This window comes from Schistocerca serialis, chromosome 1, assembly GCF_023864345.2.
Source record: "Schistocerca serialis cubense isolate TAMUIC-IGC-003099 chromosome 1, iqSchSeri2.2, whole genome shotgun sequence".
In the NCBI taxonomy this organism is placed as follows: Eukaryota; Metazoa; Arthropoda; class Insecta; order Orthoptera; family Acrididae; genus Schistocerca; species Schistocerca serialis.
Window position 1 is genome coordinate 1266793912 of NC_064638.1, and position 72089 is coordinate 1266866000.

Sequence of the window (72089 nt, forward strand, 5' to 3'; positions counted from 1 at the left end):
GCAACATATGGTTATTATGGTTGACAACTAGTTTCAGTCTGTGATTTAAATCATCTTCAAGCCATAAAAACCGTGATGGCTGGTGGTCGTGCTGGATGCAGCACGAAACACAAGAACATGGACGATATCAACAGTAGTCATTCGTGTTCTTTGTTCATATGTATCTTATTTTATGCACCACCACCAGCCGCCATCATGGTGGTTATGGCTTGAAGATACTGTAAATTAGATACCGGAACTGGTTGCGAACTATAATAAACGTTTGTTGTCATGAAGATTGTTTTACCGAATTTTAATATTTTACATCAATTGCTGTTAAAGCTCCTTTGAAAGAGTGTTTTATAAAACTTGAAGTGCCCTACTTCCTGTATCTCATATTTCTTTTTAATACTGCACTACGATTCGTTGAAGACAATAATACTGTATTATGTAACATGTTGGAGACAGAGGAAAGGTTTTTTTTGTAATTATTTCCACTAACATAATTGGACTACATCCACCATCTTGAATTTTTTAATACTGTGCTATAATTGGTAGGGGATAAGGCAAACAGCACTGTGTGATTGGTTGGAGATAGGGGAAGGGCGAAGTTTCTTTTAATTTTCCACGAATGCAAATGGACTATCTCCTCTCTTGAATTTTAACATAATCGAGTCCATCAACATGAGGTGGCAAATATGAGGTAGCCAAGGAGGTGGAAACTTGTGTTCTACTATGCCAAGAATGCTTGGTAGCTACAACAGGAAAACACAATTAATTAGCAGGAGTACAAAATAAGAAAATACTTACTACTTAACTTTGCTGTAGTCCATGATCAGTTGGTTGACAATTATAGAAGACGCGACTAGACTAAGCGTCTGTAGAATGACATAATTTACAAGTCACAAATCTTGCAGTGACGTAATCTTGAATGTCAAATCCGGTGAATTTGAGGACTAACTTGGAACGATGCTACAAAGAATTGATGGCGGCAATGACAGCTACAGACGATGACTAACATGGGCGCTTGCTGTCCACTGAGCGCGGCCACAAACTGTAGACTGGGACAACTGCACTATTCTCCGGCTGTACATGAAGTGGCCTAGCGGCGCCTCGCGGCGAGCGTAAGTACTGCGCCTGGCTGTGTACTCTTTGGCTAACACAGCCGTTCTTCTGTTCCATTTATCGAGAGAATCGCATCCAGCGGATCTATCTCTCAGGCGGCGGTGTGGTCGTATGAGTGACGACATCACAATAAGGAGGGGCATGGGCTTCCTACTGATTAGGATTAATACTGCACTATGAATGGCGGGAGACAAGGAGGGGGTTTGGCAGCGCACTGATAAGAACGATGACATCACTGAAAGTAGCAGTGACATCACTGATGATATCACTGATAAGGATGCTGATCCAACTAGATCAACGAAACAAAAGTGGGTATAAACATCAATATACATGCTACTACATTCATTGTATAGGGTGTCCCAGATATCTTGCGACAGATTTCGAGGTGTTGTGGAGGGCGTCTTGAAGTACAAATCAAGGACAGGAATCCATGTCCAGAAATGTCGTTCAGTGACGCTACAGAGCGTTGAAGTTATAGGCGTCAGCGCCCGTCACTAGGCACCCCTTCGGCAGCAAACGTGACTGGACTCTGGCGTGCCATAGGTGGAACTTCTCGCAACGTTGTTTGTTATTCATTGATCACAATCGATTGCCTTAACCGTCAGTGGAGAAGATGGAGCTAGCTGCTGAGGTAGAAAGACCTTGACTCCTGTGATTGCAAAATACTCTGTTGTGTGAGTGTCTGATGGTTTTCGACATCTGTTTCTATTTCAGGTTATTTTTCTCCTGTGTACCAAAAAGTATTGGTGATTTTACAGGGTTCCAGGAGAAAAAAACTGTGGGTGGAAGCCTGTGTCGAAAACCGTAATCTACACTCATAGGAGACAAGGCATTTCCACACAGCAGCTAGTTCCTTTTCTCCAATGGCAATCGTGGCAGTCAGTCGTGATCGAATAGGAAACAACATTGGAAAATGTTCCACCTGTGGTCCATCAGTGTACAAAGTCACATTTGCTGACGGATGGGTGGCGTAGTATCAGGAACCAGTGCTTATAACCTAGACGGTCTGTAGCTTTATTGGAATGACATTTCTTTCTTATCAGCGACCAAGAGCATATGTATCATCCACAATATAAGAGAATAACGGCGGTCCCTTATATATCCATTTGCCTGTCGACCTTCATTTCATTTTCATTGCTGTCGTAGTCATGGCTTCCTCGTGAGGCTGTTCCGTGACCCATTTCCTTGTGTTATTTTCTCTTTTAGGTACTACGAAGAATTACCTCTCTGTTGCTCGCTGAATCACCATAGGTTTTTGAAACGTTTCCTCATTGAAGTCCTTACCTGACTGCTGTAACGTATAACTGGAAGCACACACGTATTCCAAACTAATTGGAATCAGAGTTTTGAAAACAGGACTAAATATATCAAATAGGTTGGGGGCTGTATCTTCACTCTTCAGTCGTTTTCTCTTTATAGAGACTTTTTTTATTGTGAACGATGAATATTAGGTCGGTGCATTAGCTCGGAGCTGTTTTGTTTGCATGTCGGTATTCTGCTTGCTATGGATTTTTTTATTGAGTGTCATGTTTTAATTTTTTAGTTCACTGCTGCTATTTGATTTTACATGTTGTTATTTTGTCATATTCTTCAGAGTACAATAGAGGCAACCAGTGGTGGCAACCACAGACATTTAGGCCGTGTATAGGGATAATGCCACTAGAAAGAGTGTAGCAGGTAAATGGTTCCCTCATTTTAAGGAGGACCTTTTTGTCGTTAGTGACTCTCCACGTTCCGGAAGATCTTCGATTTAAACGCATTATTCCACAATGATCCGTGTCAGTTTACTCGAAAGCTGACAGACGTGATGAACTATGTTCATTCTACCATCGCGCGGCATTTTCAGGTACTGGGGAAGGTTCAAAAATCGGGTGTATTGGCACCGCATGCTCCTATCTAAATTCACAAAAATTAGCGGCAGGCCATATGTGCATCTCTGCGGGGTCTTTAATTGACCTGTGACCTACACCGTCCATCCTTACTCTTTATTGCTACTGGTGACGAGAAATTGCGTCCTTAGCTAACTTAAGGGAATGAATGAAATGATTTAGCCCAAACAAAGAATCAACTCCCTCTACAAAGACCTGCGCGTATCCAAAGAAGACAATGATATGAGTCTGGTTGAACAGCTACAGCGCGGTATCAACGAATTGCTTCCCCCAAGTGGCCCCATCAATGCTGTCATTTATTGTCAACAACTGAGACGTCTTGTAGGAAGACTGCGTGAAGTGACGCTGCTGTACGATAATGCTCGCCCGCATTCTGCTAGACTGACAAAAACTCTATACAGGAGTTAGTTTGTGAAGTTGTTCCGCACCTACCTTATTCATGTGATCTTGCGCCCTCAGTTTTTCACCCTTCCCTCTATATCGAACAGCCTTCAAGGCACTTCCTCTCCGGATGAAAATGCGTCTCAAACATGGCTCTACGAGTTCTTCCCCGTCAAAACCGCGTGATTTCTACTGTTGCGGAATAGGTAAGTTACCCCAGCCACGGCAGACTGTTGTAAATAGTTAAGGAGAATATATTATCGGTAGCTAAAGTCTCTCTAATGTGTATCAGTTATGTTTGTTAAATTTATGGAAAGAGCTACGAACTTATTCACCAACCCAGTAATTATCTTTCACTAATTAGACACACCACATGGGTTGTACGTTATAATATTCCGTATTCTATTTGTATGTAATGTAACTAAACTTTTTTGGAATAGAATATATGTGAATGGTTCGGTGTTATGAACAGAGAGATGGGTGTACAATACAGCCCATCGTGATATTCGCACACAAGACAGCGAAGCAAGACACTACTGGCGTAACACCGTTCTTTCTGCTACACTGTATCGAGGCCGAACCGACAATGGGTACACTCCCATTTCAACCGGAAGATATTCAGAATGACTATGTGAGACATCCCGTCACCAGGAGTGAAGAAGAAGGAAAACTGGACTCCCAGGAGAAAGACCAGAAACTCTATGACATCAGGCACCGGCCAGTGAGACAGGGCCTGGGAGACTTAATGTAGTTTTTTGCACCTGTATGGAATGTGGTTCAGTCGGAAATGCACCAAAGTTCTACTTTTTCACGTGTTGGATGTCACATATGAAGTCGAGCGCCATGATTATTACATGAAGACGGCAAGAGCGGAGAGACGTCGTCCATGACCTTCACATGAAACCCTACTACAATCCAGACGTGCTGATCGACGATGGGAGGTTGAAGGAAACTGAAGACCCAGTCGACAGTAGCGAAGCTTCAACTGGAGGAGCTACCTTCGATGTTCATCATGGTGAAGAGGATGAAACAAAACGACCATAAAGTCAGGATTCGTCATCGCCGCCATATGGAGAATTGACAAAGTCTAAATCTAGATGCTGCAGTTGGCTCCTAGGAGAAATTTTAAAACAGCGAGTGGGTATTTCTTCAAAAAAGAAGCAATGTCGCGAATTTTCGTGTCTGAAGCGTGGCGTATTGAATAGCGTCGCCGGTTGGTGTACTGCGCGTCGGCGGTTCAAACGAGACCACCAGCAATTTATTAATATTTCGTATTTATCACTTAGGGAAGGTTCTTGAAGTATGTTACGTTTACAATGTTCGTATATTCTAGAGTATTCGATGTTTCTATAAATAGCTACACTCTCCATGCTGGAGTTTGTTCTGTTGTGGCAGTAAGTTAGTGTTCATAATGAAAGTGCTTTCAGTTCTAAGTACTGTACTTCATTGACCACTGTGCTTTCGGATTTGCACTTCAGTATGGTTGTAACGTGACAATATGTTTGACACCATAGATTTTAATATCGACACATACAGAGGGATTTGACATTTTTGACTTACTACTAGTCGAAATGTATTGTATTTAAAACGTATGGAATGTCTGTGGCCTGTGGCGTGGAGTATTTGGATAGTTGGCCACATGGCATAATATCACTCATGTTGCAGATCGAGTCGTGAAAACTGTTTAACGATTAAATTTTCCACAGATTTTACAGCAATGAAACATTTCAGATTTGTGAGAAGGGATCTGTGAGAAGGGATTTATTTATTGGATGAACAGCTGAGAACTACAAGGGTACGTATATTATAAGTTGTTTCCATGGGGCGCTTTGTACAGTTTTGTCAACATGCTTGAGATAAGATGGTCCGAGCATAGACTGATTTCAGTTGTTACAATGAAACACAGTACAGTTACGTATTATATAACAAGTTTCATAAATTAACGCAGTTGATACACAGAATTTTAAACACTATCACGCTTAGTTATCTAAGAGGAATTCCATGCTGTAGAATGTCCAACTCGCAGAGTGACCACAATTCGTATGATGGAGTTTCACATGTGATACTAGGGTGTAGCCATCCGTCAAACAACGCAGCAGGACTTACGATGTGCACCGCAGTGTTGCATCGCACCCCTGCATCCGGGCCAAACCGTTCCTGCTTTGTGACGGCGTACCTCCATTGCTCCTGCTTACACTGTTGAATTATTCGCTCCCGCAGCCCGTTATACCGGCCAGTCCCATAATTCGAGCCTAATAGAAACGGCACTTAATGGTCCGCCGCAGAATCCTTTTATGAGCTATATTTCAGGAAAACAATAATAACAGTCCCATTGGTAAGCATTTGTCGTAGGAACTCCGTTACTCTTCTTGCATTGTTTTCCTCTCTCCCTTCGATCCCGGCATCTCCTTGTATCGATCATTTCAGAGCGCGAATGGTGTACAATATATGGAGGTTGATGCTTTTGGTGAACCTATTTCTAATGAGACGACCTTACCGGACAGAATAAAGTACAACTTCCGGCTGTCCTTTCCAGCGAAAAGAAACAAAACTATTGGATACTCTCTGTGCAATGTACACTTAACTTTTCGACAATCGTTAAGTGAATTATTGATAAGGCCCAACTTCAAATTTTATGATCCAGAGTCCTAAACTCTTGCATACTTTTCTTCGTCAATATTATATTTTAATGCATCTGCCACGATTTTATCTGCTATCGCAACCTCTTTATCTCAGATTAGCACACACAACAAACTGCCTCAATTATTGATTGCCATCCAATTAGTCATCCTGCACCGATCTGTTTCTACATTTTACAGCTCCCTCTATTATCATGGAATTCATTCCATTACATCCAAGTAAATGTTTCATCATCTTATTCCTTATTCCAGTTGATGTTTTCCACATATTCCTTCTGTCACAGATTATGTGAAAAACATTATTAATTGTAGCATACATCTGTGACACCACACGCAGACGCTTTAATTCCGTTCTATTCGAGTTTTTTCGGTCTCCATGATAGATATTTACACAGTTCTCTGCTACAGACGTTGCTTCTCTGTTGTTTCTTTTTTTCCCCCCAAAAAGTCGACGTTTGATAATGTAGACCTCCTTCTGCCGATTAATTCTCTCTTAGTTTGTGCTAGACTGCTTCTTAAGTCCTACCTCCTTCGTCGTATTTTGCTTCCATGTTAGGTGAAAGGCTTCACTTTGCCTGCAATGTAACACTCCCGTTTGATAATTTTATCGTTCATCGCTGCTACTTCTCATTGTTTTCATCTTTTTTAGCTATTCTCAGGCCATATTCCTTGCTCATTAAGTGGGCCATTGAACATTTCCAGTGGTTCTTCACTTTTATTAACTAGAGTAATATTAACATAGAATCCTATTAGGGACGGTCCTTCACTCTGAATTTTAATCTTATTCCTCGATCTTTCTTTTATTTCCTTCAGTGTACACGTTGAACAATAGAACACATACAATAGATAAATATACTAACATCCATGTAATGGAAGTCTGCTTATATTGCCACGCAGCATTACGTATCTTAAAATTAACATGCCTTTAGGCGCAGTCAGAAATAACTGCTAAGTAGCAAATATACATTATCAGACATATAAGACTGTTCCTCATACATATCATGGTATAACGTTCGTAATTACTGATGGCGCATAAAACACAACGAGATTTAACGGAAGTCAACCGTCTTTTTAAGTATATATCAGCGCCACTAATGATGCTCCAGGCGACACAAAAATATCCGAAAGTTTATATGTTTTGTCATAGCAAATCCTAAAAAAAATACATGCATCTACTGTAAATTGAAAAAACATAGTATTCATTGATATGTAAAACAGAAAGCGAAAAGAGACGTCTTCGCGAAAGCTTAGGATTTTGAGTCATTGCTATTTTACGTCCAGCATTATATTCCGAACAATTTGTAAAAACAAATATATTTCCATCTATAAATTTGAGTGAGTTATACGAGGTTGATAATTTGTGATGAAAAAGAGGTATTTAATTTGTTTTAAAGTTACACTTTATTACCATTGTTTAACTGGACATACTTAAATAGATTCTGCATACATATTGTTCTTAAAATGTCTTTTTTCAAATGGTACACAGTTTCTTAAGTTAACCTTACATATTATGTATACATAACGTATAGACATATTGACACATTGAAGTGTTCATAAATTTAAAAACCAATTACTCGTAAATTGGCCCCAAACTGAGTGAAATTAGTGAACCCTGTGCTGCTTTGCTCTGGCACAGTAATCTGTTTTATGACCAACTGCAAACTGACAATATCTGTAGGCATTTGTAACTCTAATATAAAAGGGACCACTTGGGGTTGTTGTAATCAAAAAATGATCACCTTCTCTACGAAACTACTCTTATCTTCCTAAAAGCATCTAAAATATAGAAGATGCTATTCTGTGAAGTTCTGCATACACAACTACGAAATCTTGATAAACTGCCTCTTGTGGGGCCAATGTTTTTTCCCCATAACGACAAGAGGTCCGTTTTCAGAAGGTCGTCATCGACTGCTTTTAATGATGTTATTGAATCCTGCTGGATTCAAACAACTGTTAAATTGACACAAGCTTCCACAAAATGAGGTAAATTATTACAATACACAAAAAATCGAAAACGGTATTTTAAAAATTGTACTTCCACCATAAGAGGACACTTTTCGCTTTCTGTTTCACGTATATCGTTCCATAGAGGCAATCCTTGGTGACCAATCGAAACCTTGTTACTAACGCTTGATCCAAAAAAAAAAAAAAAATTTGCTTACTGTATGCATTATAAGTTACACACTAAAAGCATTAGAACAGAATAGGAGGTTAAGTAGACGGCTGCCCTTCCACAAGAATATCGCTAAAACAGAGCCAGAAAAGCCCAATGGAACTTACGTCTTTCCATTTAACAGGTGACTTGTTTATTTCTTAAACCGCAAATTTTTTCAATTTCCTCTCAATTTGACAGCAACTAATATTTTTCCTCTAAATACAGTATATTCAAGTTGTACATGATGACCCCAAAGTAGTGCTACTCTACGTTATTGCCGATGAACCATTCTCTTCATTATTATTTCTTTGAGCGCTATTTTAAAGTTTCTTCCTGTCCTGCCCACGCAATTCATCTCACAACTTTGACATTTTATTTCGTATACTTCCGCTTTTGCCATCTAGTTTTTACCTGTGCTAATCTTATGTTTCAGTATTTCTATGTTTGCTTTCCAGAGGGCAATTTTTACTTCTCCGTTGTTAAATCAGCTTGCCATTTTATATGAAGTAATCCCTCAAAAGGCATGACACTACATCTCTGCAGATTTATCTCGTTGTGTGGGCTTCCGTGTCCTGTCGATGTGTGAATACTTCTCCGTTGTTAAATCAGCTTGCCATTTTATATGAAGTAATCCCTCAAAAGGCATGACACTACATCTCTGCAGATTTATCTCGTTGTGTGGGCTTCCGTGTCCTGTCGATGTGTGAATAGTATCTGTTACACCTGTGTCAGAACCATTTTCTACCACTAATCATCTGCGAGTTTTCATAGAATTTTAAACATTGCTGCGTAGTCAGCGAACGTCTATAAATTAAAGTTAAGGCAATTACTGTCCTCGGTCACAAAATTTAAGCCTTTTGCCCAGGTTTCGACACTTCTATCAGTGCTATCATCAGAAATTAAATATTCAAATTGGCCTGTAACATAAATACAAAATTATGGGAAAAAATTTTATATAAAAGTGTAAGTACTGGCTAACAGTACAGGAAAGGAACAGTACTTATATGTTACGTAGAAGAAAAATATCAAGCGAGAAAGGCTTTAGTCATAAAAATTTAAAAAGAATACATGGAAGGCGAGCGACTATGGGCTGCTAGTACATATAAAACCACAGGGAGCAACATACTGAGGCGCCCGCATCAGCAACTGCCCGCAAAACAACCAACCACATCCCAGTATTTTGCCAGCCAATAAAACAGGCAATCCCCGTCTTTGTTCTCTGTACCACTTGTCAACGAGTCTGCTCTTTGCATCACATTTGGTGCAAGGTACAATGGATGCTATTAAATACTTCCACGTCTAAAATTTCTCTCTTATTTATCAAGGCACACATGACACTTCCATTGGTCTAACTTACAGGTTAAACTGCACTTGTCAACAAGCATAGTTCGACTATTCAGTCAGAATGGAGCCGAAAGTTAAAATGGCATTTTTGTTGTGTAACAGTACACAGTAGACCCCTTGTCCACCAGCAGCGTCTCTGACAGATAATCAAAATGTCCTAGGTTCCAGGATAGAATCCATCTGCTGCTTACATTTTGAATAATAATTCATCAGCGTTGTTGGCTGGTGAATCTCTATAAGAAGTCACCCTGAGCCTGCCAACGAAATTGTCAAAGAAATCGGACGAGTGGATATAGTTGAGGGCAACCTTTTGTCCTTTGAATGCGAAACTTCTACTAAGAGGCGAAAGAATCGGCAAAGATCAGCGCCATGAAAATTCAGAAGGCAATGGAAACCACTTGATGAATGAAACTTAATGTGTATGTACACGACACGTAAGTGAAAAAATGTTATAACGATACCTCCATAAGAAAAAGGTTCCGCATTAGTCCCCTATTCCGATCTCTATCTCTGATAGGGGCATGTAAGGAAAATATGGTCATGATAAAAAGAATAATTAACGAAAGAATAACATTAGAGTTGGAGGTTGGGCTATTAAATGTGCTAAAACGTGGAAAGCAAGCTATAAAATTAGAAAAAGGAAATATAAAGGCTCAGCGTGGATAAAGCAGAGTCAGTGAATTGAAATGGAAAGAAGATAATGATTTCTGGTGAGACGAGTAGTTGGTAATATCAACAGCAGCAGAAAATGGTATAACAGAAGTAACATTCTGAAACAGTAGGGAGCCATTTGTTAAGATATAATAATCTGGATCAAATAACTGATGTGATTTCAATTAATATAATTAGCAGTGAGATCAACTATCAGAAATAACAAGAATTTTTAGCTCTCTTAATGTTACAGTCGAACACTTTAGAAAATCAGTTTTCACGCTACTAACTTTCGCGCTCAGGATAATGAGAGCACAAGCAATAAAATATAAAAAACAATTTCAACTATTATCTGCGTTTAAAGGCAATGGAATAAAGAAACACGTTAATTAGCTAAGGATCTTCAAGGCGACTAATGTGCTTAAATGTAATTTTAAAACAATCTCGGTTAGCAGCTTGCCTAAGTGGGCAAACAAGATAAGCAAAATTAAAAAAGAAAGTATTCACAATTAGCAGCAGTCAGATTAAATCACCAGAACAAAGAACATCAGAGTTTAGCTATCTACAACAGATGGAAATTGACTTTCAGTTGACCTACCAAAGCATATGAAGCAGCTCGTGCGTAGAAACCTTTAGGAAATCAGGCTCTCCATTGGGCTGTCCTTCAAGATTTTAAAATCTATACGATGTCAAGGTCCATAAACAGTGAGGGCTGCCTGAAACACACTAGAAGTGTTCCAGTTTTTCGATACTAATACGACAAACACAAAGCAGTTCAAATATTTAGTGTTTAGTGAGTAAAACAAAAACAAATAAAGAATACACCAACAAGCAATCACCAAACGGCCAACAGCTTAGGATTCCTTAAGAACGAAAACATAAATACCAGTTCATGTCGAAACGGGACAGAAAAAGACAATATTAATCAATAATAAACGGGAGCAGTACATCTTTGTCACCTACCTCATCCAGTTTCATATAAAATCAAACACAAATAAAATACAAGATTCTGAAGCCTTACAGTGGACGGCTACTGCCTTTATATAATCTATTGCAAATGGTGGTTCAGTGGATGACATCTACTAGACAGAGTCAACGACTTCCACATTGTCTGAAGGTAATATTCTTTTGCCTACAATATATTGCAAAGAAAATTGTTTTAAAGCCGTCGAAACCGTGGGCAATGATTAATAAACCTGTATCTTGCAACTAGTTGGCTTTATTTCTTATCCATTGAAACAAATAAAGTAGTTTACACCTGGACAATGTTCACCTGCCACCCTACTGCATGTACATTGACAAGGCAACCCACCGCCAAATGTGAGGCGGAACTGTATAAAAATTTAATGAGAAGTAACATACTTGCTTATTACTGGACTAGACCAGAACCAACGTGCCCACACAGGTCGTGACTACACAACATTACAGCGAAATGTGTCTCGAATGGGAAAGAAAACGAATGATCACTTGGATGACGATTAATTTGGCGTTCGGAAAGGCAAGGGCGTAATAGAAGCAGTTCTGGCGCTGTAATTAATAATGGAGGCAAGACTTAAGAAAAACCATCACACATTGATGGGATTTGTCGACCTCGAAGAGGCGTTCGACATTGTAAAATGTTCGAAATCCTGATCAAAATAGCAGAAGGCTATAGGGAAATACCGATAATATAGACTATGTACAAGAACTAACAGGAAAGAATGAGAATGGAGACCGAGAAGGAAGTAATCGGAAGTAAAAAGAGTGTAAGACAGAAATGTAACCTGTTGCCATCATTGTTCAATCTGTACATGGAAGAAGCAACAATAGAAATAAAAGGAAGGTTCAAGAGAGAGTTTAAAATCGAGGGCGAAAATTATCAGTGACAAGATTCGCTCATGACTTTGCTATCCTTAGGAATGAAAAGCCTAATGTCTACGGAAGGGCTGGCCAGAAACTCAGCACGCGAGCGGCTCTCTCTCGTCTCAGTGCACACTTCCCCCACCACCCCACGATGCTGTCTGAGCGGGAACTGCAAAGGCACTGCTCAGTTGCGGCAGCGCAGTCCCTCATGGGACACAGACCAGCTTGCGTGCGTCTTCGTTTCATACTGTGTTATATTAGGAAACTCGAAAAACAAACTTTGTAGAGTGAGGAGCGGTTTGTAATGTAACTGACTGTTCGTACAAGAGACAACAAAAAATACAAATAAAATAGGGTTCAGTTTGTAGCTCCATTACACCAGTAATATTAGGCCAGCAACATTGTTCCATGTAAAATTGTTACAGTGTTTTATCTGAGATATAAAACCAGAGGCAAAAGCAAATAGTCTCCATAGCAGGCCGCTGTAAATGGAGTAAATTGTCATAGCTACACATGAAAGGAAAAAAAATTATTACCTTGCACTTCTCTACTGACAGTGCCATGGCTACAATTCTTAAGAAAATGTGTCACAAACAAAACAGTTTTTATCATTATCTAATTACTTTTGGTTCGCTGAAGATATAAAGTTGATATCTGGTTCAAACTGTCGGCACACTGACAGGCGAAAGCGTTTTATCAGACTGTCGTCACTGAGGCTGACTTGTAATCGTGACTTCTTTAGTTTCATTATCAGAAACAATCTTTCTCAAACAAAAGTTGATCCAAGTATGAATTCACATTTGCAGCCTTGTTATGCAGAGGTGGAAACTCTTCCCGTGGAAAAACTTGGTAGGACTCTTGGACAGACAGTGTCTTTTAATCTGGGGTTACACTGTAGCTCGATCAGTTCCAACTGCAAATGAATTGGGGCCCTTTAAAATGATACGACAAATGGATGCAAGTTAGGAAGTGTCCTGAAAACTACACTCCTGGAAATGGAAAAAAGAACACATTGAACCCGGTGTGTCAGACCCACCATACTTGCTCCGGACACTGCGAGAGGGCTGTACAAGCAATGATCACACGCAAGGCACAGCGGACACACCGGGAACCGCGGTGTTGGCCGTCGAATGGCGCTAGCTGCGCAGCATTTGTGCACCGCCGCCGTCAGTGTCAGCCAGTTTGCCGTGGCATACGGAGCTCCATCACAGTCTTTAACACTGGTAGCATGCCGCGACAGCGTGGACGTGAACCGTATGTGTAGTTGATGGACTTTGAGCGAGGGCGTATAGTGGGCATGCGGGAGGCCGGGTGGACGTACCGCCGAATTGCTCAACACGTGGGGCGTGACGTCTCCACAGTACATCGATGTTGTCCCCAGTGGTCGGCGGAAGGTGCACGTGCCCGTCGACCTGGGACCGGACCGCAGCGACGCACGGATGCACGCCAAGACCGTAGGATCCTACGCAGTGCCGTAGGGGACCGCACCGCCACTTCCCAGCAAATTAGGGACACTGTTGCTCCTGGGGTATCGGCGAGGACCATTCGCAACCGTCTCCATGAAGCTGGGCTACGGTCCCGCACACCGTTAGGCCGTCTTCCGCTCACGCCCCAACATCGTGCAGCCCGGCTCCAGTGGTGTCGCGACAGGCGTGAATGGAGGGACGAATGGAGACGTGTCGTCTTCAGCGATGAGAGTCGCTTCTGTCTTGGTGCCAATGATGGTCGTATGCGTGTTTGGCGCCGTGCAGGTGAGCGTCACAATCAGGACTGCATACGACCGAGGCACACAGGGCCAACACCCGGCATCATGGTGTGGGGAGCGATCTCCTACACTGGCCGTACACCACTGGTGATCGTGGAGGGGACACTGAATAGTGCACGGTACATCCAAACCGTCATCGAACCCATCGTTCTACCATTCCTAGACCGGCAAGGGAACTTGCTGTTCCAACAGGACAATGCACGTCCGCATGTATCCCGTGCCACCCAACGTGCTCTAGAAGGTGTAAGTCAACTACCCTGGCCAGCAAGATCTCCGGATCTGTCCCCCATTGAGCATGTTTGGGACTGGATGCAGCGTCGTCTCACGCGGTCTGCACGTCCAGCACGAACGCTGGTCCAACTGGGGCGCCAGGTGGAAATGGCATGGCAAGCCGTTCCACAGGACTACATCCAGCATCTCTACGATCGTCTCCATGGGAGAATAGCAGCCTGCATTGCTGCGAAAGGTGGATATACACTGTACTAGTGCCGACATTGTGCATGCTCTGTTGCCTGTGTCTATGTGCCTGTGGTTCTGTCAGTGTGATCATGTGATGTATCTGACCCCAGGAATGTGTCAATAAAGTTTCCCCTTCCTGGGACAATGAATTCACGGTGTTCTTATTTCAATTTCCAGGAGTGTATCTGAAAACTGTTCCTGTGTTTTTTTCCAACACCAAAATAAATTATTCAAAATTCATTTTCCTTAACACCAGAGAGCTTAGGGAAATGAGATTTTTATTTTAAATGCATCCACCTCTACCATTAAATCAGGTATTAACTGCTTCTCACCTTGCAAAGTCTTAACGGGGATGTTTAAGTGAGTAGTTAAGTCATCTAAAAGTGTGAGGTCGGTAATCAATTCCGCATTCTTTAATGTTGATTCCTGTTTTCCTTTTTCCTTCGTAAACTGAACAATAGCAGGTCTTAGCTTGGCTGGTCGAAGTGGCCGAGCGGTTCTAGACGCTACAGTCTGGCAGCGCGAGACGGCTACGGTCGCAGGTTTGAATCCTGCCTCGGGCATGGATGTGTGATGTCCTTAGGCTAGTTAGGTTTAACTAGTTCTAAGTTCTAGGGGACTGATGACCTCAGAAGTTAAGTCCCATAGTGCTCAGAGCCATTTGAACCATTTTCGTAGCTCGAAAAATTGTTCCAGGCATGCCCCTCAGCTTAACCTAACGTACTTCCCAGTAGAAAGTCACGTCTCCATACTGTTGCTGCAGTTCTATCAAAAACTGTTGACACTGACGATGTAATAACATATGTGACTTGTCAGTTTACTGCCAGTAGACAACCTCTGTCAGCTATGCGGCGACTTATCGTTTGTCTTGAAACATTAATTTTGGCAAACTTTGGTACTTCCAATGGTGTGACGAATTGCACTGCCTAAACAATGCACTTTTTAATGAACTCCCCACCGCTGAAATGCATCTGGCTATTTTGGACGCTATTTTGTAGCTTGCTTTTAATAACGGTCCTCTACCGTTGGTTACTGGCTAAAAATAAGAAACAATAGAACAGACTGTAAACACACTGGACTTTTATAAGCAGATATGCACGAGTAGGTACAAATAGCACAAATACAATGGTTTTCATGGAATACATACGCTGAGATCGCCTTGATGTACACGGCAACACCTTTTCAGGTCCCTCAACGGGGTTTTCCCTTTCATCGCCGACAAATTCATTAAATTCCTTGTGCGTTGTGGTGTAACGCCGCTCTATAGCACATTTGTGGTGCTCGGCGATTATGCGAGTGCATAATAGACACTGAAAATTTTCCTTCTTCTCGTCGAAAAACTGCTATAATTCCCACTGATATTTGAATGGTCGTGACAATGCGTCGCTGCACTGCCTTTTATTGAGTGTATGTGCCATTCCAACAACCACTGTTCTTTTACACTTCGCTTAAACCACAGGCAATTTTTGAGAAGAACCGACAAATCGGGGACGTACCAAGCGTTACCCGCCCTTGGTCTGCACATCATGCACCCATACAGTTTTGCACCCCGTGTCTGCCTCTGATCTACGGAATATGGGTTGAGAGTTAACCTAAGAAAGTAATGAGGAGTATCAGGAATGACTTCAGCTGCAAACTTATCAACATTAGGGACAACAAAGTAGGCTAAATGGCTCTGAGCATTATGAGACTTAACATCTGAGGTCATCAGTCCCATAGATCTTAGACCTACTTAAGCCTAAGTAACCTAAGGACATCACACACGTCCATGCCCGACGCAGGATTCGAACCCTCGACCGTAGCGGTCGCGCGGTTCCAGGCTGGAGCGCCTAGAGCGGCTCGGCCACACTGGCCGGCTCGACAAAGTAGACAAAGTTATAGAAATCTGATAAATCGGAAAAAAGAACATACGGCGGAGGAAGCAAATAGGACATATAACCAAAGAGTTTTAGAAGTGGTACTGCAGAAGTATGCTGAATATTAGGTGGGCTCATAAGACAACGAATGAGGTTCTCAACTCAACTGGCGAAGGAAGGAACAAAAGGAAACATTCAGATGAGGAAGGGACTGGATGATAGGATACCTGTTAAGACATTATAGAATAGACATTATGATATAGCTTCCATGGTACTAGTGGGATCTGTAGAGGGCAAACACTATAGAGAAGACAGCAGCTGGAACGGATGCAACGAATAATTAATGTAGCGTTGAGGGGCTGCTCCGATTGGATTGGATTGATTTGATGGAAGAGACCAAACAGCGAGGTCATCGGTCTCATCGCATTATTACCAAATCTTAATATCTGTTAGCAATACCTAATGGTGTTGACAATATTTAAAGAGTTTCGTAGTCCAAAATGTCTGTCTAAGAAACATAAGTAGACACACACGTTATTTACATGCCTAAAATGTCTGTCTAAAGTGCGTATAGGGTGTAACTCACAGTATGTCCACCTGTGTACTAATTATCAGAAATACATACGCACAGTAGTTATGTAAATACTATTACCACATTTAAAAGGAATAATATCTCACCTATTCGTAGAGTGCAATTATTGTGACGCTTACACATGGCACCTGAAACATCACTGTGCACATTCAAATTAAATACTAGTATGGTATTTCCATGTGTAAGTTGTTCTATAACAGTACAAACTACTTATGCCTAAGACTAACATTTTAAACAAGCAGTGCAGTAGTTATGTGGCAGCTCTTCCTAGGCATAAGTGAGGCTAAGTCAGTGGTAGTGTAGAAACGCTGGTCAAGCACAGTTTTAAGGGTGGGTAGCAAGGAAGAAAATAATGTATAAAGGAAAACATAATTGATGTTACTGACTGTTTACTATTTCTTCTGAATTTGAACTTAGTATGTTTATTCATTGATACATCATACCTAACATTTTGGTACAACAAACTGTACCAAAAATGGTGCGTTTCGACGAGACCATTAATGTGTTTTATTACTTAAACTGCATGTTTTCATAATGCAGAGGAAAAACATCTTTTTTAAACCGCTAGTGCTTGGCGGCGAGTGGAGTTATTGACCTTTAGTGACAGTTGGCAGCCAGCTCAAATAACGCAGTTTCGGTCACTATGGAGCGTTGAAGCGTAGAGCATCGTATGTTTTCGGTCGAGTAATTCTTTGGAAACAACCCCTTTCCAATCGAATGTTTCATATTGGACTTCTACGTGCAGCCCCAGATCGAAACACTGCATCCCATTGTGTTACAGCGTTTAGAAGCACTGGATCTGTGATGAAAAGAAACCACCTGGTCTTCCCAGTTCAGTTCGAACTTTGGAAAACGTAGACACTTTGACAATGGCAGTTCTTGCTGGTCAGAAACGATACACTAGGCGACAGGCTATGTCGCCGGCCGCCGGATATGTCAAGCCATGCATTGCATCACATCTGACATGATTATCTCAAATTTCACTCGTACAAAATGCTTGTCCAGCAGCTACGTGAAACGTACTTCGTGCATCACAGAGAATTTTGTGACTTAATAGTTGCTATTCTTCTGTAAGATGCAGATATCCTATTATTCATGAGTGATGGAGCTCATTTCCATCTGGATCGTTATAGTATTGTATAGAACTGTCGATATCGGACGTTGGAGGACCCGCATGAATTACATGAAAAACCTCTTCACACCTCAAATATAACAGTGTAGTACGGTATCTCCAAGACTAGGATTGTAGGGCCTCAATTTTTTAAGATGGAGGAAATCGCAGTTACTGTGACATCTGCTCATTCTTTTGAAATGTTGAACAGCTTTCCTCATCCAATACTCGGAAGGCGTCGAGTACACGTGAGAGAAATGTGGTTCCAACAGGTGCCACAGCTCATTGAAGTGGTTCAACAAATATTTCCAGGACATGTCTTTCATGATATGCTGATGTTCCTTTGGCCTCCACACTCATCCGATTTGTCGATCTGTGCCATTTGTCAGTAAACTGAAGATGTACCAAATGAAAATATGGAGAGGGCCATGTGTAACTTTCAACAGAGGATCGAAATTTTTGTACCGATGTTTTCTCAGTGACATTATTATCTCAACATAATTAAGGTATGTAGATTTCAAAACTGCAATAAAAAACTATTACGGAAGGCAAGATGTTTAAAACCAGGTTTCAGTTATTCAGTAGCAAAAAATATGCGTTTTCTCTGCTCTAACGTGTGACAAATATGACATGTAAACAGAACCTGGCTAAAGGCAATAAATGACAAAGATCGAGAGAGGAAAGTTCAGTCTCTCAAACTTCAGTGTTTGCACCAAAGTAAAGACATTTATTAAAGTACATAAATATTTCTTCTATAACAGCACAAAACATACACGTGTTGCTAATCATAATATGCAAGAGTAATTACGGTTCTCTGATCATGAAAGAAATGTCAACGGCTTCCTGAAAATAAAATTTTGTCTATTATTTATCAAAACATGTGGAGTTTTTTTCCGTAACAGTACTTAACACATGTGACCTAATTGTTCTATAACAGTAAAAAATACACATGCCTATTTGCACTACTGATCAGGTGCACTTGCCAAGAAGAAATTTCGAAATTTGAACCACACGTTAAAGGAACTAAAAATGGTGTCTATTATACATACACACATTTATTCTGTAAAATAACAAATCACATATAATGGTACTGATCTAACTTTCAGCTTAATGTGCACTTCGAGAGAACTGACTTTTCCTGTCGCACAGTGGAAACTACATGACTCTTCGACGAAACAACATATTGGAAGTAGTAATATACATACATGTACGTATAAAATGAGGTTTGGGATGCTTTCAACTAGCCCGTTTCAATTATCTTTCACATCCACTCCAACATTATAGTGACTCCAAACCATGGTATTAACTATAGCCAGCAATGTTAAGCTGCGATCTTCTGCTGATACTGCTAAGTTACACCACTTCGTATTGGAGACTACATGACACTTCGCCATACTGTCAGTTGATGTGGTGACTGCCATGTTACTGCTCCAACCACTGCTCCAAATACATGATGAATACTATTGATGTTATGATGGTCTTTTCACATGGTTACTGTCATTACCCATATCATGGTGACTACCATTACCCCAAATGCATGATTTTATGAAAGAATTAAAAGGTAATGGGTTGAAAGTCTATATCACCTAATGGATTTCAAATAGTATTCTAACCAGAAACTGGAAGTGTATGTGTCATAACCTGACAGTAAGTGAAGCTATGGGATCGTGAAACTATACAGTAACAGCAGAGGTTGAAAGTCTATGTGCCATAATCTGATTTTTAAAACAAATATTATCTCCATTATTTATCAAACTCTAGACTACATGAAATTGTAACACCTTATATGTGCATGTCCACATGTCAACAAATCTCGACTTGTCTGAGAAGTTGCTTGAGTATTTATCTTGACTAGAACATGACATGCCTGAAGGCTGCATTAATGTGCATTTGTAGATGTTAGCATGTCTCATTGTGTCATCATTTCTGCTTACGCCTCCTAAATTTAGATCAGGCCTTGCCTCATCTGAGAGCTCGCCGATGAAGCATACATATATATCCTAGCACGGTCCCCCTTGACGTCACGCTCATAAAGAAAGATGGAGGGGATGTACACTAACGGGGAAAAATCGCAACATCAAAAAATAAGTAATGTAGGGTAATGAAATTTTGGAAGTACATTTGCCTAGGTAACATATTTAAGGGATTGACATTGTAAGATCATAAGTTAATGTAAGGAAATTTGAAATGCTGGTACATCAGTGCTGCCATAATATTAAATGTAAGCACGCAAATATGCATGCATTGCGTTGTACAGATTCTGGATGTCAGATTATGGGGTACAGTTCCATGCCTTTCACACTTGTTGGTCAATAGAGGGACGGTTAATGTCGTTTGTAAATTACGCTGGAGTTTTTGTCCGATAATGTCCTGTATGTGCTCGATTGGAGACAGATATGGAGGTCAGGCAGGCCAAGGCAACATTTCGTCACCCTGCGAAGTATGTAAAAATGAGAATAGCAAGAAACTTAACATCAAAAATTAGACGAAGTTAAGAAATTCACGTACCTTGGAACCAAAATTAACCTATGATTGATGAAAGGAGGAGGACATAAGCAGCAGACTTGCACAGGCAAATAAGGCATTCCTGGCCAATAGACGCTTACTGGTATCAAACATAGGGCTTAGTTTAAGGAACAATGCACATTTGAAGAACAATATTGTGGTAGTGAATCATAGGTAGTGTGAAAACCGGAACAGAAGAGAATCATAACGTTTGAAATGTAGTGTTTCAGAAGATTGTTGAAACTTTGGTGGTCTGATAACGAATGAGGAAGTTCTTCACATAATCAGTGAAGGAAGGAATACATGAAAAAAATTGCAAGATCAAGGGACAGGGTTGTAGACATGTGATAAGGTGTCAGGGAATAACCTCAGTGGCCCTAGAGGGAGCTGAAGAGGGTAAATAATTTAGGTGCAGAAAAAGTTCGTAAGCATCCCTCAAATAAATGAGAAAGTAGCGTACAAATGCTGCTCTCAAATAAAGAGGGTGGTAGAGGGGAGAATTCATGCTAAGATACTACAATAACACATGGGTTTTTTTTACTGTTATAGAAGAAATCTCTATGTATTTTGATAAATAATTTCATTTTGGTGCAAAGATCGAACTTTCGAGAGATCGAACTTTCCTCTCTCTGGAACTTTGTTCATCAATGGCTAATGAAGTTGTGTTTACACATAGTATTTTGTGCATTTCGAAGTTGGACTTCCGTATTTCCAATAAATGTAGTTCAAGTGTTGAAAAACATTAAATAACTCACTAAAATGCAGTACTAGAGTGTTGGAAAACGTGCAGTTCATGAATGAACATCCCACCACAGGGAGTCAAGTCCAATGATATATTAGTTGTTGTATTGATTTCTTTCCGTGCAAACATCGTGTTTGGTCAGTTCAGTTTATAATATCGGTACAGAGCATCATTTAGACATAGGAGGAGCATTCAAATATTATTATATTCCTTGCTTAACATCTTATTTTTAGCTACATGTGCGTAGTAATGTTATATAACGATTTAGATGTGTAGATATCATTGTTTAACTTAATTTGAGATTATGCAGTGATGTTTTAGGTGTCAAGTGTAAGTGACATAAAAGATGCAGTTTCCACTGATTGACAAATTATTTTAGCTAATCTGAGTTTCGTGGGACAATAACACAGATGTTTTTGACATGATATTAACATTGCCATAACCACTGAGTGTGAGCTTATGTATTTTTGATAAATAATACAGAGGTGGAAATACTGTTAAGTTCCACCAGTATCGGCAATATACACTGCCTGGAAAAAATTAGTACACTCTTTTAGAAATATTCAATTCACTGAGAATTTACTCTTGCAGCTGTGCATTGATTACATTTACAGATCAATACCAGAAGCAGTCCTGAGGTACCAGGTATCGACCGAAGCTGAAACACCCATATAAGTACGTCGTGTAGCCTCCACGGGCGACGATTCAGGCACTGACTGGTATTCAGTCGATCGTACGAAAAATGGTTCAAATGGCTCTGACAAGGGAACCTCCCCATCGCACCCCCCTCAGATTTAGTTATAATTTGGCACAGTGGATAGGCCTTGAAAAACTGAACACAGATCAATCGAGGAAACAGGAAGAAGTTGTGTGGAACTATGAAAAAGTAAGCAAAATATACAAACTGAGTAGTCCATGTGCAACATAGGCAATATCAAGGCAAATGTGAAGAGAGGAGGGCTGTGGTCCCGTGGTTTGCGTGAGCAGCTGCGGAGCGAGAGGTCCTTGGTTCAAGCCTTCCCTCGTGCGAAAATTTTAATTTTTTATTTCTGGTTTACATGACAAACCTTTATGTGTTTGGGGTGTGGTTAGATAGTTCAGATGTGGAAATATTTAATCTGAGACTCCCTTGTTCATTACACCAGATGTGATCGAACGATCAAATTAAGCTCCTCAACAATTGCAGCTTACTCCGTAAGTTAGATCAGTAGCAGTGTCACATGTATTTTGATAAATAATACAGACATTTTAGACTTAAAATATATAATTTTAGCGTCCATTGTACTTTTTGCCAAGTGTGTTGTAAAGGTTGAACTATTGTCGTTGACAAATGAGAGGTGCAGAGAAGAAACATGGGGGTTGGCTATTTTTCTTTATGGTCAGTAAAATACTTGGATTTAATTGGCTGTTTCAGTTTAGTGGCGGGTAAAATACTGCACTGTGACTGGGAAATCTAAAAATAGGTGTGTTGCCGTAGAAGCTCTCTGATTGCTCTGTTATCTAGAGAGGGTTCGTGACTTAAGAAGATGGCATACTTCGGGTATGTGGTGGAGGCACGGCTGAAGGGCATGGCTCCTCTCAGGTGCTACATACGTGGATTTCCTACTAGCTGCCTGTTTCCCTCCTACTGAAGAATCTTTTATTTATACTCTTTTAAACTTTACAGTCGAAGAATTAAATATAAATGTGCCTGAAATTAGATTACTGAACATGGAACAACGGCAGAAGTGTACCCTGCAGAACACCATTGATATTCTGTCCTCACACAGAACATTTTCAGTTTTCCTATAGTGCTCTTGAGTATGAAGAGATATGAAGATCTAGACAAAGTTGTAGGCAGAGCAATAGCAGGCTACTGTTCATTCTTAGGATACTGGGGAACTGTTGTTTGTCCACAGCCCGTTTACGGGACTCGTAATATGTATATCTACCATAGGATATAGAGCGCACCAAATATAAAGAAGGTTAGAGTCAAAAGGAAAGGCAAACCTACGTTTCTAGCATTTTTAGCAACTTTTGACAATGTTGATTGGTATATTCTCTTTCAAATTATAAAGGTGGCAGGGATAAAATACAGGGAGCGAAAGGATATTTACAATTTGTACAGAAACCAGGCGTCAATTATAAGAGTCGAGGGGCATGACAGGGATGCAGTGGTTGGGAAGGGAGTGAGACTGGGTTGTAGCCTATCCCCGATGTTATTCAATCTGTATACGTAGCAAGCAGTAAGGGAAACAAAAGAAAAATTCGGAGTATATATTAAAATCCTTGGAGAAAAAATAAAAACTTTGAGGTTCGCCGATAACATTGTAATTCTGTCAGCAAAAGGACTTGGAAGAGCAGTTCAGCGGAATGGACAGTATCTTGAAAAGAGAATATAAGATGAACATCAACAAAAGCAAAACGATGATAATGCAATCTATTCGAATTAAGTCGGGTGATGCTGAGGTAATTAGATTAGGAAATGAGACGCTTAAAGTACTAAATGAATTTTGCTATTTGGGGAGCAAAATAACTGATGATGGTCGAAGTAGAGAGTATATAAAACGTAGTCTGGCACTGGCAAGGAAAGCGTTTCGGAAGAAGAGAAATTTGCTAACATCGAGTATACATTTAAGTGTCAGGAAGTCGTTTATGAAAGTATTTGTGTTGAGTGTAGCTATGTATGGAAGTGAAACATGGACGATAAATGGTTTGGACAAGAAGAGAACAGAAGCTTTCGAAATGCGGTGCTACAGAAGAATGCTGAAGATTAGATGGGTAGATCACATAACTAATGAGGAGGTATTGAATTGAACTGGGGAGAACAGAAATTTGTGGCACAAATTGACTACAAGGAGGTATCGGTTGGTAGGGCATATCAGGCATCAAGGGATCAGCAATTTAGTATTGGAGGGCAGCGTGGAGGGTAAAAATCGTAGAGGGAGACCAAGAGAAGAATACACTAAGAAGATTCAGAAGGATGTAGGCTGCAGTAGGTACTGGGAGATGAAGCAGCTTGCACAGGATAGAGTAGCATGGAGAGCTGCGTCAGACCAGTCTCTGGACTGAAGACCACAACAACAACAAACAGAGTCGAACGAAAGTTCGAACCAGTTTCGTAACAACACTTGAAAAACCAAATGCAACATAATTGTATCGGCACAAAACTACGTAGTAGGTGCGTTACAGTTAGGCCCCACTCTTTAGCGTTGAAACCCCAAATATTAGACGCTGTAACGAAGCCATACCGTGCTATGGGTTGATTTTGTGCCAACACCATGACATTAAGAAATACTTACTCCACGAACTGAATTCTACATTTACTAGATAATACATACGTTTAGCTTATAAACACGTAATTTGTTAAAAACTTCCTTAAAGACAATTTTTGAAGAAAACTTTCAGAACTGGCTCAGAATCACAACTATTTACGGTTCTCAACGAAGGATGGTGTGAATTGTCTTCTTCTTGACAGGAGACCCTGCAACAGAAATGTTACAAAATGTTGATAGGGATACACTCGTATAAAGGTGTCGTATAGCTCGCGAGACCATGCGTCTAAAACTTCGAGGTTCGTCTTTCACGACAGAAATTACGAATATTCTTCATTCTCTATGGATCTATCCGACAGAGATGATCCAGATAAAACTTAGCAAGTAACAGCGTGGACAGAGACCTACAGGCAGTCATTTTCCCTACTCACCAGCGGTGAATAACAACAATAAACATTAACAGGTGATGCACTCAAATGGCACCCTCCGCACGCAGAGTAATGACGTAGATATAGACGTACTGCGAACTGAGGACCCGAATTTCAGCTCGACACGTGAATAGTTTCCGCGTATGATGAGCGCTTCACACAGCTGTCCCTCTGACCGACCGGTCATAAATCACGGTCAGGGAGACAGAGACGCGGCACCGCCACACGTCAGTCACGCGTCGCGGATTTGACGAGCCTTCTGTCCGGGCTGACAGCCGGCCGCGTCACGCCGGAATTCCACCCACAGCAGCCCGGGTTACGGCGCTCCAAACCTGGCGCAGCTCGCCTCCTCGGGGCCGTAATCCCTCCTGGGAGGGATCAGCGACTCACCGCCATCACACTCAAGCTGCGAGGTCAGCCCGAGATAGGCTCATTTAAGCGAGAATCCCGACAGGCGTGACTAGAGGAAAACCCAGCGTAAACATAAAAGCTCTGGTGGGAGTGGCCGACGAATCGCAGAGATGGGGATTGTGCGAAATACGTGTATTTGAAATGGAAATACAAAAGACAAAATACCTATTTTTATTTTGCATTTGGAATACGTTTTTTCAAATAGCATTTCCTATATTATTTTAAATATTTAAAATATAGATATTTTGTATTTGTAAAATGCAAAATGCTTCTCTTGAGTTTTTTGTTTCATACATTGTAATTTTCATTCATTTAATGAGCCACTTGTTTAAACAAAAGTAGTTCCACAACGGATACAGATGGTGCAACAAGCGGCGATGGTATTCCGATACTTGTCAAGTAAATGTCATCATGCCCTAATTATTAGATAAAGCAGTAAAACTTCAGTTTACCATTGTTATTTGCGTATTGAAAATGCACCAGATGATCTGATAATGCTTATTAATTTCACGAGGAAGTGAAGGGAACTAGGGAGCGAGGTCAATATAACATTTTTGTGAGGTCGTGAGTGTACTCACGGGTAACACTAAAAGACTGCATTCAATACGGCGGTGACAGCTATATCTTCGTGAACAGTGTCTACAGCTGTGAAGTACTTCAAAAACTGTTTTTTCTTTTTGTCTGTTAGATTAGCATAAAAAGGTTTTCAGTAAACATCGGCTATCTAATCTAAAATAAAACTTCAACATATAAATTTTCCTTCAGTTGCGTTTAAAATTATATTCAGAACTTATCCATTTACACAAGCTGGGGTCCCCGGCATTGCTCAGATTCTAAGTTTTATGGACTTCATAACGTACCCTAAGAGTTTTTGAAGCTCAGTATTGCAGCACCATCAGCTACTGTCTGTTACAGTTCGCACGCGACAAGAAATCTCGCTGCCCCTAGTTTGTTGCGTTCCATGTCGGCGCAGTGGGGAACATTTCTTCTGTTTTGAAGTTCTGCAAATGTTGAACAAGTATTTTCCCTAGCTGAAATGATCATGAGACCACATACGTTGGATATCAAAGATAAAATACTTGAGTAATTATTGCTGGTAAAATCAGTGAAATAAAGGGAATACAAGATGTTCACTGATTAGAGGTGCTTCTGAATACAGATATTTTGAAAATATGTATTTTGCATTTTTTCAAATGCTTTTAATTAAAACCATTTTGTATTTGCATTTTATATAGAAAAAATAACCAAGCATTTGCGTTTTGTATGCAAATACGTTTAATAAACTGTTTAATCGCTGATGATTGAACTCCTTTAAAAGGCTCCCGTCATTCAAAATTGAAGGTAACTGATACATATCATGTTATCAGCGAGTCATTACTACATCTTGAAATATCTAAACAGAGAAGGCAAGAGATGCGCAACGTTGAGTGTTATAGGATTGTTTAACCTTTCCTGTTCTTAAGCACGACTTGAGAATAAATCTATAAAAAGGAAAATTTTCATTTCACAGACTGTGAATGCCCCAGCTATGAACAATCATATTTGCAAATTCATATTATTAATTATCTGCATTACACATTCATTATACAGACTTAATTGATAATTTCGTTCATCGAGAAATGTTGATGTTCCTAACTGATCGCTGCAGCATTCTTGAGACCTTGTAATATGAACGTGCTGGCATCTGACCTACGATTCGAGTACGTTAACTTTTGAAATGAGAAGTCGAATTCAATGTAATAAATTATTTTATTTTAATCAACTTCGGAACAGCTCTTTAACGAAGCTTCAGTGCGGCTGTCAGTCCCGAAATACAGAGACTACTTCCATTATGCAACTACCGTAATACAAATGCCGCTACTACTCCCTTATGGTCGCATCGAAAATTTTAACAATGTCATCAGCGTTAGACATTATTGGAAACAGTATTTTAATTAGTTTACAATAACGAATGGCACATATAAATTTGTATACGCATAACACTGTGCATAATAGAAAATATAACTACAGATTTAATAATCAATTTTATCAAATACAGATATATTCAGTTCCAAATATTATATTTTTAACAATTATCGCTGCAATACGTTAATTCCGAACAGAATAAAGCTAATCTTTCCGTTGTTTATAATTGAGATAGCTCAATATGACAGTTCATATAATTGTATACAAATTACTCAATTTAAAACTGTTGATTAGTACATGCCTACTTTTTATCAACAATTGTCTTTATCTTTTTGCATGTGCTTGTAGAGAATTTCTGTTAAAGTTGTGTCTCTATATTTAATTAAAATCCATTCAACAGTAACTGACGTTGGTTGAAAATAAAGGTCTGACCACAGATGTATATAAAGGAATTGTAGTGTATCGTGCTGTGTACTAGACAGGTGAATCATCTGATTCGCGATTCACAGTCTGTTACATCACAATGGGAGAGACGGAAAAATAGGTGGTGCAGTGCAAACATATACTGAGTTTTTCCTTTTTACTTAAGAAGAGTGCGAAAATGTAACACGACATTGATAATCCTCCACTGGACTTTTTGCGAGGGTAGGGAACCTGAGATCGGAGAAGGCAGCTCAAGGAAATGTGGAAACAAATTTGTCTACCGCTTTGTCTAACACTACTGTTTTCCAGCTTATTTACAGCTAACAGGCGCACACCTTTACACGTACTGTGATGTTCACTTATATTTACATTCTTCATTTCTCGCAATGAAACGGAGAGGACGAGCCCGATTACTAGAAAGTCATGACGCAGGTTTTGTTTACTTTACTAGACGGTGCACGGCCACACTTCAGTGTAAATGTCCGTAATCATATCAGTGGTGTATTTCCTGGCCACTGAATTGGAAGGGAAGGTCCTATTCCATGGCCTGCTAGGTCACCTGACCTGAAATCCCTTCATTATTTGCTATGGGGATATCTAAAGTCACTTGTTTATGAGACCCCAGTGGATATGGAGGTGGAATTAGTTGCCAGAATTGTATGTGCCTGTGATGTGATTCGAAAACACCAGGGATAATTGTCATGGTGCGTCAGAATCTTGTTCGCCGATGTCATGCTTGCATTGAGATTGATGGCTGCCAGTTTCAGCACATTTTGTAAGATACAGTACAAATAGCATGTTCGTTGTGTCAGTGATGGTATTTGCAGCAAACTGTAACTAATATAAATAAAAATGTGCACAATATTGAGATTTTATTCCTGTTGTTGTTGTGGTCTTCAGTCCTGAGACTGGTTTGATGCGGTTCTCCATGCTACTCTATCCTGTGCAAGCTTCTTCATCTCCCAGTACCTACTGCAGCCTACATCCTTCTGAATCTGCTTAGTGTATTCATCTCTTGGTCTCCCTCTACGATTTTTACCCTCCACGTTGCCCTCTAATACTAAATTGGTGATCCCTTGATGCCTCAGAATGTGTCCTACCAACCGATCCCTTCCTCTAGTCAAGTTGTGCCACAAGCTCCTCTTCTCCCCAGTTCTATTCAATACCTCTTCATTAGTTATGTGTCGCTGTAAAATCGAGTGATAATGTTTGAAATAAACAGGTAATCAGTTGTCATCAATGCATGTGATCTACCCATCTAATCTTCAGCATTCTTCTGTAGCAGCACATTTCGAAAGCTTCTATTCTCTTCTTGTCGAAACTATTTATCGTCCACGTTTCGCTTCCATACCTGGCTACACTCCATACAAATACTTTCAGAAAGGACTTCCTGACGTTTAAATCTATACTCGATGTTAACAAATTTTTCTTCTTCAGAAACGCTTTCCTTGCCATTGCCAGTCTATATATTATATCCTCTCTACTTCGACTGTGATCAGTTATTTTGCTCCCCAAATAGCAAAAATCATTTACTACTTTAATTGTCTCATTTCCTAATTTAATTCCCTCAGCATCACCCGACTTAATTCGATTACATTCCATTATCATCGTTTGCTTTTGTTGATGTTCATCTTATACCCTCCTTTCAAGACACTGTCCATTCCGTTCAACTGCTCTTCCAAGTCCTTTGCTGTCTCTGACAGAATTACAATGTCATCGGCGGACCTCAAAGTTTTTATTTCTTCTCCATGGGTTTTAGTACCTACTCCGAACTTTTCTTTTATTTCCTTTACTGCTTGCTCAATATACATATTGAATAACATTGGAGATAGGCTACAACCCTGTCTCACTCCCTTATCAACCACTGCTTCACTTTCGTAGCCCTCGACTCTTATAACTGGCATCTGCTTTCTATACAAATTTTATTCCTATTATCTCCTTAAGCTGGCTTCTCGGGCTCCAGGTTCGCTACCTCAAATTGTTCAGTGGAGCATCCTCTATGCCTTGTTAAATTTTTGCACGCTCTCCCGGAAGCACCCTCCTTACGGCCCTAGACACACATGGTTTTCTCTCAGCTACGCTAAAGAGAGACAGATGACTGAAATAAAGCTAAGATCCTGTCAACAGGAGTGATGCCAGTCAGAGTTAACACTCACACTTTATCGCATTTATAGCTGATATCAAGCATTCATTTTAACAACTGAGTGACCTATTGCAGTAGTATTGCATGCACAACATTAAATTAAGGTAATATATCTTCTGTACTCTTTTGTCTTCGAATTTTAGGCCGACGTTTGTATAATGATTCTTCTGACGTTTCACCAGCACGAATAGCTGACATTGACAAATATTCATAGTGGCGGACTGGATCAGAGCGCGCGGCTGCCAATTGTGTGTATCTGTCGCTCTTATGTCTGAAGGCATTTCCCTTGTGCCCCCCCCCCCCCCCCTTGTTACTCGTAACTGTCATTCGCTGTAGCATGGGAATCCAGAATATATTTACCTTGAGGCTTTCTTCTTACTTGTAAAAACTATTGTAATATCTGTGAATTTTTATGGCTTTCCTGAACAATCGGGCTTGGTAGTTCTCTACAGCGAGAACTTAGATGTCGGTGGAGATTTTTTATATGGCCTGTTCAAACGGTACAGTAGTTTCCGCTCTATAAGCAGCATGTTTCGCTGCTCGCTCGCACCGAGAAATACAAACAGAGGCGGCTCTGCCGCCAATTTTATTGCACGACTCGGCCGGCCGCGGGTGCAGCAGAACCCATTTGGACGGGTGGAAAGAAATGTGTCAGGCTTCATAATACGTATTTATATGTGACGTGTATTATGCTTCTCTTGTATGTGAATGTGAATCTGCACATGAACTATCCTAATCCTCCTCGCACCTTTCCGTATAGCGTGGCCAAATCTTAGTTGGGAAGTAGTTCTATAGTTTAGTAGTGCCAACCTCACTCCTGGGTATGGGATCAGAGAGACATCACAGGCAGGTAAAAGTCAAAGACGTTCCAGTGTCACAAGATTTGGGGTGGAGAGGTTGGTCACGGCCAAGTGGTTCGACCACCCCCTCCACCGGGGCCCAGGAAGACTTCCGGGTGCCCGCCATATTCTGGGAGTGGTACAGAAGACGGGTAAGTGAGCAGACGTGCCCTCAGTGCGTCTGTCTCAATGTTCACGCATGGAAGAGAGGTATTTGAATATTTGTACAAATTCTTTTATTTCCAGCTTCGGATTGTGTAAGGAAATGAATGTTCTCGTTTAATTTCGGAAATTTGACCCCCTGTGTTAATTTATCTGGTCCCCAGTTTGCCCGTTATCCTCCTCACGTAGTGGATGTCCTATGTAAAATATTGGGAGACTGGGAGACTTTGGTGGTATACATTTGGCCAACGCAATTCCGTCTTGCCCGCAGAAATATGCGTGCAGATTAGTATATAGTATACCCGAGCTATAAGTTGTAAAATTGTAATATCTGTAAACTGGAACAATTGCTGCAGTCGCTGTAAAATCGAGTGATAATGTTTAAAATAAACAGGTAATCAGTTGCCGTCAATCTTTAACATACCTTAAAAATCACAAAGAAATCACGTTAAAAGAATTCATTTAAAATAAAAGATATAGAATGCAGGGACCCACACATCAGCGTATGAGCCCCCCCCCCCCCCCCCTTGCCTAGTATCATACAGAAAGGCCACGCTCTCTAGGTAGCGCTCTCAAACTCCCCTCCCCAGTTATCCATTGCGCAATTTTCATCCAGGGCTTGACGACATCAACTTTCATCTGGCGTCCCTAGGCAAGGAGGGTACACGGTAAACATTCACTGTCCCACACAGTGCGTGCTCCGCCACAGCCGGTTTTTCCATCTGTCCCAACATGCAATACCGCTTACGTTCGATGGTCCTGGCAATTTTATTCATAAATGTCCGTGAAGATCACATGTAACAATATAATAATGGCCCGTATTCTGAAGAACACTTTTAATGATCTGATAATGGCAGCAAGCATAAATCATTGTGAATTATATTGTTATACGTGATCAACACGGACATTTATGATTAATTATTAATTTCCCAAAGAAATATCTTCTAAGAGCCGCATATTTTCTGAAACTGTTTTATTCAAACTTTCAGTTTCGACATATCATAATGCCATCTTCAGGGTCCTATGCATTCCATCTATAGACAATCAGATGCATAGATGCATACATAACTGGAGGTATCAATATCTGGATTCCCTGAGTATTTTATGGTGTGTGTACTTGACAAGTCTTCGAAGTACACACTCCACAAAAAATTCACGGAATCCATATATTGATGCCTCCAGTTATGCATGCATCGATGTATCTGATTATCTATACATGGAGTGGATAGGGGCCTGAAGATGGCATTAATTAGATGCCGGAACTGTTCGTCTACATAAAATACGGCTGTTAGACGATTTTTCTTTGGTAAATATACTATGTGATCAAAAGTATCCGGACACACCCAGAACATAATTTTTCATATTAGGTGCATTGTGCTGCCACCTACTGCCAGGTACTCCTTATCAGCGACCTCAGTAGTCATTAGACATCGTGAGAGAGCACAATGGGGCTCTCCGAGAACTCACGGACTTCGAACGTGGTCAGGTGATTGGGTGTCACTTGTGTCATACGTCTGTATGCGAGATTACCACACTCATAAACATATCTAGATCCACTGTTTCCAATGTGATAATGAAGTGGAAACGTGAAGGGACACGTATAGCACAAAAGCATACAGGCCGACCTCGTCTGTTGAGTTAAGGCTCACCGGCCATTTGACCATCTTATTCTATGCGGATGCACAAACAATGCCAGAACCCTTACGGGAATCGGCAGTAAAGCAGCGAGTAATGAGTATAATGGGCAGGGGCGCTATGAGTATAGTGCGGGACAATAAGTTGCGAATGTGGGTCTCACAGAAGGCGTGCCAGAGATAAGTCCCAGCACTCGCACTATTCTCTGTGCCCTCGGTGGCTCAGATGGACAGAGCGTCTGCCATGTAAGCAGGAGATCCCGGGTTCGAGTGCCGGTCGGAGCACACTTTTAAACGGTTCCCGTTGAATTATATCAAAGCCTGTATACTGCTAGGGGTATTCATTTCATTGTAATTGCATTAGTATCCACTGCAAGTACTATGACAGTTAGGCGGGAGGTGAGAAAACTAGTTCATGGTCGAGCGCCTGCTAATTAGCCACACACCACGCCCGTGAATGCCAAGCGACGCCTCGCTTGGTGTAAGGAGCGTAAACATTGGACGATTGAACAGTTGTATAGATTGACGAATCACGGTACACAATGTGGCGATCCGATGGCAGGGTGTGGATATGGCGAATTCCGGGTGAACGTCATCTGCCAGCGTGTGTAGCACCAACAGTAAAAAATGGTTCATATGGCTCTGAGCACTATGGGATTTAACTGCTGAGGTAATCAGTCCCCTAGAACTTAGAACTACTTAACCGTAACTAACGCAAGGACATCACACACATCCACGCCCAAGGCAGCATTCGAACCTGCGACCGTAGTGGCCGCGCGGTTGCAGACTGTAGCGCCTAGGACCGCTCGGCCACCGCGGCCGGCGCACCAACAATAAATTCGGAGGCGGTGGTGTTATGGTGTGGTCTTGATTTTCATGGAGAGGGCTTGCACCCCTTGTTGTTTTACGTGGAACTATCACAGCTCAGGCCTATATTGATGTTTTAAGCACCTTCTTGCTTCCCACTGTTGAAGAGCAATTCGGGGATGGCGATTGCATCATTCAACACGATCAAGCACCTGTTCATAATGCACGGCCTGTGGGTGAGTGGTTACACAGCAATAACATCCCTGTAATGGACTGGCCTGCACAGAGACCTGACAAGAACCTTATAGAACACCTTTGGAATATTTTGGAACGCCGACTTCATGCCAGGCCTCAGCGACCGATATCGATACCTCTCCTCAGTGCAGCACTCCGGGAAGGACGGGCTGCCACTCACCAAGAAATCTTCCAGCAGCTGATTGAACGTATGTGTGCGAGAGTGGAAGCTGTCATCAAGGCTAAGGGTAGGCCAACACAATATTCAATTCCAGCATTACCGATGGAGGGCACCATGAACTTGTAAGTGATTTTCAGCCAGGTGTCCGAATACTTTTTATCACGTAGTGTATGTGACCGGCATCTGTCCCGTATCCACGATGGGCCAACGGAGATTTATGAATAAAGAGTCAAACATGATCGCAGATTCTTTTACAGTTTTTACGTCTTTCATTGGTACATCCTAGTATTTATGGATCGTCCGACCTTTCCGACAGATAGGTTTCCACATGTACGCGGTATGTGGAACATTCCTGGCATTCTAAGTGGATTCAAATGGTTTAAATGGCTCTAAGCACTATGGAACTTAACATCTGAGGTCATCAGTCCCCTAGAACTTAGAACTACTTAAACCTAACTAACCTAAGAACTTCACACATATCCATGCCCGAGGCAGGATTCGATCCCGCGACCGTAGATGTCGCGCGGTTCCAGACTGTAGCCCCTAGAACCGCTCGGCCACACCGGCCGGCTCTCAGTGGATTAGTCTTGTCCTCTGCTGATCTAATCATCATGGTCGGTTTGTTCATAGTCTTTACACCGTGTTTTCTTAAGCCACTCATGCTGGCGAAACGCCAGCAAAATCATCATAAACTTCGGCAGAAGATCCTGAGACAAAAGTCAACAGACTCTACATTTTTATGGACAGCTGCATGCGTGTAGGCAGTGCAGCTGAGTCACTCTGGCACGCTAGGCCTTGTCCAGCAACTATTGTCCAGTTACTGTAGATACATAGCCCTAACTGAGTGGACCGGAGCGAGGTGGCGCAGTGGTTAGACACTGGACTCGCATTCGGGAGGACGACGGTTCAGTCCCGCGTCCGGCCATCCTGATTTAGGTTTTCCGTGATTTCCCTAAAATCGCTCCAGGCAAATTGCGGGATGGTTCCTTTCAAAGGGCACGGCCGACTTCCTTCCCTGTCCTTCCCTAATCCGATGAGACCGATGACCTCGCTGTCTGGTCTCCTTCCCCAAAACAACCAACCCTAACTGAGTATCTTACTCCATTCCACAATCGATTTATGCTGACATTGATGGCTGACAACGGCTGCGATTGAGATGAACTTTAATTATGTTACGAACAACTCAACGAAATTTGATAAACATCGATTTGGTGCTTCATGGTGTAACACTTCCCATTTTGGTTAGTGTTTAGATGTTACTTTGTTACCACATTCCCATATATCTCCTTGTGCTATATCCAAAGCTTTCCCACAACAGTGTAGAGAGCGTGCAGTCACCATACACCACCTCGTGCTTCTCCAGTGGACTGATGAAACAACCTTTTAACTCCCTCTCTATCCCTCTCTCTCTCACCTCGTCTTCCACCCCTCCTAGATCGGAGAGCGACGTGCGTGATTGGCAGTCAATTAACACGGGGCACACAGCCCGGCGCAGGGCGCCTGTTGCCGTATCCGTCCGCCCACCCCGAGCCTCTGCAGACGCCCTGCCTGGAGGGCAAAGAACAAGGGAGGAGGAAGAGCCATCAGTCTCGGCGCTGTTGACGCCTCTGGAGAACTGTTCCAACTTCGGCCGCCTCTCCGCCCCGTGACCCCCACCCTACAGCTCCCTCTAGGGTGCCACACCCTTGTTTTGGTGATGGATGACTGCAGCCGCTGCAAGATAGACGCATCTTCGTCGGACACGGTCCCGGTGCGGCGTCTTCGATCACGCCGACATGTTACTCTGAGGTATTTACAGGCTGGCGAAGCACGCCACGCCGAGACAGCTAGGTACCTTCTAACACTAAAGAATAGCCGTGAGTTCTTTGAAAAGGGAGGCAGCGGGTTGAGAGAGTGATAAGTAACTCAGGCCAGATAATATAAACAATTTTAAGCAAACAAACTTTATTACAGAACAATCCAGTAAGTAGCATGAAATAAAAATGCGATACAGATAACACGTAAGACCCTCAACTACAGGTCAGTAGCGCTAATAATCATTACTTACAGACAAGAAATCGTAGGAACACATGTTAACATACTCTCAAACCCTGAATAGACACTTTAGTGTGTATAGGTAGATAAGGAAAAGCCCCGACACACTACGATAAAAGTTATTACCAATGGCGATAAATACTAGCGCGGCCACTGTAAGCGTCGGCAAAGAGATATTTTGCCACGCCGGAAGGTGAAGGACAAGTGATGGAATATTTTTTAATTTTTTTTTTTTTGTGTCTGTTATTATTGACAGAAGGGATCGGTTGGTAGGACATGTTCTGAGGTATCAAGGGGTCACTAATTTAGTATTGGAGTGCAGCGTGGAGGGGAAAAATCGTAGAGGGAGACCAAGAGATGAATACACCAAGCAGATTCAGGAGGATGTAGGCTGCAGTAGGTACTGGGAGATAAAGCAGCTTGCACAGGATAGAGTAGCATGGAGAGCTGCATCCAACCAGTCTCAGGACTGAAGACCACCACAACAACAACATTATTGAGAGTCTGTCTTTAGTTCTCGTGGCGAGAAGACGGATTTCTTGTGATACATTATGGTGTCTGAGTAATAATTTTATGAGAAATGAAGTCTGAGCGTTCGTTTTTTGTGCGAAACCACAAAAGTTTTCTTTTCTTCCCCACATTGTCCCAATGTCATGTCACTGTAGCTGCTTACATCAGAAGGGGAAGTCCCATTAAAAGTCAAAATTGTATACACGATCAAGAACGAGAACTAATTATGGCGGAAGGAGAACCACTTAACCAACTTGTGTAAAACTCAACAGCAAAGCGAATACAGGAATCGATGTAGTTTAAAAGTGAAAGTCGCATTCGCTTAAAAATCTATATGGAATCAAAATGATAAAAGTGCGAAAAAATCAGTTTGTTTAATTAATTACTTTATATATTTTTTATATAAATTTGCACAAGTGATAATGCAGAAAATGACAAAGCAACTGGACAAACATATCAACCTTCAAATGCATAACTTAACCTCTTCACTCCTGGGATAAAAATAAAAAATTCACAAAAATTTTTTCTTTCAAAATTTTCCATTAAATTAATAAACAAGCATGACACAAATTCAAATCAAATACTTCTTCGATTATTCATAAGCATTAATGGACCCTATCGTGAAAACGTACTAATTTTTACCATGTACTTTCTTCCCCATTGTTCAACACAAACATTTTATTCAAATATATATATATATATATATATATATATATATATATATATATATATATATATATGAAACAATAAACGGTATTGTTAATATACAGAAAAAATGGGATTCCAATATAAGGTTTTGTTTATGCCCTAAAGTAATTTCATAAATCAAAGTAGATAACAATCAGAGAGAATAATCAGACAACAATTTCTGGCAAGTAATACACTCCTGGAAATGGAAAAAGGAACACATTGACACCGGTGTGTCAGACCCACCATACTTGCTCCGGACACTGCGAGAGGGCTGTACAAGCAATGATCACACGCACGGCACAGCGGACACACCAGGAACCGCGGTGTTGGCCGTCGAATGGCGCTAGCTGCGCAGCATTTGTGCACCGCCGCCGTCAGTGTCAGCCAGTTTGCCGTGGCATACGGAGCTCCATCGCAGTCTTTAACACTTTTTTTTTTTTTTTTTACTTGCTGCTCTTTATTTATTGACCCACCTTCTAATTGCTTATGGTGGGTCGTATTAAGCCTCTTAGCCACTGTGACTGGGCTCGGGCCAAAAAAAAAAAAAAAGTCGCTTCTGCCTTGGTGCCAATGATGGTCGTATGCGTGTTTGGCGCCGTGCAGGTGAGTGCCACAATCAGGACTGCATACGACCGAGGCACACAGGGCCAACACCCGGCATCATGGTGTGGGGAGCGATCTCCTACACTGGCCGTACACCACTGGTGATCGTCGAGGGGACACTGAATAGTGCACGGTACATCCAAACCGTCATCGAACCCATCGTTCTACCATTCCTAGACCGGCAAGGGAACTTGCTGTTCCAACAGGACAATGCACGTCCGCATGTATCCCGTGCCACCCAACGTGCTCTAGAAGGTGTAAGTCAACTACCCTGGCCAGCAAGATCTCCGGATCTGTCCCCCACTGAGCATGTTTGGGACTGGATGAAGTGTCGTCTCACGCGGTCTGCACGTCTAGCACGAACGCTGGTCCAACTGAGGCGCCAGGTGGAAATGGCATGGCAAGCCGTTCCACAGGACTGCATCCAGCATCTCTACGATCGTCTCCATGGGAGAATAGCAGCCTGCATTGCTGCGAAAGGTGGATATACACTGTACTAGTGCCGACATTGTGCATGCTCTGTTGCCTGTGTCTATGTGCCTGTGGTTCTGTCAGTGTGATCATGTGATGTATCTGACTCCAGGAATGTGTCAATAAAGTTTCCCCTTCCTGGGACAATGAATTCACGGTGTTCTCATTTCAACTTCCAGGAGTGTAATTTGCTACTGCCAGTAAATAAATCTTTATGCTTCTTTTTATAATAGGCTTAAAAACAATTATTTTTCACAATACATAATTATGTTCCACATTTGACGCACATATCTCTCATCCTGGAATTGCAGCCAGGTTTTCTATATTTTGAGGACTTCTTGCCTCAACAAATTTTGGTAACTGGCCAACTTTGTAAAGTCTAACTCCTGAAACTGGTTGCAACCCAGCTCTCCTTGGCTTTTTATTCTCATTTTCATCAATGTAGAGGAATTTATTGTACAAGGACTTCCTCTTCTCCTAACAACTGGCATGACATCTTATAGTTATTATTGTTTACCACTCAGTTTCTTCAAGCAAAGCAGGACAATCTTCAGTCAAAAACGAGTATTCGTCATCTTCCCAATCAGATAATTCCACGTCGCTGTCATTAAGAAGAGCTTCTAAGTGCTAATCATTTAATATATCATGTATTGTTGTAGAGTGTAGAGATAACGTTATTTCAGTTTCCATTATAGAAGTCCAAACGTAACTTGGCAAATTATAAGATCCACGTACGAGGACATTCAGAAAACAGGTTATTTCATTGCAACGAACAAAATGTCTAAAAACTAATTCTCATCATCTGGAACAGTTAGCAAATGTTTTCTAAAAGCACTGAATCTCAGCTGAATATTTAGGCCTAGTAATTATTTACACATCTTTCAATTTGTAGAAGTAATCAGTTTCAACGTACGACTAGTTGTAAACAAACACACAAATCGTTCCTTGCACGGTATTGCGCCCTGGTTTTAAAACTAAGAATTATGACTGCAACGCTCGCGGACCGGTAGTCTGTAAGCGGAGAAATACTCGTATTTATGGAGAACAAAAATGATGAACGAAGGTCCACTTGTGCGGACCGAGGGAACAAAGAAGTTAAACAAATGACGTGAGGCACCCAACACTGCCATTTGTGCTATGACAAAAGTGATTACAGTTTTTCACTTTTGAAGTTTGACTATTACTGTAAAGTACAAGGTAGAAAATATAACGTGCAAGACGAGATTAAAATGAAAAGCTCCCAACATAGATTATTTGGACGTTCGTATTACCCGTAGTCCTTCAGATTACGCATCTGCATAATTTTCAATTTAACCACCACTATATTCAGCAGTTAAAGTTATTAACAACTTATTGACGACGATGAGATGCAAATACAAAATAAATCAATAAAGGCCAATTTGAATCCAAAATTTTCGCAGTAAATTGCAGTGCTGTAGAACAATAAATAAATAAAAACTTTCCACGAATAATAAAATTCGTGAGACACTGACAACGTAATTAGACATAGTTAATGCGAAACATTTCGTAACAATTTAATAAAAGAGTTAAATACTACTCGCCCACAAGCGTTTCTAGTCCATCGACAAGTAAAATTTTAAAGCTACAGTTTCAATGGCGAGCAAGTTCAGAATATTACAAATGGGAATGCTTAAAATCTTACACCAAAAACAGACAAAACGGATAAACATGGTCATTTAACAACACAACTATCAACTCAAACAAAATGATTAAAGTAAAACAATCACTTACCAGATTATAGTGAGACATGTCATTTTACTCAGTTGGCCATCTACACAAATCACTTAATAAATACGCCTAATGATCCAGTTCCTTCAAGTAATCAAAATGACTGTGAATATAGTTACTACTACCTGGATATAAACGATGTATAAATCACTCACACCGACTCACACTGGACTCGCATTTGGGAGGTCGACAATTCAAACCCACTTCCGGCCATCCTGATTTACGTTTTCCGTGATTTCCCTAAACCTCTTCAGAAAAGTGCCGGAATGGTTCATTTGAAAGGGCCCATCCTTCCCTAATCACCGATGACCTCACTGTTTGGTGCCTTTCCCCAAATCAACCAACTAACCAAATCACTTGCAATAGTGATTCTAAGTATTGCATGCAACTCAATGAACTTCATTAACACATTTGCCATTCACAAAAGCTTGCGTGTAGCATACCTTAAAGAGCCTGTAAAAGAAGGGCAAACGAATTAACCGGACTCAGGGCATTACCTCAAAAGACTTGCACCACGCGATCAGGTCTACCAGCCGGGAGGCCCTCACCACACGAATTTCATTTTACAGACCTACCATAGGGTATAACGATCCTGGGAATCGTGCACTTCACAGAAGATTTGAATAGGAAATTAAATACAAGTTGCTATCGGCTGGATCCATCACATAAACAGACATCAAGGAACAGCTTACTACGCCTATTTTCACTCATTGCTTGCATATGGCATCATATTTTGGGGTAATTCATCACTGAGGAATAAAGTATTTATTGCACAAAAGCGTGTAATCAGAATAATAGCTGAAGTCCACCCAAGATCATCCTGCAGACATTTATTTAAGGATCTAGGGAGGTTCACAGTAGCTTCTCAGTATATATTCTCTCTTATGAAATTTGTTATTAACAACCAAACCCAATTCAAAAGTAATAGCAGTGTGCATAACTACAATACTAGGAGAAAGGATGATCTTCACTATTCAAGATTAAATCTAACTTTGGCACAGAAAGGGGTGAATTATACTGCCACTAAAGTCTTTGGTCACTTACAAAATTGTATCAAAAGTCTGACAGTAACCAACAAATATTTAAGAAGAAATTAAAAGAATTTCTGAATGACAACTCCTTCTACTCCATAGAGGAATTTTTAGATATAAATTGAGAAAAAAAAGAAAAAACACAAAAAATTATTAAAAAAAGTTAAAAAATGTTATTATATTAACTTAATTATGTTGTTAAATTGCCTTAATTATGTCATGTATTGGAATATTTGGCTCGTTTCACATCATTACGAAATATGGTATTCATGATCCATGGAACTAGTATTAATCTAATCTAATCACATACATCGTGGTAACTGACTACTTAACATGACATGAACATTCTTGCACAGGCATACAAGTCTCACAATCGTGATTGCAGCTAGTACATCAGAAAAACATTTAACAACTTTTCCAACCAAAAGTTATGGACAGGTAACGCAAGGCGCATGCAACCAAGAATCCGGATAGCGAGAAACGTTGAGGAACAGACAGGAACTTTCAAATACTACCGACTCTCACCATTAACATTTGTACTGCTTTGAGAAAATTTCTGCTTCTGGATACGCCTTACAATACAGTATCTGATTTCTGAATCTCTTCCTGACCACGATGTAATCTAACGGAAATCTTCCAGTATTTCCCGCATTTTTCCAAGTGTACCTCTTCCTTTCACGGTCTTGAACAGAGCATCCACTATTACCAGCTGAAATTTATTGCATAACTTAGTCTTTCTCCTCTCTCTTTTCTACTACCGATCCCATAATCTCCCGTAACACTTTCTTCTATTCCTTCACTTACAACCATATTCCAGTTCCCCGTGACTATTAGATTTTCAACTCCCTTTACATCATTAATTACCTTTTCAATATCCCCATATATTTTCTCTATCTGTTCATCTTCTGCTTGCGACGTCAGGATTTATACCTGAATTATAGTTGTACGTCTACAGTACTATAGCTTAAATGCTAAAAAGGTTTTTCTTTCATTTTTTTCCTATTAACCGTGTTTCGCAGCCCTTAATCACCTTTTTCCGCGCCTCTCTGTGTCTAATCATTTACCCGTGAACATTGGTTTTGCTTCTGCAGGTTTTACTTATTTACTTACTAGTTTATTTTTATTTTTATTTTATTTGTCTATTATTTCTTTTGTTTTTAGTTGACTCGCTTCCTTAATTCTTGTATCAAAGCATTTGTTTTATATCACTTCCTCTGATTTCAATGTTCATTTGTTCCTTCCTTGGAGCACAGGAATATTTTTGGCCTTTTTCAGCTATTTTCCATTTTGTACTTATCGCTTAGTACTGTAAACATAGCTTCCAAGATGCTTTGCGATTTCTTCCATCTGGAATTTGCACGTTCTGTGAAAGTGTTGTGTAAGGATGGGGATGGATTGCATCCTTTCCTAGTCTGTTTAAGAATTGTAGCTTCTTTTTGTATTGATCTTAGCTCCACTTCGGCTATTTGTTCTTTGTGTAGTTCAGTAAGTACTCCCATGTCTCCGTATTCGAATCATTTTTTTTAGAATTTCCATTAGTTTTTTCCAGGTGGCAGTGTCGAATGGTTTCCTGACATCTATAAAAGTTATACTTTTTTCAACTTACTCTAAAGCATCGTTCGATTCTACTGTGTAGGCATGGAACAGCTTCTCCTGTGCCTCTGCCTTCTCAGAAGCGAAATGGGTCTTCAACTAAACTGGCTTCGGTTTTGTTTTCAATGCTTCTGTGCACTGTTCTTGTTAACATTTTTGAAATGTGAGTTGCTCATAGTCCCCTAGTCTCCACAAGTAACTGCTTTGTTGTTCTTTGGAATCGTCACCACGACACTCTTAAAATCTTCTAGGGTATTACCTCACCAGTGTTATATGAAATTGTATAAAATCTTACTGACAACAAATTTCGAGTATCCAAAGGGTACCTTGTGGCATATTAGGTTTGTTGTGTGTGTGTTTGTGTGTGTGTGTGTGTGTGTGTGTGTGTGTGTGTGTGTGTGTGTGTGTATGTGTGTGTCCTACCGATAACTGTTAATTTTCTGTAGTTCAGTGTTTCTATTGCCGAAACTGTTACCGGTTAGGAAGTCTCTGGTAAGCCATTAAGGAAAGTGGGACTGTTGCTGAGAACGCAGTACTTGAATAAGGATAACAAAACCAGCCGCTGTATTTGAATCTAACGTCGATTATTTTGTTAAACATGTGCTCCAGTTTCGACGCCACTTGGTGTCATCTTCAGGCGCCGAATATAAACTGCCATCCGCAACCGTTTTCATGTGCAATGAATAGAATCATATGCAGCAGGGCAAAATTAACTGCATTCCGTACCTTCCGTGGCAACAAGCCCCTCTGCGTCTGATTTGGTTTTGGCCCTCTGTATATGATTCTGATTATTGCACATGAAAACGGTTGTGGATGGCAGGTTACGTTCGGGACCTGAAGATGGCACAATGTGGTGTTGAAACTGGTAGGGTCTTTTAAAAAGAATGAACGACGTTAGATTCGAATACAGTCGCTGGTTTTGCTGTCATTATTCAAGGGTTTAGTAAGTAGTTCAGCTTCGCAGCGCCCAGTTACTACGGCGCGTTATTCATGGAAAATAGGATTACGAGCGCCACAGAGAGAGACACGCGGCGCGTGAAGCGCAGAATGCTTTGGTGTTAATCCAGCGGCGCCACAAAAGCAGAGCCGCGTGTAACGTGGAGCCCCCACACGCGGCTCCGCTGAAAAGCCGGCGCCCGGCCAGAGAATCTAATTACGCGGCGTGCTCCGCAAATTATGTGTCAGCCTCGGATCAGCTGGCACCTCGTTACACGCCGTGGCAATGCGCGGCCGCGGCGGCCGAGTTTCCGGCGGCGCGCAGGCGGGCGAGACAGGCGGCGCGCTACGGCCGCGACGGGCCGTCACTTCGTGGGGGGAAAAGTAGCCAGTGGGACAGCTACCTGCGGTGCACCCGAACTGTGTCGACCAGAAATGTCGTAGGGACTTCGTGAGCCGTGGTAAAAATTGCTGTTTTGAAGTGCGCGCCGCAGCGCGTTGTGTGAAGCAGTCGCCCTCCGCAGCTTTGGTGTCTCCCTCTGGTGGGAAAGGAGAAAGGTTGGCTGTTCACGTGCATTTAAGGGGGCTATGAGCTCGCCACTGGGGAACCTCCCCCTCCTGTTCATCTTCTCCAGTCTGCTGATGACTCCGCCTTCCTAGCCCTTTATCCTACCCTTCAACGGTCCCAACGTACCCTCCAAACCCACCTTGACCAATTCACCGCTTGGTGCAACCAGTGGTTCCTCCGTGTTAATCCCTCCAAGACCCAGGCGATCATTATAGGCCGCACCACCCGTTCCTTCCGCCTCCGTGATTTCTGCCTCACCATTTATGGCCATCCTATCCACCTCACTCCTACCCTCAAATATCTTGGCCTCGTACTTGACCGCCACCTCACCTGGACTACACCTCTCCTTACCATCCAAAACAAAGCTCACAACCGCCTCTGCCTCCTGAAACTCCTGTCCAGCCGGACGTGGGGTCTGCATCCTTCCACCATCCTTCACACCTACAAATCCTTGATCCGCCCCATCCTCTGTTATGCCAGCGTAGCTTGGATTTCCGCCACTCCCCGGTTCTATAACGCCCTCCAAATCCTCGAACGCCATGCGCTCTGCCTTACCTTCCGCATCTGCCTTCTGTCCCCCACGTGCATCCTCTATGACCTCATCCCCTTCCCCCACCTTCTCCTTTTCCTTGAACACATCCACACACTATATATTGCCCCCTGCCCTGATCCCCCTCAGCCCCTGGTGTCTCCCTTCCTCTCCACCCCCAATCCATTACCGCGCCTTTACCGCTGTGTCCCACCCTCTCTCCATCTCCACACCCTCCACCTCCTTTCCCAACACAACTTCCACCGTCTACCCTCCCGGATGACGAGCTTCGCCCTGACATCTACCCTTCCTACCAACTCCAACACCATCTTCCCGCCTCCTCCTCAGGGCTCCCTCTCCTCTCCCTCCCTTCTCCTGAGCAGCTTTCCCCTTCTAGTCCCCGTCCCTCTCTTGTGCTTCAGTGCCTCTCCACTACCTCCTGCCTGGTCTTCCCTCTTTGTCTCCCACCCACATGTCTCCTGCCTCTTCGTGTACCCACTGATGCCCCTCCTCTCTTCATCCCGCTGCTTCCCCAGCTGCCCCATGCTCTCCCCTCTTTTTCCATCCTCTCTGCCCTTTCCCTCAGCAGGTCACGCCTGGCAGTTTTATTCTTCGTCGTGTGTCCTCCAAGTGGGTTTTAAGTGTGTTGTTCTGGAGTGTTTTTACTACTGTGGCCGACTTTTAATGTGTGCATGTCCATGTAGTGTCTTCTCTGGGTTTTTAAGGATCGCCAACTGTGTTTTTTAACTTTCAGGTGACTTTTTTCAACTGTCCTCCATGAACATCTCCGTGTTAGTTTATATTTTTTACCTCCTATTTCTCCCACTATTCTGTTTTAAGTTCCCCTTTATCGCCTTATATATGTACCATTTTATTCTTATTTTAAGGTCATGTCACTCGGCTGAAGAGCGGCGGATTGTGCCGCTGACAGCCTTCCCCTGCCCGTATGGGGCAGAGGAATGAAATCACAATAAAGAAAAAAAAATCGACAGTTGGTCAGTCTGGGTGAGCCTTGAGTCAATTTGGGGTCAGTCTATCGTCCCCAACTTGCTAGTCTGTCTCTCGTCCGAATTTGTGAGGCAGTTAGTGTCTGTCGGTCGTCCGGAGTGTTAGTATGTCTTTCGTTCAGATCAATCGTTACAGCCGGATAAATGAGAGTCTTTCCACTCCGCCAGTAAGAGAACTCAGCGAGTGGTCGCCCAGTCGGGGCTTAGTTCCTGCATCTGAGTCTGCGCGTTAGGCCGCCAGTCTGCTCGAGTTGCTCAAGCAATAGTCATTGGCGGTTGGATCGATCGGTTGGTCGGTCGCCCACTGAGACGCAAGATGATTTGTCCGCCTTGAGCGTCGGCGCATGTGAGGTCGCCACCTGAGTCCTGTGGGCCGCGGCGTATAGCGAGGGGTAGTGGCTTCGCGGTCGACACGAGAGCAACAGGAGTCAACCAACGACATCGGTCTGGCCGGTGCGAGCTGCGACGCCGTGAGACGGGAGATCGGCGCGCCTTCCTGCGTCCGTTGAAGCGGCTGGCAGCGGGCAGTTCAGGAGAGCGATTTGGGGGTGCTTGGCCAGGTCTCCTTGAGATATCGCAGTTTACTAGAAGTTAAGTGATTGGTGATGTGTTGTCTGATTTACTCCTGTTAAATTCTACCTGTTTTCTTGGTCAGTCTCTCGTCCCCAGCTTGCTCGTCTGTCTCTCGTCAGCATTTGTTAGGTAGTTAGTGTCCATCTGTCTGTCGGTCTGCAGTTCGTTAAAAGCTGCCTCTGTGATGTTTGTCGGATTTGGCGTGTTAACGAGTTAAATGCTTGGAGAGTGACGACCTAATTCCTGAAATATCTTTTGACCTTGCATATCATCTTGAGAGACGGTATATGTGTACTGTAGAGCATGTTAACTCGTTCGACCAACCTTGTATAATTTTATATAAGATTGCATTTGATGGGCTTTTATTTAAATGGTCATTTTAGTATATAAAGTTGCCATCCACCATAAGACTTTTCTTAGAAATTAAAATCAAGTTGCACCTTCGGTGTCAAGTTAATATTTTAATTTTAGTGTTTTGTACCCTTCCCATCCCTCGTACAGGGTGCATAGTTTATGTGCTTGTGTGAATTGTTAAAACTTTTAGTTTTAAGTGATATGGTGTGTTGTAGATTTGCACCAGTGTAGTCTTTCAAAGGTTGTTGTGAGTGTTTAGGAATAAAATTCCCATTTGTTAAAAGCAATTTGGTTATGATTTCCTCAGTTAATCCCTGGAAACTACTTCCACGCTCGCATAGTGTGATTAAATGTGTTAATGCTCTTGATGACTCGCTAGTAAATAAAATAAATTTTTAAGAATATTCTTTGAAAATAAATTTCACGGTTCACTTCGGAGAAGCATAGCATGGACGCCTGCAAGTAAAATATGCTGGTGTCCAAAACTGAAGCAACAAACCGCTATTTCCTCGTCCTGTGTTTAATTCACGATATAATCATACAAACTGTCAACAGATGTGCTTACTATCGTGTCCTACACGGATTATGGCATTCTGGTCAAAGGACAACCATGCCAACGATGGCGTCAGGGCACCTATCAAACGGGATAGGGTCTCTCTGAGATGAAGAGTTTGGCACAGAGGAGGAATTCGTGGTTGGCCGCATCAAATCAGTCAGAAAACTGGAATAAAAAAAAGAGTAAGGCGGTACCTTCGTGCCCTTACATCCAATTAAGTGTTCTTCAAAATGGTTCAAATGGCTCTGAGCACTATGGGACTTAACTTCTGAGGTCATAAGCTCCCAGAACTTAGAACTACTTAAACCTAACTAACCTAAGGACATCACACACATCCATGCCCGAAGCAGGATTCGAACCTGCGACTGTAGCGGTCGCGCGGTTCCAGACTGATGCACCTAGAACCGCTCGGCCACATCGGTCGGCCTAAGTGTTCTTTCTTTCCGATGTTAGATGTGGTCTGCCCCGCCCTGGTCTTCGATATAATTCTGATGTGTATAACTGTCGCCACATCCGAAAAACAACAGAACGAATCACATTAAGCCATCGGACCACATCAGTTTGCGACTGTCCTACTGTCATTCTTGGCATGGCCCTCCATAGCAGAGAGCGTGGTAGGCCTCTTCTCTCTGCCACACAATACCGTATGTGACAGTGTACACAGCGATTGTGTATGTGGGACTACCCGACAGACCCTATGTCTTCAATTATTTGCTGGATGTATTCCAATCTCTGTCTTCCTCTACAGTTTTTGGCCTCCACAGCTCCCTCTAGTACCACTGAAGTCATTCACTGTTGTCTCAACAGATATCCTGTCATCCAGCCTCTTGTCCTTATATTCCTTTCCTCTCTGATTCTGCGGAGAACCTCCACTACTCTTACCTAATCAGTCCAAATAATTTTCAACATTCGTCTGTAGCACCACATCTCAAATGCTTCGCTTCTCTTCTGCGACGGTTTTCCCACAGTCTGTGTTTCACAATCATCCAGTGTTGAGCTCCAAACGTACATTCTCAGAAACTTCTTCCTAAAATTAAGGCCTATTTTTGTTACTAGTAGACTTCGCTTGTCCAAGAATGCCCTTTCTGCCATTGCTAGTCTGCTTTCTATGTCATCCTTGCTCCGTCCGTCATTGGTTATTTTACTGCCTGGGTACCTTAATTCCTTAACTTCATCTACTTTGTGACCACCAACCTTAATGTTAAACTTCTCGCTGTTCTTGTTTGTGCTACTTCTCATTACTTTCGTCTTCCTTCGATTCACTCTCAATCGATATTTTGTATTCATTAGATTGTTCACTCCATTCAGCAGATCATGTAATTCTTCTTCACCTTCACTCAGGATAGAAATGTCATCAGCGAATCGTTTCATTGACATCCTTTCGCCTTGAATTTAAATTACAATCCTCAACCTGCTTTTATTTACATCTTTGCTTCTTCGATGTAAAAATCAACAAAATGGCGAAAGACTACATCCCTGTCTTAAACGCTTTTCAATCCAAACACTTCGTTCTCGGTCGTCCCATCTTATTATTCCCTCTTGGCTCTTGTATGTTTATTGTATATTACCCTTCTCTCCCTATAGCTCACCCCTATTTTGCTCAGAATTTCGAACACCTTGTACCATTGTACATTGTCGAACTTTTTTCCAGGCCGACAAATCCTATGAACGTGTTTTGAGTTTTCTGTAGTCTTGCTTCTATCATCAACCGGAACGTCAAAATTGCCTCTCTCGCACCATTGCCTTTCTAAAGCCAAACTGATCATCTAAAACATCCTCAATTTCCTTTTCCATTCTTCTGTACATTATTCTTGTCAGCAGCTTTGATGCATGAGCCGTTAAGCTGATTATGCGATAATTCTCACTCTTAACTCTTGCAGTCTTCGGAATTGTGTGGATGATATTTTTCCGAAAGTCAGATGGGATGTCACTAGAATCATACACTCTACACACCAACGTGAATAGTCGTTTTGTTGCCACCGCCACCAACGACGTTAGACATTCTGATAGAATGTTATCTATCACTTCTGCCTTATTTGACCGTAAGTCCTCCAAATTTTTTTTAAATTCCGATTCTAATACTGGATCCTCTATCTCATCTAAATCGACTCCTGTTTCTTCTTCTATCACATCAGACAAATCTTCCCCTTCATAGAGGCTTTCAATGTATTCTTTCCACCTATCCGCTCTCTCCTCTTCATTCAACAGTGAAATTCTCGTTGCACTCTTAATGTTACCACCCTTGCTTTTAATGTCATCGAAGGTTGCCCCTCAGTCTGCAAGATCCGGGCAGTCGCAGAGGGTGGGCTTACTGGTAGTTGGGAGCTCCAACGTCAGGCGCGTAATGGGGCCCCTTAGGGAAATGGCAGCAAGAGAGGGGAAGAAAACCAATGTGCACTCCGTGTGCATACCGGGGGGAGTCATTCCAGATGTGGAAAGGGTCCTTCCGGATGCCATGAAGGGTACAGGGTGCACCCATCTGCAGGTGGTCGCTCATGTCGGCACCAATGATGTGTGTCGCTATGGATCGGAGGAAATCCTCTCTGGCTTCCGGCGGCTATCTGATTTGGTGAAGACTGCCAGTCTCGCTAGCGGGATGAAAGCAGAGCTCACCATCTGCAGCATCGTCGACAGGACTGACTGCGGACCTTTGGTACAGAGCCGAGTGGAGGGTCTGAATCAGAGGCTGAGACGGTTCTGCGACCGTGTGGGCTGCAGATTCCTCGACTTGCGCCATAGGGTGGTGGGGTTTCGGGTTCCGCTGGATAGGTCAGGAGTCCACTACACGCAACATGCGGCTACACGGGTAGCAGGGGTTGTGTGGCGTGGGCTGGGCGGTTTTTTAGGTTAGATGGGCAAGTACAGAAAGGGCAACAGCCTCAACGGGTGCGGGGCAAAGTCAGGACATGCGGGGACCAAGCAGCAATCGGTATTGTAATTGTCAACTGTCGAAGCTGCGTTGGTAAAGTACCGGAACTTCAAGCGCTGATAGAAAGCACCGAAGCTGAAATCGTTATAGGTACAGAAAGCTGGCTTAAGCCAGAGATAAATTCTGCCGAAATTTTTACAAAGGTACAGACGGTGTTTAGAAAGGATAGATTGCATGCAACCGGTGGTGGAGTGTTCGTCGCTGTTAGTAGTAGTTTATCCTGTAGTGAAGTAGAAGTGGATAGTTCCTGTGAATTATTATGGGTGGAGGTTACACTAAACAACCGAACTGGGTTAATAATTGGCTCCTTTTACCGACCTCCCGACTCAGCAGCATTAGTGGCAGAACAACTGAGAGAAAATTTGGAATACATTTCACATAAATTTTCTCAGCATGTTATAGTCTTAGGTGGAGATTTCAATTTACCAGATATAGACTGGGACACTCAGATGTTTAGGACGGGTGGTAGGGACAGAGCATCGAGTGACATTATAGTGAGTGCACTATCCGAAAATTACCTCGAGCAATTAAACAGAGAACCGACTCGTGGAGATAACATCTTGGACCTACTGATAACAAACAGACCCGAACTTTTCGACTCTGTATGTACAGAACAGGGAATCAGTGATCATAAGGCCGTTGCAGCATCCCTGAATATGGAAGTTAATAGGAATATAAAAAAAGGGAGGAAGGTTTATCTGTTTAGCAAGAGTAATAGAAGGCAGATTTCAGATTACCTAACAGGTCAAAAGGAAAATTTCTGTTCCGACACTGACAATGTTGAGTGTTTATGGAAAAAGTTCAAGGCAATCGTAAAATGCGTTTTAGACAGGTACGTGCCGAGTAAAACTGTGAGGGACGGGAAAAACCCACCGTGGTACAACAACAAAGTTAGGAAACTACTGCGAAAGCAAAGAGAGCTCCACTTCAAGTTTAAACGCAGCCAAAACCTCTCAGACAAACAGAAGCTAAACGATGTCAAAGTTAGCGTAAGGAGGGCTATGCGTGAAGCGTTCATTGAATTCGAAAGTGAAATTCTATGTACCGACTTGACAGAAAATCCTAGGAAGTTCTGGTCTTACGTTAAATCAGTAAGTGGCTCGAAACAGCATATCCAGACACTACGGGATGATGATGGCATTGAAACAGAGGATGACACGCGTAAAGCTGAAATACTAAACACCTTTTTCCAAAGCTGTTTCACAGAGGAAGACCGCACTGCAGTTCCTTCTCTAAATCCTCGCACAAACGACAAAATGGCTGACATCGAATAAGTGTCCAAGGAATAGAAAAGCAACTGGAATCACTCAATAGAGGAAAGTCCACTGGACCTGACGGGATACCAATTCGATTCTACACAGAGTACGCGGAAGAACTTGCCCCCCTTCTAACAGCCGTGTACCGCAAGTCTCTAGAGGAACGGAGGGTTCCAAATGATTGGAAAAGAGCACAGATAGTCCCAGTCTTCAAGAAGGGTCGTCGAGCAGATGCGCGAAACTATAGACCTATATCTCTTACGTCTATCTCTTGTAGAATTTTAGAACATGTTTTTTTGCTCGCGTATCATGTCATTTCTGGAAACCCAGAATCTACTTTGTAGGAATCAACATGGATTCCGGAAACAGCGATCGTGTGAGACCCAACTCGCCTTATTTGTCCATGAGACCCAGAAAATATTAGATACAGGCTCCCAGGTAGATGCTATTTTTCTTGACTTCCGGAAGGCGTTCGATACAGTTCCGCACTGTCGCCTGATAAACAAAGTAAGAGCCTACGGAATATCAGACCAGCTGTGTGGCTGGATTGAAGAGTTTTTAGCAAACAGAACACAGCATGTTGTCATCAATGGAGAGACGTCTACAGACGTTAAAGTGACCTCTGGCGTGCCACAGGGGAGTGTTATGGGACCATTGCTTTTCACAATATATATAAATGACTTAGTAGATGTTCCATGCGGCTTTTCGCGGATGATGCTGTAGTATACAGAGAAGTTGCAGCATTAGAAAATTGTAGCGAAATGCAGGAAGATCTGCAGCGGATAGGCACTTGGTGCAGGGAGTGGCAACTGACCCTTAACATAGACAAATGTAATGTATTGCGAATACATAGAAAGAAGGATCCTTTATTGTATGATTATATGATAGCGGAACAAACACTGGTAGCAGTTACTTCTGTAAAATATCTGGGAGTATGCGTGCGGAACGATTTGAAGTGGAATGATCATATAAAATTAATTGTTGGTAAGGCGGGTACCAGGTTGAGATTCATTGGGAGAGTGCTTAGAAAGTGTAGTCCATCAACAAAGGAGGTGGCTTACAAAACACTCGTTCGACCTATACTTGAGTATTGCTCATCAGTGTGGGATCCGTGCCAGATCGGTCTGACGGAGGAGATAGAGAAGATCCAAAGAAGAGCGGCGCGTTTCGTCACAGGGTTATTTGGTAACCGTGATAGCGTTACGGAGATGTTTAATAAACTCAAGTGGCAGACTCTGCAAGAGAGGCGCTCTGCATCGCGGCGTAGCTTGCTCGCCAGGTTTCGAGAGGGTGCGTTTCTGGATGAGGTATCGAATATATTGCTTCCCCCTACTTATACCTCCCGAGGAGATCACGAATGTAAAATTAGAGAGATTAGAGCGCGCACGGAGGCTTTCAGACAGTCGTTCTTCCCGCGAACCATACGCGACTGGAACAGGAAAGGGAGGTAATTACAGTGGCACGTAAAGTGCCCTCCGCCACACACCGTTGGGTGGCTTGCGGACTATCAATGTAGATGTAGATGTAGATGTAGATTGTTTTGACTTTCCTGTGTGCTGAGTTCGTCCTTTCGACTATCATTTCCTTTTCGGTTTCTTCACATTTTTCATGCAGCCATTTACTCTTAGCTTCCCTGCACTCCCTGTTTCTTTCATTCCTCAGCGACTTGTATTTCTGTATTCCTGAGTTTCCCGGAACATTTTTGTACTTCCTCCTTTCATCGATCAACTGAAGTATTTCTTGTGTTAGCCATGGTTTCTTCGCAGTTACCTTCTTTGTACCCATATTTTTCTTCCAACATCTGTGGTGGCCCTTTTTAGAGATATCTATTCCTCCTCATCTGTACTGCCTACTGAACTATTCCTTATTGCTGTATCTATAGCCTTAGAGAACTTCAAGCGTATCTCATCATTCCCACTTATTTGAATATTGATTTTTCCTAACTAATCTCTTAAACTTCAGCTTGCTCTTCATCACTACTATATTGTGATCTACATCTGCTCCTTGATACGCCTTACAATCCAATATCTGATTTCGGCACCAATACATGACTGAAAACTTCCTGTATCACCTGGCCTCTCCCAACTATACCTGTTCCTCTTGTGATTCTTGAACAGAATATTCGCTATTACTAGCTGAAATTTATTACAGTAATCAATTAGTCTGCCGGCCGCGGTGGCCGAGCGGTTCTAGGCACTTCAGTCAGGAACCGCGCGACTGCTACGGTCGCAGGTTCGAATCCTGCCTGGGGCATAGATGTGTGTGATCTCCTTAAGTTAGTTAGGTTTAAGTAGTTCTAAGTTCTAGATGACATCAGATGTTAAGTCCCAAAGTACCCAGAGCCATTTGAACCATCTTCATTTTCAGCTTGCGACGTCTGTATGTGTACCTGAACTAACGTTGTGCTTTTGGTTTGCTGTCGATTCTGATAAGAACAACCCTATTACTGAACTATTCACAATAACACACTCTGTCCTATCTTCCTATTCATAACTGATCCTACACCCTTTATACCATTTTCTCCTGCTGTTGATATTACCCGATGCTCGTCTGATCAGAAATCCTTGTATTCTTTCTGTTTCACTTCACTGACTGAGTCTTTGCATTTCCCTTTCCAGTTTATCTAGTTTCCCTACCACTTTCAAGCTTCTGACATTCCACGCCCCGACTCGTAGAACGTTATACTTTCGTTGATTATTCAATATTTTCTCTCATGGTCACTTCCCCCTTGGCAGTCCCCTCACAGAGATCCGAATGGGGGACTGTTCTGGAATCTTTTGCCAACTGTCATCACACTTTTTCAATTACAGGCCACATGTCCTGTGGATGCACGTTACATGTCATTAATGCATTGGGTTCCATTGCCTTGTTATGCTGTTGATCATTACTGATTCTTCCGCCTTTAGGGGCAGTTTCGCAACCCTAGGACAAGAGAGTGCCCGGAACCTCCGTCCGCTCATCCGTCCTCTTGACAGGGTCTTTGGCGTAATGAGGGCGACTCCTTATGCCGGATGTCTTCGGCCGCCAATCCTGATTATTAATCAAAATTTAAGCAGTGGCCGGATTGGAACCAGTGACCAAGGACTTTTTGAATACTAATCAAAAATACTATTCGTAGACCACGTGGCGTAAGGCTTCGGCAGAGTGGCCTTTATTGTTGGAGACATGCTGCATGTGTAGCTCTGACGCGTTTTCACAGAAGGGAGCGTACATAGTGGATCCGCCAACATGTCACCTGATCGGTCAAAAAGTGCGTCAATGTCCTTTTCACAGATGAGTCCCGTTTTGGTTTGCACAGTGATTCTCGACGGATTGGCATCTGGAAGGAAAGTGAAACGCGGTTTCCGGACCCAACCATTACGGAAAGGGACTGATATCGAGGAGAATCCCTAATGCTGTGGGCAGGGATTATGTTGACCACTCGAACACCTCTTCATGAAACTGTACGGTTAAATCGGCAAGGTTTAACTGTTATTTTTTGGAAACTGCAAGGTCTGCTGCAATTAGGCAGGGAAATTCCAATGTTGGCGGATACAGCTAAGAGTCAGAGAGTAAAGTAAGAGAACACGTGTTTCAATGGGGCCTGTCAAGTACACACCTGCTGCCGAGAGACTGAAGAAGACGCTTGCCTTAGGGGCGCTATCGATTACATCCTAGCTCCTGGGAGATAGAACAAAGCACTTTCTTCGAGGAGATCGATGAGTCATTGCAGACAACTGCACAGAGGAATGTCTCCAACTTAGAGCAGGGTACATAAGTTGTGACAGACTCACAACTTCCAGTAGTTACTGCCGCTGTCTTCGACACTCACACCGTTTAAGAGTGGTAAGCATTACCTTGTGGGGCACTTCCCTTACCTGTGGACACCGGGGATTGCCCTAGCTGCCTAGCATGTTAGGGGTATGCTGAACAGCTCAACCAACATCTCACACATTTTGCATTCCATGTTGTCGTTCACGTTGTGACACCTCGTGCCACAAAGAATACGATCCTTAATCAAAGGTACATAACAGAACTGTTCCATTGTTTTGTCCGATTATAGCATCCTCCTGCAGATCGCGTAATAAATACTTGTGACCATGTGGACGGCGTGCTTAACTACCCTAACTGACACCATCCAGACCCATTATCAATACCTTTGTGTCGAAATCGTGATATACTGCAGAGCAGTGACACTCATTAAACCCTAATTTCTTTCATTAATTTGACCATAATTGTCACCCGTAGTGATATGGACTACAGAGTCCGTATAGAGGGTGTGTGACTCCTGACGCCGCCACTAGTTGGTTGGCAGCTCACGACGCTGTTATTTACCGGTCTCGTGTTTATTTTAGCATCTGTACTACTTGTGGTACTGTTTTTAACGCGCCCAGTAGTTGTTCGGAGGTTAAGTGTGGATGACTATTGTATGTCAAATTAACAGCAGTGATATCTGACTTACATTTTACAACAATTATTGCGGACTAAATTGTAATTGAAGGTGAGTTCCTATATTTAACTAACATGTTACGTGCCAGGTTATTCCGCACCGCACGTCCCTTTACACAGTATAGTTCTAAAATGAGTTGAAGCAGGAGGAAGTTGTTCGACCCACAGTAAGCCATCTAAAATACACTGTCTGACAAAAAGAAACTGAACTCCCAGAGGACATGGTCGAATGTCTATGTAACTTGGTACACGTAATCGTCGATGGCGGGTGTGTAAATGATTAGTGTTACAATTCTCTGTGACTGACTACATTGGTGCGCTTCATATTTAGTGCTATTACCAGGCCTGGTTGGGTGTATAACGGGCGTGAACAGTGTGAATTATTCAGTGATTGCTGTGAATGCCACGGAGATTTTGCGTACTCGCAGGAGACAGCATTGTCAGTTTGGAAGACGCCTCATCATGTGTTTCCGTTTGTGGTGCATTCAGATGTGACAGTGCCCCGATGTTTGACCGCTTGGAAACGTGAAGGCAATACCTTAAGTTCTGATCTACCACATCAGATCACTACAACAGAGCAACGTCGTACTGTGCAACAAGCCTATCGTTATCTCTTCACATTTGCTAATGTCGTCCGAGGACAAGTAATGGACTCCCTGCTACATTCTGTTTTATCCTGTATCACTGGTCGCAGACCAACAACTGCCGGCGTATGGAATCATCGTCCCTTTGGTAGGCTGCCACCACAACGCAAACCGCTGGGTTCGGACTGGCGTCGCGACTGGGAAGCATGGACCGCTGATGAACGGCCTACTGTCATGATTTCTTCGCAGTTACCTTGTGTGTACCTATGATTATCTATCCAAGCTCTGTGATTGCCCTTTCTCATTACTTGGTACTTCCGTATCGCACTTCTTTGCGCACTGTTTCTTCCTGACAAGTCTCTTAAACTTCACTCTACTCTTCATTAGTACTAAACTGTCATCTGGATCTATGCCTGCTCCTGGGTGCGCCTTACAGTATAGTATCTGATTTCTAATCTCTGTCTCATTGTGATGTACACCTCCTCCTCTTGCAATTCTTGAGCAGAGTATTCGCAATTACTGGCTGAAATTGATTGCAGAACTCAGTTAGTCTTTCTCCTCTCCCATTCCTAGTACCAAGCCCATAGTCTGCCGTAACCATTTCATCTGCTCCTTCCCCTACAATCTCATTCCAATCCCTCATCACTATTAGATTTTCATCTCCTTTTAGGTAATGAATTACCGTTCTATATCCTTGTTGTGTACATAGTTCCGCGTAGTCAGCGCGTACACAACTTTCCCACTAGAGAGCGCCCTGCTAAGCACAACAGCGCAGGCGCAGCGCTCGTCCATCTCCGCACTACGAGATGGCGCTGTCTTAGAGATGGACCAAATTCTGCTTCCGCCGATCCGCGTATTAATATGTCACTCAGCCAATGAGATTGCTGCTAACGTAGAACCTTTTCTCCTCGCGGATCACACTCGCGCAGTGACACCTGAACGCTCGAGGTATTATGACGAGTGTACAGACCTCCGATTAGTCAGTCTGCATTAGTCTGTAGTCAAGTTTCTGTCTGCGCCTAATAATATTATCATATTCCTGTACATAGCCATGAAGAGAAATGTATAGACACTTTGTCAAGTATCAGAGATATGTGAGAAGAAGATTAACGTACCAAGACCAAAGGAACTTCAGATTGTCAATTGTAAATAGCATCCAGAATCAAGTTACATAATGTCTATCCTCTTTATAATTTTAATAAATGTGTGTGAAAATTAATCAAGTTCTGTTTAAAGTTGGTCACCGTCAATCGGCTACTCTAAGCATGCAAGTGGCATTTCTATCGTCTGACCTAACGGCAGAAGATAAACACGCCACGATAAGACCACGAGACATATTGCTGACATTCGCGACAAATAATCTGATGGTGTGTGTACTGAAGGTCTTACAGTACGCACACCACAATCCTCATATACTTTCTGTGTGACGTTGGCTTGTACACCTGAAATATAAATGTCGGTGTTGGTTTGCTGTCGAATCGGATGAGAACAGCCATATTACTGAACTGTTCACAGTAACTCTTTCTCCGCCTTACCTTCCAATTTATAAAGAGTGATACTCCCGTTATACCATTTTCTGCTGTTGTTTATGTTAGCCTGTACTCATCTGACCATAAATTCTTTTCTTCTTTTCGTTTCACTTCACTAAACCCACTATATCTAGACTGAGCCTTTTTTTTTGTCATCAGTCTACTGACTGGTTTGAAGCGCCCCGCCATGAATTCCTCTCTTGCGCCAACCTCTTCATCTCAGAGTAGCACTTGCAGCCCACATCCTCAAATACTTGCTTAATGTATTCCAATCTCTGTCTTCCTCTGCACTTTTGGCCTTCTACAGCTCCCTCTATTACCATGGAACTCATTCCCTCATTTCTTACCAGATGTCCTAACATCCTGTCCCTTCTCCTTATCAGTGGTTTCCACATATTCCTTTCCTCGCCGAATCTGCGTAGAACCTCCTCATTCCTTACCTTATCAGTCCACCTTATTTTCAACATTCGTCTGCAGCATTCGACTGAACCTTACGGTTGCCATTTGCAGATTTTCTAATTTCCTGTCATCTTCAAACTTTTGACATTATATGCTTTTAAAGCAGCGGTTTCCATTGCCATCTGCGTCCTCATGCCGTTGATCATTGCTGGTTCTTCCGCCTCTAGGGGCAGTTTCCCACCCCAAGGGCAAGCGAGTTCCCTGAACCCGTGTCCGCTCCTCCGCCCTCTTTTACAAGGCCATTGGCAGAACGAGAGTAACTTGTTACGCCGGAAGTCTTCGGCCGCCATTGCTGATTATCTTTATTCGAAAGTTAAACGGTGGTGGGGTTCGAACCCGGAACTGAGGAGGTTTAGATTATTAAACAGAGACTCGACCCGTAGACCATGGATACTAGCTGCTATGGAAGCTACAACAATAAATATCCCAGCATGGAATTCTGAAATTACTTCAATCTCTGAAATAAAATATATAAAACTTAATTTTCCTCTTCGATTACCATTATTTTGTGAACGGCAAGAACGTCGTAATAAATGGCTAATTCATTATTATTCATGACTAACGGCTCTCATTTACTCGTTCATTAAACACACGGTGTATAATAATTATCACAGAAAAGTAATACGGATGAAAGTGCTCGTCCGCAGCTCGTGGTCGTGCGGTAGCGTTCTCGCTTCCCCCGCCCGGGTTCCCGGGTTCGTTTCCCGGCGGGGTCAGGGATTTTCTCTGTCTCGTGATGACTGGGTGTTGTGTGATGTCCTTAGGTTCGTTAGGTTTAAGTAGTTCTAAGTTCTAGGGGACTTATCACCATAGATTTTGAGTCCCATAGTGCTCAGAGCCATTTGAACCATGAAAGTACTCGATAGTAGAAGCCATTTGCGAGATAGCTGCGAATGTGTGGCTATGAGGCGTCACTAGCTCCAGCCCTAGTTAGTGCAGACGTAATTCAGCCCTAGTTAGCGCAGACATAATTCAATTGTCAACTTATCGATTAATTCCCCAAACTAACTGATCTCAAATTTCACCCACGTCCTATCGTAACAAGACATGCAGTGTACTCCAGCTTGTTATACGTACTACACACTTGTGCCTGTTAAAGAAATTATTCACCGGGTCGCCCTCTCATTTAAATGCAACACAGCTCTCCAGTTAGTTTCAGAAAACGGCAGGCCACCACGTAAATCTTGGTAGAACTGTACTGTTCGCTGCAGAAATTCTTCAGCTGTATCGACAGGAGCGCTGTCATCTCCCACTCTTCAACTTTTGAGATGATTACCACACAGAAAAATCTAGATGACAGTTGATCTTGGAGACCAAAGAAAAGTAAAGGCCCTTCTCGACTTAAAATAAGCAGCATTACGTGTACCCTTTACATCAACAGTAATATTCTGCGTGGCTCAAATATGTATCTATAGCTTTCTCCAAGCACGGGTCGTAGGTCAAATTTGAGATCAGTTAGAAAGCGACTTCATCGAAAAGTTATCATTTCAAATATTTTTGCACTAAGTAAGACGAGGATAGATACTGAAGACAATGGCGGCTCCTAACCACAATTTCACAATTGTCTTGTAAATAACTAGTTTGCGAGTCTCTGTTAAGAGAACGTTTTTCCTTCTGGTACGACATATGTTCACCAGTGTCAGTTTTCTCTGTTTAATATGAAACATCCGTTTATAATATATAATAATGACAAACTGCTTAAACCACTTACCAAGTAAAAAACTCCTCTGGTGTTGTATGTCCAATCTACGCCTCTTTAGAGGTTTTTAGCGTTCCTACCTCAGTCTGTAAAAACGGATTCTTTATAAGATCACTTTGTTGTCGGTCTGTTCGTTTGACTGTGTCTGTCAGTCGTCCGACTTTTCAAAACCTTTTTCTCAGGAACGGGTAGACGTATCGAGTTGAAATTTATGTCACATATTAAGATCTACGGTGTGAAATAGTGAAGCTTCAAAGTCACAACCAAAATAAACAGTCATTTTTGTTACATATTTTGATACTCGCGAACTCACTCATCGAAACCTATAGGGTACTTCCCACTGACCTTGAATCATGTAAACAACAACGCTATGAGAGCGTCTACGACCAAGCTGGTCTACGACCCATTTGCCCGACTCGATGGACTATGCAAGCTTCTAGTATCTTGAGAATATTGAAAAACTTTGAAGAACTTCTAGAGTTTTTTGAAACATTTTCTGCAGAGGACAACACAGACGCAGGTTTCAAATGTTCAAGCTAACTTGAGTCAATGTTACAATTCAAGACTTATTTCGTTTTACGTCTTTATTGCCATGAACCCAGTAGACGATGTCAATGAAACAATTCAATGCCGCCGTCTAAGCGTTGCTGATCAGGAAAAAATATATGAGGGCTTGATTTGTATATTGAATGGAAGGCGTAATAGTTTGAAAACTTTTGGGAATTGTGTTTAAGAGAAAAACCTGATGATGATCCTTCGCTTCCTCGGAATCGAAGTGTACCAAAGAAGTATGAAGACAACGAAACCAGCTCACCGCACACTTTCAAAACCACAAAGGAATACTACAAAGCTGTTTACATTGAAGTTTGTGAAACGGTGCAATCTTGCATTCCTGAACAATTTCAGCTGGACTAACACAGGTAATTGCAGTTGAACAGAAGTGCTTGATTTTGGTAAACAGAGGTGAAAAAAATTTGGAAAAATCAACTGAGTTTTTCAAAAATGACCTAGACATTGAGAGACTGCGCTTACACTTGAATATGTAAGCCGATATCGATAATAGAAAACATCTGGTCTTATGAAGCATGCGTGATGTAAGAAAGTACATTACACAAGAGCATGCAGTTGGAGAAATGTTATGTGAAGTAGTGAAGAGCATAAAGCTTTTTCAAGTAGTTCCAATCACGACAGCAACAGCAGAACGGTCATTTAGCGCCCTTAGACGTCTGAAATCATATCTCTGATCAACAACGGGACAGAAGCAATTGAACAACTTGGCTTTTCTTCATGCCCACCGAGATGTTTCGGATGAATTGAATATCCGACCTGTCATCAACAACTTCATATTCAATAATCGAGTCAGACGGTCGACATTTGCACCTTTCTAAAGACACTCTAGCCCTAATAATGGCATTTAGAGCAATATTAAAAATATTTATAAAATAGAGAATTAAATACATAGATAATGTTACAATTTCAGTTTCGAAATATTAGTATTGGTTTAATACTGTATTACTACGTTACCATAGCACTGTATTAACTATTTTCAAATACTTCAATATTTTTGGGGTGTAAGACCCAATTAAAACCCGCTATTTACATACTTTTGGACTGAAAGTATTAGATTTACTGTATTAATTTCATTAACTGTATTAAAACATTAACATTGAGATATTGTTTTTATTTAATCAACCCTGAGCCTTATTCAAAATAAGCTTAAATTAGCTATTTCACTTATTAATCAAAGTGCTATTACTGTGCGACAGTAATATTTTATATTTTATTCTTGTAATGATAGTCTAGGATTTATTTAAATATAATATCAGTCTTTTCAGAGCTATATATTCATTTCTCCGTAATAGTCTATAAGCATGATTATTACTATAAATAAAAATAGCTTTTTAAGTATATACCATGCGTCTTTATGTTTTGTTTCTTTTTTCAAAGCCAAAAAACGTCAGGCTTGTCGAGTTATAGAGAGTCCAGTTTTCGAGGTTCTAATGTTGATCACATGACTCTAAAATGCTTTAGAAATCTTTAAAACTCACTATTTTTCATCCAAAATTTAGAAAATTTCCCGGGGCAAGACCTCAAGTATGCCCTCCCCCCCCCCCCCCCCCGCCCCCCAATATTTTTTATAAGTCGGCGCCCCTGTTTGTATGGTGTGTAGCCATGTATGGAGGTGAAACATGGACGAAAAATACTTGAGACAAGAACAGAATAGAAGCTTTCGAAATGTGGTGTTACAGAATAATGCCTAAGATTAATGGGTAAATTAGGTAACTAATGAGGAGGTACTGAATAGAAATGCGGAATTTGTGGCACAAGCTGATTAGAAGAATTGTAGGACACATTGTAAGTCATCAAGGGATCACCAATTTTGTACTACAGGGAAGCGTGGGGGATAACAAAAATAGAGGGAGGCGAAGAGATGAATACAGTAAGCAGATTCAAAAGGATGTAAGTTCCAATAGTTGCTCGGTGATGAAGAGTTTTGCACAGGACATGGTAGGTGGAGAGCTACATCAAACTAGTCTTTAGACTGAAGACCACAACAACAAGTTTGCCCAGTTGTGTGTGTGTGTGCGTGTGTGTGTGTGTGTGTGTGTGTGTGTGTGTGTGTGTGTGTGTGTGTGTGTGTGTGTTTGTGTAAAGTTTATCATCACACATGAACGTAGTAATTGTCTGATCTCGTCGGTGGCTATTCCAGTTGTAGCATACCAGTGTCGTCACATGTAAAGCGTAAGTCGTGTGGTTCGGATAACTAATGAAGTGGTACTGAGCCGAACTATAGAGAAGGAAACGTATGGCGTAAGTTGACTAAGAAGGTATAGCTTGATAAGGTACATTCTACAGAGGAATAGTAAATTTGATTAAGGAGGGATAAAACTTCTCGACGCAGGCCAGGACAGGACTACGGCAAGCAGGTTAAAGTGGATATCGGTTGCAGTAGCTATGCACAGATGAAGAGGCTAGCACTGGACAGACTAGCATAGAGAATTACAGCAGATTAGTCTCTGAGCTACAGCCCACAACAAGAACAATGTCTGTACTGATTTACGATTTCAGAGTGGCATTACAAGTGCGTACCGGTCTGGTACTTAACCCTTATCTATTTCAACTCAGGCTTGGCGCGGCGTTCTCGCATGTAAACGTAATTAACCTGAAATGCTGTCAAAGCGACCAACTCTCAGCGAACATAAGGACACTTAGATACGATCCGATGGTATGAGACCGGCGTTCTGGCGCGTAGTAGTGATCAACCTGAAACGCTGGTACCCCTGCAGGTTGAGTTGTGCAGGGCCCTTCTGGCTGACCTGCTGTGTTCACTAACAGCGCCGCATTGTCCACCAACACTCAGCGATCCGACGGCATCTGACTGGAATTCTGCAAGCACACTTGGAATGCGGTACAGAGAGATTTACACGAGCTAGACGCTTCTCCAGCGTTATCACCTTACAAAGGCTGCTGCTCAAGGACCACAGAGCATCCTGCAGTGCCGTTCGCCCTTCTGCCTTCTCACGACTCCCATCCAACGTTCGGCACCGCTTCCTGTGTCATCTTGGTGATGCGAGGAGCCTGTATCGATTGCGCCTTCGATGGTGGGTGAAGTGCAGTCCAGCCAATGCAATGATGTGAAAAACAACTTCTCTGACGATATTTGAGGTACGTCTTGTGGAGTCAGTAACTGCAATGTGTTTTTTTTCTCTTATCTCGCTTTTATAGCGTTTACTCGGGGGCTTGCCTTCGTGACAAGAGACTTTATTACTACCCTCGTTGTTAATCTATATTATTAAACAGAGGGGTGTCGGAAGTTCCATGCGGCTTTTCGCGGATGATGCTGTAGTATACAGAGAAGTTGCTGCATTAGAAAATTGTAGCGAAATACAGGAAGATCTGCAGCGGATAGGCACTTGGTGCAGGGAGTGGCAACTGACCCTTAACATAGACAAATGTAATGTATTGCGAATACGTAGAAAGAAGGATCCTTTATTGTATGGTTATATGATAGCGGAACAAACACTGGTAGCAGTTACTTCTGTAAAATATCTGGGAGTATGCGTACGGAACGATTTGAAGTGGAATGATCATATAAAACTAATTGTTGGTAAGGCGGGTACCAGGTTAAGATTCATTGGGAGAGTGCCTAGAAAATGTAGTCCATCAACAAAGGAGGTGGCTTACAAAACACTCGTTCGACCTATACTTGAGTATTGCTCATCAGTGTGGGATCCGTACCAGGTCGGGTTGACGGAGGAGATAGAGAAGATCCAAAGAAGAGCGGCGCGTTTCGTCACTGGGTTATTTGGTAACCGTGATAGCGTTACGGAGATGTTTAATAAACTCAAGTGGCAGACTCTGCAAGAGAGGCGCTCTGCATCGCGGTGTAGCTTGCTCGCCAGGTTTCGAGAGGGTGCGTTTCTGGATGAGGTATCGAATATATTGCTTCCCCCTACTTATACTTCCCGAGGAGATCACGAATGTAAAATTAGAGAGATTAGAGCGTGCACGGAGGCTTTCGGACAGTCGTTCTTCCCGCGAACCATACGCGACTGGAACAGGAAAGGGAGGTAATGACAGTGGCACGTAAAGTGCCCTCCGCCACACACCGTTGGGTGGCTTGCGGAGTATCAATGTAGATGTAGATGTAGATGTAGGTGTATTAAGATGAGACAGCAAGTTGTTTTTCTGTTGTTAATATATAATACTTTCATATGGAGCATTGAAACAGATACGTGATTTGATGGAAGATTCCCCAACACCAAGAAGTCAATTGGTCGTTCTTAATGGGGAGGCATCGTCAGATGCCAAGGCAGCCCCCATCACACTTCATGGACGTTTCATATGATATGCTAGAACCGCTCCAGTTCACGAGGCATATAACTGGCCAAGCTGCAATCTGCACGAGACACAAAGGTGTAGAGGGAGAAGAAATCGTTACACACATTTTGTGTGAAGCAGAGAGACATGCAGATGGTCACTGTCTGTTGAAGAACTTCGCAGCTGATAGAAAGAAAAATAATGTAATGCGCTTAAATAGACGAAACGACAAAATGTTCCGATATCGTTTGACTAGTCTTTCGTGAATGAATCATTGGAATCAGCCGAAGCCTTCACGTTTCTTGCAGTACCAGTCCGGAATGATTTAAGGTGGAATCTCGACATAATCTTAACCAAGTAGAAGACAGACGACAGTGTTCTGACTGGCTTGATGCAGTCCGCTACAGATTCCTGTCCTGTGCCAACCTTTCCAGCTCAAAGTAGCGCTTGAAACCTACTTCCTCAATTATTTACTCGACATACTTCAGTCTCTGCCTTCCCCTACAGTTTCTGCTCTCTACAGCTACCTCTTGTACTACGGAAAGTTTTCTCTGGTACCTTCGCACATCTCCTACCATTGTCCCTTGTTATTGCCAGTGTTTCCTTTATATGCCTTTCGTCGTCGATTCTGCAGAGAACCTGCTCATTCCTCACCTTATCTTTCTCTGTAGTGGTCAACCCAAGGATTGGTTTGCAACAGCTACAATGGCAGCTTGTCTCCATTCTGTGCGTCTTTCAGCTTTTCTCTTCATTTCTTTATAGGTGTTACATCCCACATCTTTCACGATTTGATCCATGTATCTCATTTGTGGTCTTCCTCTTGGTCTTTCTCCCTCGACATATCCCTCTATGATTGTGTTCAGGAGTCCTTTGTCTTAATAGATGGCCTGTAAATTGCACTCTTCTTTTAACAATGAAACTCCAGAAGCTTCTCTTCTCACCTGCTCTTTCCATAACCACTTCGTTTGTCACCTTGTCGATACATTTTATTTTGAACATGCGTCTATAGCACCACATTTCAAAAGAATTTAGCTTCTGGTCTTCCTCTGTCCCGAGAGTCCATGCTTCGCACCCATAGCATGCCACACTCCACACATGTGATTTCAAAAACCTTTTCCTGATTTCAAGACTGATGCTCTTAGATGTTAAGATGTTTTTCTTCTTGTTAAAAGCAGCCTTTGCTTGAGCAATTCTACTTCTCACTTCTACCTTACTCCTTCCATCCCTGGTAATATTACTGCCCGGATAAGTAAATTTATCAACTTGTTCAAGCAGTTCATTGCCTACATTAACTTGGACTTTCACTTGATCTTTTTTGTCGCATGACATTACTTTTGTTCTTGCTTTATTAATTCTCATGTTATATTCTTACCCCATAACTTTATCCATTCTATTCAGTAGGACTACAAGATCTTCTTCACTTTCAGCCAGGACAGCTATATCATCGGCATATCTTATCATATCTATTCGTTGGCCATGAATTACTGCACCTGTCTGTGAATTTTCCCTTACTTTTTTCAGCGCCTCTTCAATGTATACGTTGAAGATAACAGGGGATAGTGCGCAACCTTGCCGGACACCTTTCCGTATCTGCACCTCTTCTTGTTTTGTCCGTGCACGGATAACTGCAGTCTCGTTTTTGTACAGGTTCCATATCACTTTTCTATCTTTATGGTCTATTCCTACTTTTTTGAGTACCTCAAACATCTTATCCCATTTAACATTATGAAAAGCTTTCTCTACATCTACGAAAGCTATGTATGTTGTCAGGTTCTTATCTAGTCGTTTCTCTATTATTAGTTTTAGAGCAAATATTGCTTCTCTGCTTCCTCTATCTTTCTGGAATCCAAACTGGTCTTCGGAGAGTCTAGCTTCGATTTTTTGTTCTATGCGTTTTAGGACAATTGTGATTACTATTTTAGAGGCACCTTACCACCTTATCAGTCCACCTAATTTTCAACGTCCTTCTGCAACACCATCTCCTTCGTATGAATATATACTTTAGCGATACATTATCTGATCAAAAGTATCCGAACACTCCTTGTAAAGCGGACTTCACCATTAGATTTCTGGACACGCAGACCAGGTAGTGTAAAAGAAACGGGAGAATTGTGTTGTGAGCTGAGAAAGCGGTAACAGCAGAATGTGCCCGTCACGAATGCGGACGAGTCACTGGATGTCACGTAAGTAACAAATCCATCACATACAGTTCAGCTCTTCTAAAGCTGCCCTATTCGATTGTTGGTGATGTGATGGTGAAGTGGAAACGCGACAGATAAACCACTGCTAAACTAAGAGAAAGCAGATATTTTGTTCTGATGGACAGGGACCGTCGAACATTGAGGTGGGGGAGCGGGGGGGAGGGGGGGTTGTAAAAAATCGCTTGAAATCAACAGAACGAATCACAAGTGGGTTCCGAAGTGTTACCAGCAGTCCAGCTAGAGCAATGGCTTTCATCTACATCTACATCTACGTGATTACTCTGTTATTCACAATTGTCTGGCAGACGGTTCAATGAATCACCTTCAAGCTGTCTCTCTACCATTCCACTCTCTAACGGCGTGCGGGACAAACGAGCACATAAATTTTTCTGTGCGAGCGCTGATTTCTCTTATTTTATCGTGATGATCATTCCTCTCTATGAAGGTGGGTTCCAACAGGTTGTTTTTGCAATCGGAGGAGAAAACTGGTGTTTGAAATTTCGTAAGAAGTTCTCGTCGCAACGAAAAACGCCTTTGTTTTAATGATTGCCACTCCAATTCATGTATCGTGTCTGTGGCACAATCTCCACTATTTTGTGATAGTACAAAATGACCCGCTCTTCTTTGAACTTTTTCAATGTCATCCGTCAGTCCCACCTGATGTGGATCCCCCACCGCACAGCAATACTCCAGAATAGGGCGGACAAGCGTGGTGTAAGCAGTCTCTTTAGTAGACTTATTGCACCTTGTAAGTGTTCTACCAATGAATCGCAGTCTTTGGTTTGCTCTACCCACAACACTATGTTATCGTTCCAATTTAGGTTGTTTGTAATTGTAATTCATAAGAATTTAGTTGAATTTACAGCCTTAAGATTCGTGTAACCTATCGCGTAATGGAAATTTAGTGGATTTCTTTTAGTACTCATGTGAATAACTTCACTGTTTTCTTTATTCTTGGTCAATTGCCACTTTTCACACGATACAGGTATCTTATCTAAATCATTTTGCCAGTTGTTTTGATCATCTTATGACTTTACAAGACGGTAAATGACAGCACCATCTGCAAACAAGCTAAGAGGGCTACTGAGATTGTCTCCTATGTTGCTAATATAGATCAGGAACAATAGAGGGCCTGTAACACTTCCTTGGAGACCGCCGGATATCACTTCTGTTTTACTCGATGTCTTTCCGTCTATAACGACGAACTGTGACCTTTCTGACAGGAAATCACGAATCCAGTCGCACAACTGAGGCGATATTCCGTAGGCACGCAGTTTGGTTAGAAGACTCTTGTGAGGAACAGTGTCGAAAGCCTTCTGGAATCTAAGAATATGGAATCAATTTGACATCCCCTGTCGATAGCACTCATTACTGTATGAATATAAAGAGCTAGTTATGTTTCACAAGATCGACGTTTTCTGAATCCGTGCGGACTATGTGTCAAATCGTTTTCTTCGAGGTAATTCATAATGTTCGAACACAGTATATGTTCCAAAAAACTACTGCAAATCGACATTGATGATAGGGGCCTGTAATTCAGCTGATTACTCCTATTTTTGGGTATTGGTGTGACTTGAGCAATTTTCCAGTCTTTAGGCACGAAACTTTCTGTGAGGGAACGATTGTATGTTTGTTGTTGTTGTTGTGGTCTTCAGTCCTAAGACTGGTTTGATGCAGCTCTCCATGCTAATGTATCCTGTGCGAGCTTCTTTATCTCCCAGTAGCTACTGCAGCCTACATCCTTCTGAATCTGCTTAGTGTATTGATCTCTTGGTCTCCCTCTACGATTTTTACCCTCCACGCTGCCTCCAGTACGAAATTGGTTATCCCTTGATGCCTCAGAACATGTCCTACCAACCGATCCCTTCTTCTAGTCAAGTTGTGCCACAAACTCCTCTTCTCCCCAGTTCTATTCAATACATCCTCATTAGTTATGTGATCTACCCATCTAATCTTCAGCATTCTTCTGCAGCACCACATTTCGAAAGCTTCTATTCTCTTCTTGTCCAAACTAGTTATCGTCCATGTTTCACTTCCATACATGGCTACACTCTATACAAATACTTTCAGAAACGACTTCCTGACACTTAAATCTATACTCTATGTTAACAAATTTCTCTTCTTCAGAAACGCTTTCCTTGCCATTGCCAGTCTACATTTTATATCCTCTCTACTTCGACCATCATAGTTATTTTGCTCCACAAATAGCAAAACTCATTTACTAATTTAAGTGTCTCATTTCCTACTCTAATTCCCTCAGCATCACCCGATTTAATTCGACTACATTCCATTATCCTGGTTTTGCTTTTGTTGATGTTCATCTCATACCCTCCTTTCAAGACACTATCCATTCCATTCAACTGCTCTCCCAAGTCCTTTGCTGTCTCTGACAGAATTACAATGTCATCGGCGAACCTCAAAGTTTTTATTTGTTCTCCATGGATTTTAATACCTACTCCGAACTTTTCTTTTGTTTCATTTACTGCTTGCTCAATATGCAGATTGAATAACATCGGGGAGAGGCTACAACCCTGTGTCACTCCCCTCCCAACCACTGCTTTCCTTTCATATAATTGCTATTTATGGAGCTATTGTTTCAGCATACTCTGAGAGTGGTGTATAACATGGACCGGAGGCCTTGCCTTTACTAAGTGATTTAAGCTGCTTTGCTACACCGGGGATATCTACTTCTATGTTTCTCATCTTGGCGTTTGTTCTTGACTGGAATTGAGGAATATTTACTTTGCGAAGATAGTTTTAAAAAATGAGGTACTGCGGTCGACCAGCTCCCCATAAGCTACACATTTCTGTTGTCAGCGTTAAGCGACGCTGGAAGTGGTGTAAAGAGTGACGCCTGCAGACAGTGGGTGACTGGAAACTATTGACTTAGGTGGATGTCTGGAGAACATTACGTGCCGCCACGTGTAGTGCCAACAGTTCGGAGGGCTTGCTATTATTGTGGTATGGAACGTTTTCCATGGCCAGGGTGTCGTCCTCTTGTTACGCATGATAAAACACAGTGCAGAAAGATGTGAACTCATTTTACATCATTATGTTCTGCGTACAGCAGGTGAACGACTTGGGTTTCTGACTGTTTGTAACAGTATTACAGTGCACCCTGTAATGAAGCAGCATCTGTAAAACAGTGTTTTGTGGAGACTGACTGTCTTGCCCAGAGTCCCCCTTGAACCCTGTGGAACACCTTTTGGGTGACTTAGACAGTGTAGACATTAGCGTCCAGCGTCACTACCTTCTCTGGTTTCCGCTGTTGAGGAATAATGTGCCGCCGTTCCTCCACATGACATTCAGATACCTCGCTGAAAATATCCCTAAAAAAATTTAAGGCATCATAAAGGCGAAAGGTGGACGCACCTCAAGTTAATGTCCACCTATAGATGTCTGGATAGTGCTGTACACATACTGTATTTAAAGATTTTGATTCATTTGATTTTCTTCTGGTCAATACAGTACAATATCTTAAAGTCCTTCAATACGGCAAACTTCTTTGTCATATTTGTACGTAATGTGGTAAATCAAACTATATTTAATTACGCATAAAGCTGATCACACAATAATTCCATTAAACAGAAAAAATAACTGTTTCCTTACCTACAATGTAATAAGGAATGCGGTTACAACTTAAATGAAGGGAATACTGCGGACTGATGTGTATAATATAATCTGACGCTCAGTCCCCCTCCCACCCCGCCCTTTCCCTCACATCCATAACCACGAATTCATCTGCTCTCGGAGTAGCAACTGCGAGCTACGTCCTCAATTACGAGGTATGTCCACAAAGTAAGTTCCGTTTGGTTATATAAAACAAAAGTGTACAGATACAGAGAAAATATTTATTGTACAAAAATCTACAACTGTTTATCTTCTTTTCTACATAGCTTCCGAAATTATGTAGGCACTTGTCGTAGCGTGACACAAGTCTGTATGGTTTCTTCATAGAAGGTTGCCACCTGTGTATTCAACCATGTCGTAACACGCTCTTTCAGCTCGTCATCTTCGTTGAAGTGTTGACTACGTAGGACAGAATTTAGCTGTAAGAAGAGATTAAAGTCGCTACGAGCGAGGTCCGGGCTGCACGGGGAATGATCAAACGCGTCCCTGTGAAATTTCCGTAAGAGTTGTTTCGTCACATTCACCGTGTGAAGTCGGGCATAATCGTGGAAAAAAACAACACCTTTTGACCGTAATCCTCGGCGCTTGTTCTGTATTGCTCAGCGCAATTTCTTAATGGTCTCGCAGTAACCATGTGCATTAATTGTGTGGCCTCGTGGTAAGAAATCAGTCAGCAAATGATTTTTCTGTCCCAAAAAACGGTGTATATGACTTTTAGAGGTGTCAAGATTTGCTTAGTCTTAACCTTCGTTGGACATGAAGTGTGCCTCCATTCCATTGATTGCTGTTTTGATTCAGGGGTGTCGTACGATACCCAAGTTTCATTCCCCGTGACTATCCGAGAAAGAAAACCATCGCCTTCTTCATTGTAGCGTATTTGTCTGCTGCATTCCAGTTTCCATCTTCCTCTACAGTTTTTAGTCTCTAGCACCATGGAAGTTATTCACTTTGCCTCAACAAAGGTCCTATCATAAAATGGTTCAAATGGCTTTGAGCACTATGGGACTTAACATCAGTCCCCTAGAACTACTTAAAACTAACAAACCTAAGGACATCACACACATCCATGCACGAGGCAGGATTCGAACCTGCGACCGTAGCAGTCGCGCGGTTCCGGACTGCAGCGCCTAGAACCGCTCGGTCACAGCGGCCGGCTGATCCTATCATCCTGGTCCTTCTTCTTGTCAACGTTTTCCATATATTCAGTTCGTCGCCGACTTTGCGGAGAACCTACGCGTTCCTCGCCTTATCAGCCCACCTTATTTTCACATTCATCTCTAGCACCACATCTCAAATTCTTCTAATCTCCCTACTGTCCATGTTTCGCTACCATAAAATGCTGTGCTCCAGACCTACATTCTCAGAAATTTCTTCCACGCATTAAGACGTATGTTTCATACTAGTAGACTCCTCTTGACCAGAAAGTCCCTTTTTTCCAGTGTTACTCTTCCTTACTCGGTCCATAATAGATTACTTTGCTACTTAGGTAGCAGAATTACTTAATTTTGCCTGCTTGGCTGTTCTCTTTTCTACTACTTCTCGTTACCTCCATCTGTCTTCGATTTACTCTCAATTCATATTCTCTTCTCAAAGGACTGTTCTTTCCAGTCAACAGATCCTGTAATTCTTTCGTTCTTGGTCTCCCTCTCTTATTGTTTCCTGTTGGTTCTTGTACATGTATATTACTCGTCTTTCCCTATAGCTTACCCCTATTTTTCTCAGGATTGCGAACATCTTGCACCATTTGACATTGTCGAACGCTTTTTCCAAGTCGACGACTCCCATGAATATGTCTTGATTTTGCTTCAGTCTTGCTTCTCTTATCAACTGCAGCGTCAGAAATGCCTCTCTAGCGCCTTTACGTATCCTACAGCCAAACTGACCACCATCTAA